This window comes from Castor canadensis, chromosome 11 (genome assembly GCF_047511655.1).
Source record: "Castor canadensis chromosome 11, mCasCan1.hap1v2, whole genome shotgun sequence".
NCBI classification, from domain to species: domain Eukaryota; kingdom Metazoa; phylum Chordata; class Mammalia; order Rodentia; family Castoridae; genus Castor; species Castor canadensis.
This window is the reverse complement of record NC_133396.1, coordinates 19,049,135-19,121,223: the sequence shown is the minus strand read 5'-3', so window position 1 is coordinate 19,121,223 and position 72,089 is coordinate 19,049,135. Positions and strand designations below refer to the sequence as shown.

The 72,089-nt window shown below is 45.7% G+C and overlaps 1 protein-coding gene across 2 annotated transcripts; it reads left to right on the top strand.

Annotated features, from left to right (window-relative positions):
* The first annotated feature begins 28,099 nt into the window (after nt 1-28,099).
* Ccr7 (C-C motif chemokine receptor 7) lies at nt 28,100-39,161 on the top strand. 2 transcript variants are annotated; one of them, XM_020166055.2, is made up of 3 exons: nt 28,100-28,200; nt 34,329-34,378; nt 37,179-39,161. In XM_020166055.2, the coding sequence occupies exons 1-3, from the start codon at nt 28,191-28,193 to the stop codon at nt 38,253-38,255; spliced, it is 1,137 nt and encodes a 378-aa protein (XP_020021644.2). In that variant the 5' UTR covers nt 28,100-28,190; the 3' UTR covers nt 38,256-39,161. The 2 variants fall into 2 exon arrangements, with proteins under 2 accessions (XP_020021644.2, XP_073901782.1); XM_074045681.1 differs by lacking the exon at nt 28,100-28,200 and adding an exon at nt 28,245-34,170.
* The last annotated feature ends 32,928 nt before the right edge of the window (nt 39,162-72,089 follow it).

Here is a 72,089-nt window from a genome sequence, read left to right as displayed (position 1 = left end):
TTAACTTTTCCTGTATCCTCACTAAGGCTGAGAGGCTGATGCCTCCTGAAAGAAGCGATCATTTACAAAACCCTTTTCATACCCACAGCACGAGAGAGGAATGCCAATATACTCCCTTGCCAGAAGAAAGCTCTTCAATTCTGCAATCACTGGGAATTCAAAAGACAGTATTGCCAAACAAAAACACTACACAGTTCACATTCCGTAGCTAATAAGTAATATCCTCTTCGTCTCTCTTCTGTTTCTGCCAGTCAATTGAGCTTAGCAGGCTTGCTATTTTCTTTATAATGCCAACTGATGAAATCACCTCCCAAATGCAAGCCATCGTCATTAACACAAGTGTTTCAGAAGGAGCAGCAGAAGGTGGCCTCTCTCCCCTGCAGCTGGGGAAGAAATATCCACTCAACATCAAAAAACAGTTCAAAGAGTCAGATTTGATCAAAATTAGGTTGAAAAGTTTCACAAGAATATACCTCTTGCTTACTGGGGCCATGTGTGGATTCATGAGAATATTCATCACCGTTCACAGCTGGTTTGGGTCAGAATTTTCCACTTTCACTAGACACACTGGAGGGGGTTTTGGAAGAAAGTCTCCATTCCCAACTGGTCTTAGTCAGGATAGATCCATGTCTGACTGCATTTGTTCAACAAAAGGGTCTGGTAAGACTTCAAAAATGGTGGCCAGGTCTTACAAAAGAAGCCCCACAGATACCTGGGGGGGGGGGGGGTTGTTTGTTTGTTTGTTTTGATTTGGTTTTCCCTAGAGAATGGCTTGTCTTGGAAATCATACTGTAACTGATAGTCCCAAACTGTTTTGTGGACTTTTTCTATCAAATCACAAGAGTCATTAGCACTTTCCCTTCTTCTATTTTGTACAGTGAAGCCCAAGACTCTGCTGGTTTTGTAAACACAACTTGAAAGACTCAGCCACTGAAATGAACAGGGTTAAGTGTGTTTTTCCTATGGAATTGCACCCTCCATTGGATCACTCTAAGTATGGCATAGTGAACATTCTAGATTTGTGTTCTCTCCATCCTCTCTGCCTCCTCTGTCATCTAAAAGCCCTCCCAGTCTAACTTGAATTTCTCCTTTGGATCCTTCCAAGTCTTCACTGTGAGACATTTATCACTAATGAAATACCTGTCTCTTTGGGTTTACCAAAGATTTCTCCTCATCAGGAATGAACAGTGGTGAAGCAAAGAGGGGAGTGTGGGATAGGAAAACCACTGATCACTTAGAAGGCACTAATTTGAAAGCAGTATGAGGCCTAGATTTGGTGGAGCATTCCTGTAATCCTAGCTACTAAGGAAGCAGAAGCAGGAGGATCTTGACTGAGAGACCAAACTGGGGGAAGTTATCAAGACCTATTTCAAAAACAAAATACAAAGTGAAAAAGGCTAGGGGCTCAAGTTGTAGAGCATTTGGCTAGCATGCACTAGGCCCTGGGTTCAATCTCCAGTACTGAAGAAAAAAAAAAAGTAGCATGTCAATTGAAGCTATGATGTGTTTATCAAGTTCAGTCTCACCTTGCAGAGTCAGATTTTTAATTTCAGTTGCCTTGTAGGATCTAGTTGAGATTCTAATCAGTCAGACATAAATTATGGATCTGGCTCATTCTTGTAACCTTTCAGAACTTCTCAGAAGTAGCAGTGCCCTCACGTCTACAGTCTATCTCCCCCCAGCCCATACACATTCTTGTAAGTGTGATCCACTTGATTCTGAGAACTCTTTTGATTGCTCCCAGTTTGCTGAAGTGTAACCAAGAACTCAGATCTGTCCTTGGAGGTCAGCTCATTCCCTCCCATAAGTCTGCTATTTCTCTCCTCACTTCCATCTTTGGTGGTGGTAGTGGTGGTTGTTTAGTTTTTTGAGATAGGGGCTTGATATATAGCCCAGGCTGGCCTCAAACTCTCAACCCTTCTGCCTCTGCCTCCCAAGAGCTAGGGTTACAGGCATCTGCCACCTCATCCAGCTATCTCCCAGCCCTTAGTTAATCAAAATCCTACCACCCATTGCTTAAATGCCTCCAATACACCCTTATGACAGACCACTGTGCAGCCATTAAAAGCAATGTTGTGGAAGAATATTTAATAATAAGAAATCAAGCTCGTGATATATTTGTTACAAAAAATTAGCAGGTTATAGAACAACAGGTACTACAAAGTATCAACTCACTTTTAGCATAAAAGACTAGACAGAAGTGGTCATCTCTGTGTGGCATTTATTCTCATTGTGCTTTTCAACATTTTAACATGAGCACTTTTGTCAGTAAGCAAATGTCAAAAGAAAACATCCTATTATCAGCTGAATTATGACCCTCTCCCCAAATTCAAATGTTGAATTTCTAACCTTCATAATATGCTGAATTTGGAAATGGAGCCTTGGAGGAAGTAATTAAGATGAAATAAGGCCATATGGGTGGCCCTATGCTGTATGATTGGTGTCCCCATAAGAAGAAGGGGTTGGGATCCAGACAATTCATGTGAGGAGGACCACTGTGTGAGACTACACACAGTCTTCTAAGCCAAGGAGAGAGGCCCTGAAGTAACAGACTTCCACCTTCTGTTGAATCAAGGTGAAACCAACACCTTGATTTCAGACTTCCAGCTTCTGTAAGAAAATATATTTCAATTGTTTAAGTTACTAAGTCTGTGGTATTTTGTTACAGCTGCCTCAGCAAAGTAAGACACTACTCATCTTTCAAACACCAGCCCAGCCATAAAACTTCCCCTCTTTCTGACCTGTGTTTCTTATCACTTTTGTGTTACTTGGCCTCATTTACAGTTACTTTTGCTCACTCTTCTCCCTGTCCTGTCTCCTTCAGCTTTTTCTACCCCACCAGACAGCTGGGAGGGCTCAATGAAAGGCTGTTGAAATAAAGAGAGAGGGATTCCCTAAAACACCAGTAGGGGGCATTCCACATAGATGACTCCCAACACAGGTGCTGGTATGTGTGTGTGAGATCATGGGCGTATATGGGTGTGCATTTTGCACGTAGTATCATGTGTATGAATAAGTGTGCACACAGGTGTGTGCATATGTATTGGCGGAGGGTGTGATTGTTCCAGGAAGGTACCACCTCTTACCAGCTGTGTGATCTTGGGGGCAGTCACACTTCACACCCAAACCTTAAGAGTTTGCAAAACATTTTCATATGTATCCTGTCATTTGGTTGTCACAACAATCCCCCAAGGTTACATATTTTCTTCAGTTCACAGGTGAGGTAACTATCCTCAGAGAAGGTGAGGAACAAAATGTTCAGAAATGAAGATAGCTAGAATGCACTGTATGCTCAGCATCACACAAGCAACTGTGCATGTATACCTTGGCCCTGTTTAACCTTACCATGAGCACACAAGGGAGGAATTGTTACCTAGACCCAATTAACAGACAAGGAAACTGAGGCCCAGGGGAGTTGCTTAAGATTACATGGCTAGAAAAGGGTGGAGCTGCAGGAAACCCAGGTTATATAACCACAGCCTATACTAAGAACCAAGATGCCACACAGCCCCCTCCTCACATAAATAAGCAAATAATGGGTGCTAACTTCATGGAACATACAGGTGTTGCTCCAAGACTTACAGGCTGAGCTGGTCTGGAAAGGTAAGATCTGGCTAAGCCTTTGGGACAGTGCTGAGTGCAGATAACAGGGTGGGGCAATTGTGCCTCACTTGTGAAGAGTCTTACAGGTCAGATTCAGCCACAGTTTGTCTCCTTATCCCCTTCTGTGCCTCCAGTATGTGCCAGGAACTGGGCTGGGAGATGCAGGGAGGTAGAGAGAATTCAGAGGATTCTGCCTACCAGGAACTGTCACCCTGGGAAGACAGACTGGTACAGTAAGAGTGGCCAAGAAGACCTGAGTCAATTACATTGCCATCAATTTAAGGTTCTACCTTGGGCTTTGTAGAGAAAGCCATGGTCCCAATACTGCCACTACTTTACTGTGAGAATTTAAGCAAATTATAGCCTATCTTGTGGTCTCAATTTCCATACCTAGAAATAGAGTTACTGAATAATGTACTGCAGAATGTCTTCTGGGAGCCACTATTAGTCATTTACACCTAATTGCCAGGCATGGTGGCTAGGCCTGTAATTCCAGTCCTCAGGAGGAAGACCACCCTTTTGAGACCAACATGAGCTGCACAGCAAGACCCTGTCCCCAAAAAACCAAACCAAAACAAAACAAAAAAAACCACTTACAGTTCACTTCTATTCTGCCAGGCTCACTTCATGTGGAAAGCAATCAAACACTCTAGAGCCAAGCATGGTGGTGCACACTTCTAATCCCACAGGCAAAGGCAGGAGGATCAAGAGTTCAAGGACATCTTGGGCTACACAGTGAGGCCTTGTCTCAAATCACTACCCCTCTCTCAACACACACACACACAAACATACCACACCACACTACACTCCCCCACCAAAAAAAAGATAAAAAATTCTAACCCTGACAATTAGAGAAAAGCAGCCTATTTGTTGAAGAAAGAAATGGGAAAAGCTCCATCCATGCCATCTCTGGCCCCATCCAGGTCTCAGCCCTCACCCCTGGGATAGATGGAGTTTTCAGCAAGATAGGGTATATGGATTAGTCATGCAAGATCCAGAGCTAGACTTGTGTGGGCCTCTTATAACTTCTGTGCCTCTTCCTGAGCCGTCTCCCACCAGATCAGGACCCTCAGAAGTGGGGACAAACCATTCATTGACTTTTTTGTGAGACTGGGATTTGAACTCAGAACTTTGTACTTGCAAAGCAGGTCCTCTGCCACTTGAGGTATACCTCCAGTCCATTTTGCTCTGGTTATTTTGAAGATGCAGTCTCATGAACTATTTGTCCAGCCTGGCCTTGAACTGTGATCTTTCACATCTCAGTCTCCCAAGTAGCTAAGATTACAGCTGTGAGTACCCAGAGATGTATTCCTTATAAGTCTTGAGAGACAAGACATAGTCTTAAGAAACTGGCTGACCACACATTCTTACCTCAAGTGCACAAGCTGAATAAATGAGGGCATTTCCATGACAGCTGCCAGCTGACCAATCCAAAGTCACTTTAGATTCTGGAACACATTGGCACCTTGTTATATGTTTACTTCTTTTCTTGTATTTTTTCTAATGAGGGGAGGAAAAACCTATCTGCAGTGTAGATCAAACCCTTCACTTTATCCCAACCTCCAAGGTTAGATACCCAAACACAATTTAGGAAATTTCCACTAGAATTAGATAAGCCCTTCTCTGGAAGGGAAAGAAGAGAGGGCCTCCTCCTCCCATGGGTCCCACATTCTGCAGCTCCAGGGCCACCTGTGGCATTGCAGGACCTCTTTTAATGCCGTCTGAGTTGACATTCTACAGCTCTATGGTTCACCCAGCACAGTGAAGGGCTGGGGCTCTGCAGGAAAACCTCACCTTCCTGAGCTGCAACACAACCCAAGGAGATATAGTGAAAGAGAAAGAGTTCCCAGTAACATGCCCACAGAAAGGCTACAGCCTGCGACAGGTAAATCTCATGCCTGAGGGCCAGGAAGGACAAGCTACCTTTGCTGCCGTTCACCTTGGAAAACTAGTAAACACACCTAAGTCACTATCATTCACTCATCCAACAAACATCATCAACCCCTCTCTGCCCAGCCCTGTATACTGCAGTGGGGATTTAAAAAATGGAAAGCAAGTCTCTGTCTCCAGAAACTCAAAGTCTAGTAGGGGCACAAGGAGGTCTTCATCCATTCTTTCTCATTCTCACACCTCAATCCCATAACCCTGATACCAGGAAGTGAGACGAGCCTGGTTGAGTCAATATGGACAAGCCACTGGGTTGGCTATTGGCCACCATTTTAGCTAAGGAACCAGTGGAAGAGGTTTAGAATACACAGCGACCTTGGTAGCCTCAGACAGTCTTTCATACAGCACTATTAGGGGTCTTCCACCTACTCCTGGAGGAAATAAAATTATTCAAGGAAAGAAAGATGCCTGCAGCAGAGACAGGCTGGGACAGGCCGCCATGTGGGGGAAAAGTATGACCTAGGTACCAGGCTCTATGCAGAGTCCTGAGGTCTGGGCCAGGGATTGGAAGTGGAAATTATTGCCATCTGTCCTTTTCTGGCTAAGGAGATAAGAAAGGCAAGTGGTGGGATTGCTTAAGTGACTCACACCCAGTCCATCCTACCACAACTTGGTGCCCAAAGGTCAGGTCTGGTTGGGTCTGGTTAGACATGCAACTAAAACACTGCCTGTGCCCTTCATGGACTTGTGGTCAACCAAGAGAGCAAAGTTCAAGTGATAGCACTGCACATCACTTGCTGTGCCCTCTTGGGGAAGTCTCCGGTTTTCTTTAAGCTTCAGTTTCCTCAAGTGCAAACTGGGGGATATTATCAGCACTTGCCCAAGGGATATTGTGAGAATAAAATGAGACGACAGGTGTCAAGCATGGGCACAGTGCTTGTTAGCTGTTATTTTCAGCTCTATAATCAATCCTCCCAGTTAAAAATGGCCTCTGCCCCACCTTAAACTCACATCACAGCCAGGCTTCATCTTTTATTTTCTGCCCTTGAAGGGAGGATCCCTGTTTGATTCATATTCAAAGCATTTTGGCAGAAGTCAAATAATCAGTGAAAATTTAAATGATTCTTGTGAGAAAGGGAGAAAAAAAAGAACTTATAAACAATGGTGTTATTGGCAGAAATATGTAGCCATTACCAACTATCAGAACAAGAACAAAACATGGCTGAGGATATAGCTCAGTAGTACAGCACTTGTCTAGTGTACACAAGGCTCTGGGGTCCATCCTTCCCCCCACCCCACCTGAAAAAAAGAACACCAAAAAAAAAAAAAAAGAACAAAACCAGATTGACTCGATAGATCAAGGAACTCAGTTTGCTGGTTTGATTAAAGGGGACATTTAGGATAGACTCGCTATGATTTAACACGTGGCCCATAGACATTACCTGTGAATTTGTTAGAAATATAGAGTGTCAGACCCTCTGCAAACCTGCTGAATTAGAATATGAATTTTAGCAAGATTCCTGCACACACTAAATTTTGAGACATTCTGGGCAAACCATGATTCTCCATCTTAGCTGCACATTGGATCATCTGAGGAGCTTTTAAAAGTCCCTACGCCCAGGCTGTATCCTGACATATTTAGAATCACATGTTGGAGGTGACTCCAACATGCTGTCAGTGTTCAGAGCCATTCTACAATTTGCAGGTCAAGAAACAAAAGTCCAGTGGGGCACTGGTGGCTCACACCTGTAATCTTAGCTACTCAGGAGCAGAGATCAGGAGGATCACAGTTTGAAGTCAGCCTGGGCAAATAGTTCGTGAGACCCTATCTCAAAAAAATCCATCACAAAAAAGGGCTAGTGGAGCGGCTCGAGGTGTAGGCCTTGGGTACAAGCCCTAGTACCACCAACAAAAAATAAAAAATACTCAACACACTAAGGGGTTGGCAGAGTGGCTCAAGTGGTAGAAAGCCTGCCTAGCAAGCATGAGGCGCTGAGTACAAACCCCAGTACCACCAAAAAAAAGAAAGAAAGAAAAAAAGAAACAAAAGTCTAAGGGAATAAACTGACTGCCCAACGCCATGCAGCAAGTGAGTGATATGCCTGAGATTCAGGCCCAGTTCCCCAACTCCAGGACTTTCTTCTCTATACTTTACTGCCCTGCGGAGGACTTGGAAATGGGATAGGAAGAGGGGTAACCTCAGCTTCCCATTCTGACTTGGATTCTTCATGATTGAATCCATGGTTTAATTCTAAAGGAAGAGCTTCGTGGATGCTGCTGACCGTATGCCTTTGGGTTCCATGATAAACTATGTCCACGGAAGCCTCACTTTCCTATGCTGTAGATGCCACAACCTGGGGCCAGGTGGGACTCAGTTTCCTAACCCGTGGCTAGTCTTTGAGCTGGAAGAGACCCCACACCCTCACACAGCCAGCCTGGCTCTGCCCTTTCCACAATGCCCCCCCCACCATACCCCTCAGCTCCCCTCTTCCCAGAGTCTCAGAGCACCCAGGGACTGTCCCCCCACCAAGCCCCACAATTCTCAGAACTCAGGTGAGGTTTCTGAGCCCCCACAACCTCAGCTCCTGGCTCCTCTCAGAACTGCTGGGACAGGCCCGTTCTCAAGTCAGTAACCGCGACTGGCTCGAAACCAGCAGGGCTAGAGTCTCCTCTGTGACTTGTTTTTGCTCTCTTGACAGGGTTTTGGGGGGAGGGATGGTTCAAACCTCTGATTGTCTCAGCTTTGTGACTTTTCTAGTGTGTTTTTGAAGTGGCTTTTTGTTATTCTGCCTCCGCTCACTCATCTTTCTCAGCAGCCGTGGAAAACACTTGGCGTGTTCTGCTTTCCGTAGAGCTCTTGGATTCCATGTAAACAGCTTGCCTGGTGGCCTGACCAGGCTGAGCAGGTCAAGCCCTTGAAAATAAACATGTGACATAAACATATCCATGCTCGAAGAGGAGTATAGGGTAGACACAAGCAAACAGAAGGAACTTTCTAGGCACACAGTTATTCTACTGATGGCCCACGCAGGTCTGTTCTGCACCCAGGAGCCGGCAAGAATAGGGGTTTTCTTCTTCCATGAGACTTAGACTTGCTAGAAGGAGCACCTCCACCTTCCAGGAGCCTTTCTACTCTCTCTCCTGTCTTGAAGATTCCAAAGTAGATCTCCATTTCTTTGATAGCCAATGCAACAACCAAGTGTATAAAAAGTGGCTAGCACCAGATGCTGGTGGCTCACACTGTAATCTTAACTACTCAGGAGGCAGAGATCAGGAGAATCACAACTTGAAGAGGTTCATGAGACCCTATCTTGAAAAATACCCAACACAAAAAAGGGGTGGCAGAGTGGCTCAAGTGGTAGAGTGCCTGCCTAGCAAGTGTGAGGCTCTGAGTTCAAATCCCAGTATCACCAAGGGAAAAAAGTGGTAAGCATGACTTAAAAAGCTTTATTTTTTATGTAATTCTACTTAATTTGAATAAAATTTGCATAGCCCCAGGTGGCTAGTGGCTACTGTGTTGGACAGTCCAGCTTGAAAACAGTGGTTCTTAAACTTGACTGTACATTCATATCATCTGAGGGACTGTAAAAACACTCTAATGGCTGCAGTCACCACTGGCAATTCTGATTTGTTGGCCTCGGCGTAGACTGACAATTCTGCAGGCAATTTGAATGTTCACAGGTGATTCAAACATGCATCCTGGTTCAAGACCCTCTGACCCAAAGGAATTCTAACCAGTCTTCCAATTCTACATCCTATATGTTGATTTGGTTTCTACACTTTTCAGAATCAATTGAGAACCAACCAAGGCACTTAAAAATATTTTTCCATGTAAATGTAATACATGGCCATTGTAAAAAGTTGAGGAAACTCAGAAAAACAAAGAAGAAAGTTAGAATTCCCTCAGGTCTCATCACTCAGAGATAAGAGGTTAAAACAGTTAAGGTATATATCCTTCCAGACATTTCCCCATACATTCTCATTTTCCACCAAAATTGGGATTATACTATGCTTCTTATTTTATGATTGGTTTTTAACGCTGGCTTTATTTGATTAAGGGAAAAAAAAATCTTGACAATATGAGGTTTAAACTGAAGACTTTGCGCCTGCTAGGCAGGTGCTCTGCTTCTTAGCCATGATGCTCCCAGCCCTTTTCATTTTCTATTTTGCTTTTGAAATAGGATCTTGGTAACTTTGCCCAGTTTGGCTATATGGTAATTCTATAATGTATAGAAAACACAATTTAGTTTTCCAAATCTATATTAATATTTGCCCCATTTTTGCTACCATTTTTTAAAAAAGAAAAAAACATTGCTATGAATATAGTAATAGCAATATCTTTATGAAAAGCCATTCACTGATCCCTTAGAAGAAAAAGAGATTGAATTAGGTCAAAAGGCATAGAAAATTCTAAGACTTCTGAATGCTTACCACATTACTCTCCAGAAAATTCAACCCAGTTCACATTCCAATCAGCAGAGCATGATAGCACCTATGTTTAGCAGTGCTACCATTGGAGATTAAATTTTTCAACTTTAATGAGGCTAAAAAAAGATGTTTTTAAGAAACCACCAACAGGTAACTCATTGTCACAAAGTTCACCACGACTTTAATGAGCACTTACTATGTGCCAGGTGCTGTCGTAGGATAAATGGAATGCATTCCTGCCCTCTAGGAACTCAGGACAGAGGAGAATTAAGGGTTTGGCTTTAAGTCAAGGGAGAATAACATGGACACTAATTAGAGGTACCAGAGGCACACTGGGAGCAGGGAAGAAAAGCCCATAATTTCTCTTGGCAATGACAGCAAGTTTGATGGGACAACACCTAAGCTGGCTCTGTAAGGCACTAATAAGTGGTAAAAGGGGCTGAATTTGGCAAACATCAAAAGGATCTGAAGGTACAGGGGATCTGAAAGGGTGCTGCTTCCATTCTCCAGTGGCTCCTACATTCATCCACTCCCTGGGTCCGGAAGCTCCTCCTTGGGACTAGCCAGAAGCCTCTTATAGCAGTTTAAATCCTTGTCTCTGATTATGAGTAATGGGGATGGAACACCACTTGGTCACATTCTACATTAAGTCACCTTCAGAGACTGCTGCTAGCAAATACCAAGCATGGTATGGTATATCTTTATAGATGAATTGAGTATCTTTTGGTTTATTCATTCCTTTAAGAAAATTAACTTATAATATCAGCGTACTCATTAAAAAAAAAAAGTTACAGAAGTCAAAGTCACAGGCTTAGGGTTAGGGTTAGGGTCACCTGGATTTCCCAAGCATCCAATACAGACTCACCTTGCCCACTACCATGAGACTGGTCAATGCCAGCCCAACATAAAGAAAGAGGCAGCCAGTTTGAGTCCTAGCTCTGCTGTGTAGGACCTTGGAGGATTTGCTTCATCTTGCTGAGCTTACAAAACATAGATCATAAGGTGTAGGGGCTCACGCCTGTAATCCCAAGTACTTAGGAGGCACAGGTAGGAGAATCACTGTCTGAGGCCAACCCTGGGCAAAAATGTCAAGAACCTATCTGAAAAATAACCTAAGGCAAAAAAGGCTGGTCATGCTCAAGTTGTAGATTACCTACCTAGCAAGTGCAAGACCCTGAGTTCAAACTACAGTACCACCAAAAAAAAAGTGTGAAAAATTAGGGGAGAGGGGAAGAAGCACTTTGTTAAAAATAATAATAATAATAATGATAACCTGTGACTCCAATCAGAGGGCCGATGGTCTAGTTAGCCTGCCGCTTCACTTCCCTTTCGTGAGTCTCTGTGACCCACAAATACACACATCTTTTAAACCGAGTTTCGGCAGTGCTAGCATTTCAGGAATAATGCAAGTCATGGAAGATGACTTTTCTTCAGAAACTCATTGAAAAAATGAATTAAGGAACTCTTCCAACTGTTCTTGGAGCAGGCAGTAGGAAGGGCATGACAGCCACCAGACCTTTGCCATGTGTTGAACCACACTCTCCCTCTTCCCAGTTCTGCCCTTTAACGTCAGCTATAGTATGAAATTTCCCTGTCTGCCTGCTCTGCTTTCACCACCCCCTTATCCCCTGCTCTGTGACGTATGATGTCCCTGGAGAGTCCCCCCACATCATCACAGAACAAAAACAAAAACAACAAAGAAAAAATACCAAACCTTCCCCTTGCCATGTCCTCCCCCTCAACTATGGGTCGCCCACACGATGGGGGCTCTTTACTTCGAATACTAGAAATGAAATGGCTTTTTTTTTTTTTTTCACTTCTGCTATTTACACAGAAGTGCCTGCCAGAGACCTCAGCACTGAACCCATCATAATTCAAGTTTATTTTTGGACTTCTCAGCTGTCTAAAGCTGCAAAATGCCAAAATGGGCTTGGGTGATTCAGTCTACGAGAGGAAGAAGGAGGAAGGGAATGACTGTTGTGGAGAACCTGCTGGGGGCCAGGTGCCTCCTACTGGGACTTCATCTCATCCTCATGGTGCCTCTTAGATAAAACCCTAGTATGAGTTATATTTTAACAACAGTGAAACTGAGGTACTGTATAAGTTGAGTGACTTAGCCAAAGTCAAATGGTATCAGGATTGGATTTGAAACCAAGACTGACTCAAAACCCAAAGTTTTTTGAGCTGCACCCCAGGCCCCCTCGCCCCCCACATACGCACCTCTGCCTTGTTCCTACAACTAATTTGCCCCAATTCACCTATACATACCTCTTTTTTCCCTATGTATTTACATTATCTCTGCCCCAGCCATCTTCTGTACTTTGCCTTTTTTCTGCTTTGAAACAAAACTAGGGCCAACTAGAGTGGGCTCTGAAAATTTAAGGTTTGTCCCCAAAGCAGTGCTACACACCTCATTCTAAACCATTTAGGTGACTTCTTGCCCCATACACTGGTGGGGAGAGGGGGAAGGTGAGGCAGAACTCTCTAGTGGCCAGGTGGTAGCTACAGAGAGCTGGGTTACAATCCCAGCTGCAACACTTAAAGGCTCTTAATGTACTAACCCTCTGCCTACTCATCTATCAGTTGCAATAATACACCCACATGACAGGGTGGTTGAGAAACCCAAATCAGACAATGTAAGGGAAAGAGTCCAGGTCAAATTCAATGTCTCCTCTCCTTGTCTCTCCTCCTCAGAAGTGGGGTACAGAGCTGTTACCAGGAAGCCTGGCATGCAAAAAGCTTTGCCACCTCCCTCTGAGACCTGCCTTAGGCCCAGGCAAGAGCACAGAGACACATACCACCTGCCCCAAGAGACAACTTAGATATCAAGCTAATAGACTGTTACATAAAAGAGATTCTATTCTGTTTTGGAAATATCTACAAAATGCCAAAATGGCACAAAACATTTTTTCATAATTCTCTAAAGAGTCACATTCAAATTTAGAATTTTGAGATTCTTTGGGGAGCTTTCCTCCACTCCAGGTCCCCTTTTTCTACTTGGCAGCCTGCACATCTAAGCTTTGTGTACAGCCCCCACAAATAACAGTCTTGGGTCATCACTTGAATCTGGAGGCACACAGTTTGGTTGTGCTCTGGGATGACCGTCCCAGGGAACAGGCCTGTGTAGGTCTGAAAGTGGCTCAAGGTTCTGGCTGAAGGAATTCTGGGAGAAATAAAGCAAGGGAGTTAGAGCCCCACCATGACCCTGTCCTCCATCTGAAAGTTAAGAGAACAGTCTCAAGAAAGACAGAGATGGCCTCTAATGTGTGGCTCCCTCCATCCTAGCTAAGGGCACCACTACTTTCATTCCACATGCTGTCTACCTGCCACTTTAAATGGGAATTCGCACTGTGAGTGACAACTACAACAGGACCTCATCCTTCTTCCTGAGTTAAACCTTAAACCTAACATTGGATCATTTCAATCTAGTTGCAATAATCTTTGCTTTTTTCCTCCTCCCCAAGGAGGGGGGAGTTTCCAACATGCATACATTGGTATTTATTAATAGAATCTCTTCTACTCTGTTTCTGTTCTTTAATAGTCTTTGCTCCAAAAACTATAGACAGAAACCTGATCAGTGGTTCCCAGGGGCTGGTGGTAGAGGAAGGAGTTGACTATAAAGGGACACGAGGGAATTTGGGGAAGAAAGGGTGATGAAACCATTAAATACTGTATCTTATTTGTGGTAGTGTTTACGCAATTGTATGCATTTTTTTAAAGGAAGGTGCAAAGAAAAAACCCTAGAACTGTATCCTAGAATGGGTGAATTTTACTATATGTAAATTACACTTCAAAAAATATCATAATAAAAACTTTTTGCTCCAAACCACATTTTAAGAAAGGAACAGGGTCTTAAAAGGGGAATGTATAGACTTTGATTATGTTAGGGGAAAAAAAAGTAAAAGAGGAATGTATTCAAGCATAAAAATTAACTTTCTTCGGTATGACATTTAGGGTGAGTCAGGATAATGGACATCTGTCATGTTCATGGTTACTCACCATCTTATGAGTAGCCTTCCTTTCTTGAGGAAATTCCCCCAAGTTTGTCCTGCCTCCCCAAGTAGAAGAACTCAAACTCCCAGCCTCCCTTGTAGCTAGGACACAGGCATATGACCTACTCTCCACACTTTTGTAGACTTTGATTCACAAGTGAGTAGTATGTGGACACCAGGGCTGTGTGAAGCTTCTATTTTTGCTGATATGGGGGCAGCAGAAGCATTTGACCTTGGGGTTTTCAGTGGTTGTGAGGCTGAGTTCCTTGTTCAACTAGTATGGTATAGGAGAAAGAAGACAGATGGGGGGTTCCATTCCTGGCCCTCTGCTACTGGCTATGAGTCTCCTTTGGGAAAGTCCTTAACTTCTTTATCTGTATTTCCTCTTCTCTAAAATGGCATCACAATGCTGACAGCACAGGTTGTTTTGTGATTAAATGCAGAGATTCAGGATCTGGCATATGGTCGGTGCTGAATTAAGTATTAGCTCCTATCCTTCCTCAAATAATCTAGAACATCCTTGGAATTTGTGACATGCCTATCAGTCTAAGAGCTTCTTGAAGGCCAGAATGTGGTCTTTACCCAGCTTGGAAGCTTGCCCAGAGCAGGGACCCTATGAGCCATATTCAAAAGCCAAAAATAACACTGACCTTTGAGGACCAGGGACAGGTGGCCACGCAGGCAGCTAGGGATATATCTCATTGAGCTTCCCTCCTCTGCCCACCTCTTCCCTATCAGTACCAAGGGATGACCACTCTTTCATGGGCTCTATGTGGAGCAGTTTGGGGCTAAATCCATAGAAAGATGCTTCAGTTTAACTCTTGGTGTTCTTTGGTTGAGCATCAAGAATATACAAGGTGTTTTGTTATGTGAGAAACAAATAAGGTGTCACATAGTTGTCAGCTGATAGAGAAAAAGATGCATCTGTGCCTATGATACAAATTTAACTGAGAAGTATTATTGCAGCAGTATGAACAGCGTTCTGTGGGCTCAGGGGCTTTAAGAATTCTTCAGGAGGTAGGGGCTGTTTGAGGTGGGTCTTGATGAGTTAAAAATCTGACGAAGGGAGACAGAGCCTGAGGCACCTTAGCCTGAAAGAACAGCCAGAAAATTCCAGAAAGATGAAAGTGTTCATTATTTTTGTGAACTCCAAAGCAGCCTGGTATGGTTGGAGCAAAAAGCAGTGCAAGTGGAAGTCAGGATATAGAGGCCAGAGATGTAGAATGGGCCAGGTTGAGAAGGGTTTCCAATGCCACAAAGGGAGACAGAAGAAGCAGATACTGTCTCTTAAATAACGACGTGGAAAGGAACAGATGCCGCCGGGACTCCCACCATCTTTCCTTTCTGACCAAAGCTCTGCTAGGATTTCCTAAATGCACATAACCTGAGCTTCCCTGAACCTCTCCAGCAGAAGACCAACGGGATCACCTCCCAAAAGTGAGACCAGAGGACAGCCAAGATCATCTGGCTTAATTCCCAGATGAGGAAACAAAAGAAAAGAGTTCATGGAAATTTGTCTGGCTGAGCTGAGCCTACCTCTCTTCCACTGCAGCAGATAGTCTCAGGCTAAATAAGTATTAAGACACTTGAGCAACTAAATGTGTGATTTTAGTTGTGAAATGTGCAGGGGGGCCCTGTGGAGGGCAGGCTGGGGCAGGGAGTGGGCATTTGACTTTCTAATACCTCACTTGAGACCAATCTCATCATTTCCTCCCTTGTTCTCACCACAGACCTTATTTCAGTCCAAGCTTCCTGTCACCCTTGTCACCTCACCAAGACAAAGGTCACCACAGGAGTCAACACTGGGTCTCACCAAAGGACAAAAGGAACCAGGGGGATTGGGGCAGCCGTTAGCCAAACACAAGAGCTCTGGCTTAAAGCTATCATGGACAGCAAGGCAGAGTGACCAGTCTCACCTGTTCTAGTTGGCCAAAACTATTATGGTGTGAGGTTTAGCTAGGCAATTCTGGAAGAATAAACTGTTCCCCTGCTTTTACCTTACCTTCTTACCTCAGACCCCTCCTCACCTGTACCCATAGGGAGCCCGGCAACATGAAAAACAGATACACACAAGCCTCGCCCTCACAATGCCCAAAGTGAACCCACGCAGCAAAACAGGAAGCCTCTTCCTGCCAAGGCAAACCCATTGTGTTCTCTCACTCACATGTCTTGACAAGTGCAGGAAACCACCACCCAGCCGTGGTGCAGGTGTCAAGGCAACCTGAGGCCTCCCACCAGTCTGTGCCCAGCCCTTCTTCCCTTTTCTCCTCCTGAGGAGCCATCCTCTTCCTCCTATAATCTGAAAAGCCCCTCACCTCATACCTGTTGGTCCTTTCCCTCTTGGCAGCCCAAGGTCTGAACCCTTGAAAGGACTATAGTTTTCTTTCAAACATAATTCCTAATACTATCCAGACAACACAAAATGTACTCATATGCTGAAATTAAAAGAGCTTCTTTTTCTAGATTTTCTGATTACAAACATCTAGGGAAGTTCAAAGCTGACCTTATCTCAAATTTTAAGTGTCCCTAAATCTATGTCACATCTAACTGTTGGGTTACGCAGTCCTGGTGTCACTTCCCCTGGCTTCACATAAGAACTAATCATTCCCAAGATAAGTAAAATAGAAGTTGGAGGTAAGGGCTTGGGTGGGAGGTGTGATCTTGGACTTCACTCATTGAATTATAAGCCCAGACGGACTGGATGCCATTAGACAATCTGGGTGGAGCCAAGAAACTTGATCAGGGTTCCCTGGGCAAGAAAGGCAGAACTAAGTTTCTGCAGGTCTGGCTCCCTTCAGGGGACTCTGGTCTGGCTTCTGTTGGATCTCTCCAGATCCAGGACCTTCTTTAGGGGTCTCAAGACTCACCCCGCTCTCTCTTAGGATAATAGGAGGCTGAGTTTATGGGAAACTAAGTTTTCTTTTATCCAGAAAGTAACCAAGGCATCAGTGGAATGGTCAAGTGACCTGGCTATGAAGGTTACTTCCAGGTACTGGTCCCTGCTTATACTCAGAAGTGTTTGTTCATGGGCAGGATTTCCCCAAAGGACAGTGGCACACATTCTCAGAGAACAGGGTGGGGTGCAACAAACCTTGTCTGAGGGCATCTTTTCCAGGCAGAGAGGGGGCAGCCATAGCCTGGGGCCCTTCATCCCATACCCCACATCAGCAAAGCCAGCTTGACATAGTGGGAAAAGCCCCTTAGTTTGGAGTCAAAGGTCAAGTCACTTCTTCTCTTTCAAGACTCAGAATAGAAACTTACCAAATACAACAGCCACAAAGGTTAAATGAGGTCAGGTATAAGAATATGTTTGGAATTTGGAAGCCCCATAAAAATGAGGAGACATTATTTTCCAGTAGTTGGCCAGCACCCTGGCCCAGATCACAGCTGATGGGCCTTCAAAAGCTTGAGCACTTGGCCTAATACTTCCCAAAGTAGGTGCTCTGTAAATGGATAGCGGATGAATGAATGTACAGACAAACAGGCATAGACTAGGAACAGTCAACTCTGAGAAAGACTTTGCATAACCTCAGACTTTGCACACCACAGCAGCAAAGAGACCTTCATTTCAAAGCCATTTCATGTGCCATGCACAAACTAGCCATTAACCAGGCACCAAAGGCCAGAAAATTGGCCCATAGGCTATAACACTCCTGAAAGAAGGTCAAGTTAAACAGTGTGGCTCTCCCTGTCCTCTGAATTTCTAAATTGAGTGAGTCAGAAGAGTAAGCAACCCACTGGAGTTCAACTGGGCAAGACTTCTGAACTTAGCACTTCTGACCACTCACTGCTGCTTTCCCCCCTACATCTGGGCCACTCCTACTTCCCCTTAGAGACCACTTTTTCCATAGCCTTCCCTGATTCTCCTCCTCTGCCTCCTATGGCATGTTAAGCTTGTCCCCCCGGTTAGGTCTTACTATATTATAGTATAATTTTATCTTCCATGATTTTTAAATATTATGAAATACTTAGTACATGAAGTTATAAAGAATGACACAATGGAAACCTTTGTCTATAACAAACAACACATTACTAATAATCACTAATAAATACAGTTTAAGCTCCCAGGAACCCTTCTCTATTTTCATGTCCTTCCTTACCATCCTGAATTTAAGGTATACTTTCTCATGTATGTTTTCATACTTTTACCCACAGTGTTTATAGATAATTGTCATTTGTCAATCACCCCCACTATTATATACTGAAATTTTGTTTCCTCCATCCATATATTCATAGGCTGAAACCTTAACTTCTAAAGTGTCTGCATTTGGAGATAGGGCCTCTAAGGAATTAATTAAGGTTAAACAAAGTCAAAAGAGTGGGGTCTTGGCTGGGAGTGGTGGTTCACGTCTATAATCCCAGCTACTAGGAAAACATAGGTAAAAGGATCTCAGTTTGAAATCATCTCTGAGCAAAAAGCATGAACCTTATCCAAAAAATAACTAAAACAAAATAAAAGGGCTAGGGGTGTGGCTCAAGTGGTTGAATGCCTGCCTTGCAAACATGAGGTCCTGAGTTCAAACCCCAGTACCAGCAAAAAAAAAAAAGTGGAGTCCTGATTCAATAAGATTAGTTCGTAAGAGCCCTTGCCAGAACTCGATCTTGGACTTCCAGCCTCCAGAACTGTGAGGAAGTAAATTTCTGTTGTTTAAGCCACCCAGCCTATGGTATTTTATTATAACAGCCCAAACAGACAAATATATCCACAAGGTTCATGTAAGTTTGGCAGGGCCAGGGACCACATGTGTTCATCTTCGAATCTATAGTGTCCAGTGCCATGCTACGCAATAGTGTTCATGAAATATTTGTTGATAATAAATGAAGTCACTGTGGAAACAAAGCATATTGAGCCCATTCCTAGGAGCAGGGTGTTCTCTGTTCTTCATCAAGCTACTGCTGATTTGAGGATCTGCAGAATCCAACAGAGGAAATCTAAAAGTAGGAAAGAAGGGCTTTCCCAAGAAAGGGATAGAGGGAGAGAGTGCTGCCACTATAGGAAAAGGTTGAAATCACTCCATCAATTAATCAAACATTTACTAAATACCAGCTCCTTAGGTATTCAGTGCTGAACAGCCTCCACCTCTATAAGACACTCAGTTTTTGAAAGATAAGTGGTCCAAAGATACCTCAGATGTAAGGAAGCGTGATAATTTTTGGCTTGTCCTGTGGATGCGCCCTTTGTGCGGACACATTGGAATGTCCATGACATTCCAGTTGGAGAACGAGACTTCACTCACAACACAAACTTCATCCCCATCACAGCTTGAATGCATGGTGCTCAGGAAACTCTGAGCTTTGATACAGGTCTTCACTTCTAGAGTTCCTGCTTTGATGTTTAAGATTCTCCAGAGTAAACGAGGCAGAAATCTCAAGGAACTGCCTTCAAGTCTCTTGCTAAGGATGCAACACATGCTCTTAAGTAAGATGAAAGAAAACCTAGGATAGAAGATATAGCTCTATCCTAGACACTATTGAAGTATACTGCATTATATAAAAGAATCTGCTTTTAAAATAACACTGCTCCAACACTGCAAAGACTACCAAAAAAGTACATGGTACAATCTTGTTTTTAAGATGCACAAAATCTATTCTAGAACTGAAAGCAAGTTCATATGCCCTTGATGTATGCACCAATTTGTGTGTCTCTGAAGTTCAGTGCTAAGAAAGTTCAGAGGAGATAGATCAGTGAAGGCAGGGCATGCCTGGGCCTTGGTAGGACTTAGAAAGTAATGTTGGGCTTCTCCTCTATTGTCCCTCTCACAGAGAGTGGGTTTGCAGTGAATACTAACTGCACACTAACACGCTAAGGGGAAGGGCAAAAATCAGTACTGAGAAATACTTGGGAATCCCCATTCCTAGCTCAGAGACAAGCTAGAAAACTGAAACTGAAGTCTCCCAAGACAAGGCTTGCAAAGTCCATGCAGCTAGAGTTGGAGGGGTCAGAAAGGTCAGTGAGGGGAGAAATAGGGTCTGGGTTGGGCAGTACAACTTAGTGCCAGACAGAGACCACTGTGGAAATCAGAACCAGGAGCAGCCATCTATCCCCTGGTAACATGGCATATCTGCCACAAAGCTCTCCAGGCCTGGCCTGGACAGTTCATGAAATCTCCTAATCTGCGACCTGCAGTGAGGGCCTATGCTAGCTTAAGAACGAAGAAAGTTCTTGGGATAAAAAGGATAAACCTAAGAAAGTATCCTGAAGTTTACGTAATCCAATCCCTTTTCTTATCAGATGGGCATCCAAGAGACAGAAAGAAGAAGTGACTTGCCCAAGGAGAGTTATAGGAGAGGTAGGATTGGAACACAGGTATTCTGGTTTTAAGCTCGTTTTTTTCTAAGAAACATCTGTCAGATGCAAAGAGGATTCAGAAAGAAGATTCTGGAATAATTCCAACTGAAGTTGTCCTGGCCTTTCTTACCAACACACTTGCCAATATATAATCTCTTAGAGTCACTTCCACCTAGTACAAGACATTACTGATATCCCTAAAACTGAGTGGGCCCCAAATGCCAGCTATGAGAATAACCAAAACTTTGCAGCTAATGGGAAACTTTGCTAAGGACTTCTCATGTCTGTCTTTGGGGAATTTGGAATAATGAAGAATAGCTAAACAATGAGCAGGATGCCACAAAAAGATCCTGGACTTCCGAGTCTCAGGAAGCCCAAGCTTAAGTATATTTTGGGCAGTCTACCCACCTCACTTTCCACTTGAGAAAACAAAAGTCCAAAGAGGAGAAGCAACTTACCCAAGGTTGAAGAGAATGCTGGTGAAGAGCTAAGTGCACTGTACATACCCCAACTGAATGTGCTTCATAATTCATGTGTGTGTGTGTGTGTGTGTGTGTGTGTGTGCGCGCTTCATAATTCTAAGGAGAAGAAAATCTGTTCTACCTGGTGTATGTCTCTGTCCAGCCCTATGCAATCTTGGATTTCCTTCCCTTGCTTGAGACACAGCCCTGGGTCATACTTGCTCTTGTTCATGACTATGTACAACATGGTATAATCTAAAATCTAACTTTAACTTGTTCTTTATTGTATGTTCTTTGGGAATAGGAACCACCTTGTATCAGTCAGGATCAAAGCAAACAAGGGCCACTCTAGGTATTCCAAGCAGTTCCTTAATAGAAGAAACCAGTAATACAGGTGGTGAAAGAGCTGAGGCCAAACAAGGGATGGCAAGGCCACCACAGTTATCATATTTCCAGAGCTGTAGGGACACAAGGAGAAAGTAATGCTACCACAGCCCAGAAACTGGTGCCAGAGCTGGAATCCGGATGGGGTTCTCAGTAGGTTCTGGCACCACAGAAGTAGGGGATGGCTGATGAATCAAAAACATGTTGCCAATGGTGGGATGCCACTGGAACCAGAGGGGGAAAAAACATCCTGGGATTAAAAAAAAGATCATACAAAAAGAACCTAAAATGGAGCTAGAATAGCTACACTAATAAAAGACTTAAAAACAAAAATTGCTTTATGAGACAAAGGACATTTTATAATGATAAAAGGGTCAATCCATCAGGAAGAAATAACAACTCCAAACATATATGCACCTAAACAACAGAACCCAAAAATACATGAAGCAAACATTGACAGAATTAAAGTTCAACAATTATAGTCAAAGACTTAATTATACCCTTCTTTTAATAACAGATAACCAGGTGTGGTGGTGAGCATTTATAATCCCAGAATTTAGGAGGCTGAGGTGGGAGAATATAAATTATGAGTTCAAGACCAGCCTGGGCATACTGAGAACTTGTTAATAATAATAATAATAATAGATCAACCACTAAGCAGTAGATCAATAAGGAAATGGAACATTTTCACAACACTATGAACTAACTAGACCTAACAAGATATCTATACAATATTGTGCTCACAACAGTAGACTATACATTCTTCTTAGGTGCTCATGGAAGATTCTCCAGGATACTTTAGGACATAAAACAAATCTCAATAAATTTAAAAGAATTGAGGTCAAAGTATGTTCTCTGACCACTTCAATAACAGAAGGAAATTTGCGGAATTCACCAATTCAACAACGTACTCCTAAATAATCAATTGAGTCAAAAAAGAACTCACAAAGCAAATTAGAAAATATCTTGAGCTGAGTGAAAATAAAAACACATTATACCAAAACTTATGGGATGTAATTAAAACAGTGCTGGTAGAGAATTAGTAGCAATAAATGCCCATGTATTTAAAATATATATATATATATATATATCAAATAGAGAACTTAACCTTTCAACTTAAGGAAAAAAGTGAACTAAGTCCAAATCGAACAGAAAGAAGGAAATAATAAAGACTAGAATGACAATATAGAACTGGAAAAAATGGAGAAAACCAATAAAACCAAAAGTTGATTTTTAAAAACATTAATAAAATTGAAAAATATTGAACTAGATTTATCTGGATTCCAAAACCACACCAAAATACCACAAGATTTAAAAAAAAAAAAAGTACAGGCCAATATCCCTTATAAATATAAACAAATAATTCTTCAACAAAATATTAACTAAATCCAGCAACATATTTAAAGTGATTACATAGCATGACCAACAGCTATATCCCATCAGATGTTCACTCGGCATCTACCAAGGCAAGTTCTCATCCTTACCATATTAACCGCAGTGTATTATATGGATTGTATGGCTGTATGTTGGATCAACCTTGCATTCCTGGAATAAATAACTTAGTCATGTGACTTAAATGGAATTGTTTCTTGGAAGATGATAATGACCACCTCTTATAAACTTACAGCTAACAACATACTTAATGTGAAAAGGCTGGTTTTCCCCTAAGATCAGGAACAAGACCAGTGACTCTTGTCACTTCAATTCAGCATTGTACTGGAGGTTCTAGCTAGAGCAATTAGGCAAGAAAAAGAAACAAAAGGCATCCAGATTGAAAAGGAAACATTAGCTATCTCTATTGCCAGATGACATGACCTTATTTTTGGAAAATCCTAAAGATCACACACATACACACACACTAGAACCAATCAATGGGTTCAGGAAGGTTGCACATTATAAGATAAATGTACAAAAATCAATTGTATTCCTATACACTAGCAATGAAAATTAAATTCAGAAACAAGTCCTTGCCTAGCAAGAACAAGGCCCTCAGTTCAAACTACAGAACTACCAAAGCGGGGAAAAAAAAAAAAAAAACTAGGCAAAGCATAGTAGCTGGCCTCAATAACTGCAATCCCAGTTATTGGAGGTGGTGATCTGGAGAATAGAAGTTTGAAGCCATCCCGGGGTAGGGGGGAAGGTATCGAGGTATCGAGACCCTATGTCAAGCAATAAACTGAGCGTGGTGGCACACAAGCTCGGTCACAGTTCAAAGCCAACCCAAGCAAAAATGCAAGACCTTACCTAAAAAGTACAGTGCATGGATGTGGCTCAAGTTGTACAGCACCTGCCTAGCAAGTGTGAGGCCCCAAGATTAAATTCCTGTTATTTTAGCCAAAAAAAAGAAACAAATAATTTCATTTATAATAGCATCAAAAAATAAAATACCACAACATACTTTAAGTTCTTTTATATCATGTCAAGACAATAATCATGATAGTGTTATATTAGGGCCATCAGGCTTTTAAAATTTTATAAAACTTGTATCAGCAAAACATATATATTATAAAACTTCAATTAAAAGACCTTAAAATGAGTAATGCTTTCATTTTCTTTCTTTTCTTTTCTTTTCTTTTTTTTGGTGATACTAGGGTTTGAACTCAGGGTTTTGCACTGGCAAAGCAGGCATTCTACCACTTGAGCCATATCTCAGGTCCATTCTGTTCTGATTATTTTGGTTGGTTGGTTTTTGGTGGTTCTGGGGTTTGAACTCAGGGCTTCATGCTTGCTAGGCAGGTGCATTACTACTTAAGCCACTCCATCAGACCTTTAATATTCTTAAGATTTAATTTCCCTAAACAATCAAAAATCTAAGAAAACACAAGGGATTATCTTTTTGTTCTTTTTTTTTTTCACTTTTTCATTTTTGAGACAGGATCTCACTAGGTACCCAGGCTATCCTTGAACTCACAATCTTCCTGCCTCAGTCTCCCAAGTTCTAGAATTACAGGCATGTACCCTGACACCTGGCTTGAGAAATTATCTTGATGTACAAAACTCTTTATTCTTTTAAGCTAGTACTTTTTATAAATTTTATTAAGAGCAGATCAAAATTTTAAGAAATCCTTGTTTTTCTAAACTTTAAGAACTAGATTCTGATTTTATTTCTGTCCATTAAAATTTGATGCTAGAAGTCCCCATGCATAACATTTCTGGTTATAGTCACTTAGATTTGTATAAATCTTCTCTCTGAGCATTCATTTTTTATATGCCTCCTGAAATGGTATAAAAGCTTTGCAATTTATTTATATATTTAGTTACAATAAAAACATAATCCTTAAACTATTGCAAAATAATGCCATTCTAGATATCAGAAACTACATATATGCTATCAGTACTTTGTAAAGTCATCTGTCATTTCTTACCACCTATTTTAAGCTTGGAAAGAACAAATAAAATTAGATTTCTTGAACGTTAAAAAAAAAGAATGAAATACTTAGGGATAAATTTAACCAAAGAAGTACACACTGAAAACCACAAAACATTGAAAAGCTTAAAGAAAAAAACCTAAATAAATGAAACTGTATCCCATGTTCATCAACTAGAAGATTTAACATAGTTAGGGTGGCAGTATTCCCTAAACTGATATAGATTCAGTGCAATCTCTATCACAATTCCTGCTGTTTTTATTGCCAAAATCGACAAGCTGACCCTAAAATTCACATGAAAAGGAAAAAGAGACCCAGATTAGCCAAAACAACATTTAAAAAGAAAAATGAAGTTGGAGCAGTCACACATCCCAATTTCAAAGACAGGCTGATCATCAGGACAGATAGAATGAAATTGAAAGTTCATAAATAAACCATTGCATTTATGACCAAGTGATTTTTCAACATAGATGTCCAGACAGTTCAATGAGGAAAGAATTGGCAAAACTAGGCATTCACAATAAGGAACAAAGGTGAACCCCCTGACCTCATATCATATACAAAATATATTGCTCAAAATGGGTCAGACCTAAATATAAGAGCTTAAACTATAAAACTCTAAAAAGACATAAGAATAAATCTTGGTAAACTTGAATTAGATAATAGTTTCTAAGATATAACACGAAAAGCACAAGTGTCAAAAGAAAAAGAAACTGCATCCTTCCAAAACCCCCCCCAAAAAAAAGTACAAAAAAAAAAAAAAAAACACTAAACTAAAACTAAAACCTAGCAGTCCAAGAAAGGGAATAGATGGTTTTCCTTGAATATGCAAGGCCCTGGTTTCAATCCCCAATACCCACTGGAAAGAAAAACAAAGACAAAGGACCAACAGAACCACGAAAACATTAAAATTCCCAGGCATGGTGGCAAATACCCATAATCCCAACACTGAGGAGTCTGAGAGAGGGGGGGATCACAAATTTGAAGCCAGTGTGCTCTATATGGCTAGACCTTGTCTTACAAATAAATAAACAAATAACCCTTTGGTTTTTGTTGTTTTGTTTTTGGTGGGACTGGGGTTTGAACTCAGGGATTCCCACTGGCAAAGCAGGTGCTGTAATGCTTGAGCCACACCTCCAATCCATTTTGCTCTGGCTATTTTGGAAATGGAATCTCATGAACTATTTGCCCGGGCTGGCCTTGAACTATGATCTTCCCGATCTCAGCCTCCCAATAGCTAAGATTATAAACATGAGTCCTTAGCACCCAGATTATTAATCCAAATTTTTAAAGGGACAAAGAATTTGTATTTTCTTCATAGAAAATATACACATGGTCAATAAGCACATAAAAAGATCCTCAACATTAGTAGTCAGTAGGAAAATGCAAATCAAAACCATGATGAGATAACATTTCATACCACTAGGATGAAAAGAATCAAAAGCACGAACAATAACAAATTTTGAATATGTAGAACCTTCATACACGTTGATGTAGAAAACAGTTTGAAAGTTCTTCAAACCATTTAAATGTATATCACTGTATGACCCAACAATTCCACTCCTAGGCATAGACTCGAAAGAAATAAAAACCTTTATCTGCCCAAAAATTTGTACATAAATATTCATAGTATCATTGTTCAGAATAGCTAAATAGGAGACACAACCCAAAGATCCAACTGATAAAGGATAAACCAGATGTGGTACATCCACACAATAGAATATTATTTAGTCACAAAAATGAATGAGGACCTGAAATATACGACATGGATGAACCTTGAAAATGATGATTGAAAGAAGCTAGAGCTACAGGAATGGCTCAAGTAGTAGAGTACCTGCCTAGCAAGCACAGAGCCCTGAATTCAAACTCCAGTACTGCCAAAAAGAAAGGAAGAAGGAAGCCAGACACAAAGGACACATATTTACATATTCTGTGTTTCTATTTATGTGAAACGTCCAGCATGTGCAAATTTATAGAGGCAGAAAGTGGAACAATGGCTAGGAGGGGCTTCAGGCAAGGGTGGAGAAGAAATAGAGGGTCGCTGTTAACAATTCTGATGGGGAAGCATGACTAAACAATGCTCTAAAATTGATTGTGGGGATATTTGTACAACTCTGTGAATATATAAAAACCCATGACTTGTTTACTTTAAAAAGGTGAATTTTATGGTATGAATTATATCTAAATAAAACTGTCTTTAAAAAAAAAAAAAAAGGAAAAGATACATCTTGGCTCATCACTTCCCTTCTACCTTCCATCATTTGTCAGGGCCTCCTATTGACCAAATCTGCCCAGAAGCCAGGAGAGCAGTCTGGGATATGTACCCCCTCTGACACCAGCCAGGACAAGGCAATAAAAAGTGCTTACAATTTTATGATGCCACAGCATCTGTTTTTAAATATAAGTTTCTTGTACTAGGAGCAAGTCTCAGTCACCTTTGACATAGCGTCCAATACTATCTTCCCACTGGAATGGCTCCAGTAAGTGGCCAGAGATTAAAGAGAGAAAGAGAGAAAGAGAGAGAGAGAGAGGGAGAGAGAGAGATACCAGAAGCATCTCTCCTCTTTCTTGAAGCTTTTTTTATTTTTTATTGGCACTGCTGAAGTTTGAATTCAGGGTCTTGAACTTGCTAGGCAGGAGCTCTACCACTTGAGCCACACCCCAGCCCTTTTTGCTTCAGTTATTTTCCAGGTAGGGCCTCTCATTTGCCTGGGGCCAGCCTGGACCATGATCCAGGTCCAGAGTAGCTGGGATGACAGGTCAGCAACACCACATTTGGTTTATTTGTTGAGATGAGTCTCAATGACTTTTTGCCTGGGCTGGCCTTGAAATTCAATCCACCAGATTCTGCCTCCCGTGTAGCTGGGATTATAGCTGTGAACCACCTTGCTTGGTTCTCTGTGTCCTTTAAGTGGACCATTCAGATAATTGCTCACAGTCACAGCATGACCTCCATGCCTGCTTGCCTTAAATTCACCAATTAAAGGTACCAGGGGAGGGGCTAGGGGGTAGGATGGAAGGGAATGACTTTACATAATGTCCTAAACCCAATAAAGACATTGGCTCACTGGTGTCTTTGCATGCTCTCAGATTTAGATCCTGACCTCCACAAGTAAGGAGGGCATGCTTTGTACCTCCCTCCCACCCCAGGATCTGTAAATACTAAAAACAAACAAACTTTCACTTTATGGTTGTATCATTGAAGCCTTGCCTGCAGTTGCACCCCTGTGTGACCGCTTGCCCAAGGAGCTTCGTGCAGGTGATACAGGTGGATCCCTCCCATGCTCTTCTCTCTGGCCTCTGCTGGCTTCTGAGAGAATTGCTATTGGCTGAGTGGATACTGACAATCAGAGTTTCATTCAAAACAAAGGGAAGGATGAAGGCGCATCGCTCTGATGCTGCAGCCTCTACCCACAGCCTGGCATGTGATACTCTTGCTACAAACAAGTATTGATTTGATAAATAGCCCCCCACCTAGGCTCTGCCAGGTGGCACAGGGGGGGTTTTTGAACATAAAGGACCTGATGATTCAGGATCTTATGACCAGCATGTGGGGCTTCACTCTGTCACCTTTCTCATACCCATTGGTGTCAGAGTGAGGCAATGAGTGAGGCAGTGAGGCGTGAAGGGAGGAGCAGGGGTAGGAGGGGCAGAGAAGAGGGTGGGCTCTTCTCACAACTTAAAAGGGGCTGGAACCACTTCCTCCCCAGACAGGGGTAGCTTGAGACAGAGACGCGGGCACAGCCTTCCTGTGTGGTTTCAGCGCCCAGAGAGTGTCATGGATCTGGGTGAGTAAGAAGGAACAGTCCCTGGGTCTTGCATACCCAGGCAGACCCTGTGGGATGAAGGTGGGGTGAGGGGTGGAAGGCATGGGGCAACATGAGGTTTGGTGGAAATTGGTGGTTGCTTCTAGAGAATGCCAAAAAGGAAAAAGGGGACTGAGGTGGTCTCTTTCTAAAACAGCAGAGAATGAAAAAAGTGACAGGTCTGGACTTGTTGACCTGGTCAGAACCGTTCTCAGCTTGGGGTGATGAGGAAGGCCCTGTGGTACCTCTGGTAACCCATTTCATCAGGGGAAATTCTCCTGGGAGGACTCAGGACACTTCGCTCCTTTGGTTCCCTCCATTGTCCCCTGCTAAATTGAGATTTAAATCCTAATCTTCTTGGGGTGTGAGGAGGAGCAAATTCAAGGTGACGGCATGGTGCCAATAGCACCATGCAATGCAAATTTGAGCTACTGTTGTTTTCTCTCTGCTGCACATCTCACCGGCTTGGTACTGGCTTTTCTGCTACTTCTTGCAAGTTCGGGATGGGTGGACAATGTGAAATAAGATGGTCAGGGGCATTTAACTTGAAGAAGTCATAGCCAGCCCTCCAGCACAGCCCCTATCCCCAGGAAATTGCATGTATTCCAGCCAGGCAGCCAGCTTCTCTCTGTAAAAAGATCTTCTGGTCTAACGTCAGGCTTAACTAGAGAGGATGTGAGGGGGGCCCCAAGGGGTGCTGAGTGGGTCATCCAGCTCCAGACACCCCAGTTATGAATCTCAGCTGCAAAGTCAGACCTAGCTGAGGCTAAGAAGGCCAGGTTCCTAGATGGCTTGTCTCAACAGCAAGTGAAGCACCACGGTGGCCTCAAAGCCACAAGGGGTTGGCTTTAAAAAGTGAAGGTTCCCTGGGCTTCCCTCACTCCTCTCCCCACCACACCACAGCCCTCACCTTCATCTCTGCCTTCCCCGCCCACCTTGAACCCTGGGTCTGGATGCAGTGAACAGCTATGGAATGAATAAAGTAGTCACCCCACCCAGTGACTGAAATTGTGGAAGGCAGCATCTGATTCTTACATCTGTACATCCCAGGAGCTTTGGGGATGTGATGGAAAATGTTTGTGGAAATGAATGAAAGACTCCAAGTAAATTTTAGTTTTTGAAAACCTCTACCAGCTTCTCCTCTCAGCCAGCCTGCTCTCCAAACCCACTCCCCAAATAAGCACCTTCATTGGCACAGTCCCAGAGCACCCACACCATCCACTGGAAGACCTCTGGCCTCCTGATACTGACCCTTAGAGGGTGGCCCCCAGGATGGAGAAAAGGCTCTGAATTTGTAGCACTTGCCAGTTTCCATAGTGTAAATTCTCCCACACCAGGTGGCTTCAGTCATCAGCCAATTTCAAGCCATCCACATGTCTTAACTCAGAGAGGGAAGGATGGACCCCCACTGCCTCCAGCACATCCTTCAGTGTCTTCCCTGCACAAGGTTTGGGGTACTGGACACCTGAGCTTTGATGCAGGGAGTGGGGACAACCTGTGGCCCTGGAGGAAGGGATGTTCTCACTTCTCCACTCAACTTGAGAGAACCAACGACTGAACCCAAAATGTTGGTAGGAAGGGAAGCCACTAAGAAGCTTTGCTCAAAACGGACTCTGGGCCGTTGGAAGGGCGGGTGGGCCACGAAGTATCTGTTTTTCTGCTCTTTGCCAGCCCAGCAGGGAGCAAGATGTGTGAGGAGACAGGGTTTCTGTTACACAAAATGAAAACTCCAAACCAAGGCTGAGACAGTCTTTTTCATGATTTGAATGAGCAGCCCAGAGGCATCCTCCCTACCTTCAAGAAATGGGGCCACAGATCTCAGTCAGAATTCTCAAAAGCAGAGAAAAGAAAAATGAACCCATGAGACACTTGTGTATCACAGCTTGACCATAAATGGTGGCAGAGGAGGATGCTGAAGAAATTCAAGGCCAATCCCTCCTGGTCTTCCAGCAACTTGGCTATGGAGAAGAGCAATGCTGCAGCCTGGGGGTAGCTATGGAAAAACCTCTCCTCTTTGCCTGGTGCTTTCTTTCAGACAACTATATCATTGATTGAGGAATTCAGAGATGACTGGTTTGGTGGAGAAAGAGACATATATGTCAATGAGTTGCTGTGACAAAGCAAGATACGGCATTAATGAGGATAAGGACAAAACAAGACAAGAATTGTGAGCATAGATCAGCAAAGCATTTAATTTGAGTTTTGAAGGGTGTATAGGAGTTGTCAAACCAAATGAGGAAGAACAAGGGGTCTAAGACATGGCAGAGATGTCTAACTCTACTGCCATCAGAAGCCAATAAGGTGAATAAATGAGGAAGAGAACCTAAGCTATAGGAAGTAGAGGGGAGTAGAGGATAAACCAGGGTGTGCATGCCACACCTAATGTCACCCAAATTCAATGTTTAAAAATTCCACATAGCATGATAGCCTGGAAACTCAGCCTCAGGCTCATGGGTGGTCAGTTCTGGCAAATGTGAGAAAGACAAGAAAAAAACAAGTGGCGAGAAGCAGAGAGAAGGAGCCATGCCAAGGTAGACGATGGGAAAGGAGGTTGAAGGTACCATTTGGGCCAATTCTTATACAACTCCATGTGGAATCACTGAGTCGTCTGTACCTCACCCCAACAGCTATGGGGAGCCACTGAAGAATTTCGATTAAGTGAGTTCAAAGATGAGACTGGTGTTTGGGGAAAAGCAAAAGGGCAGCAAAGCCAGAGGCAGTGTCAGCTCTGAGAGAACTCAAGGAATAGAAGCATCAGAAGTGGGTAGCCAATGGGGGGAGGGAGAGTGAGGGCTGCCTTCATGCTTCACAGAGGACCCTGCACACAGCAGGCTCATCAGAAATGTAGTATGATGCAGTAGTGAGAGGCTGAGCCTGGCTGTCTCATTCACACCTTAGATCCATCTCTGAGCAGCTGTGTAACACCAGACTAGTGACTTAACATTTCAGGGCTTCTGTTTCCTGGCACATAGAATGAGAATCACAGGGGGTAGCTTACAAGATGTCAGTAAGGAAAGATGCATGCAGACTAAGTGACAACACAAAAGAATAGTCGCAAGTGCAGTTTCCAGAGTAGGATGGTTCAAAGCCCGGCTCCGCTACTGACCAGGCGGGTGACTCTGGGAAGATGCTAATCTTAACTCTCTTTCTGTTTCCTCGTGGGTAAATGAGGATGATTGATGTACCCACCTCACAGAGAATTTCTGAGGAAGAAATGAGATTATACATGTGAACAGTTTGGTACAGATTGAGAGCTCAATAAATACAAATTTTGTCATTGGATAAAGCAGTTGGTATCATGGTGACCACAAGATCCAACCAGTTCTCACATCCCTGACTACTGCATGAAAGAGGGTCCTCCAAGCCTCTCATTTTCTCTCCCTACTCTTGCCCCTCTCCTGACCCAAACAAAGAGCAAACTTGTGCTGATAAGTGAAAAAATTCAGGAAGGAAAAGGCATAGAGTTTAGGAAAAGGCTCTGAAAGTTTTAGGACTTGCAGGCACAGCCAGCCAGCAATCCTCTCCTCCCAGACAGGCAACTTCTCAGCCTGGGGGCTCAGGTTGTAGTTCTAGGGAATTTTCTTTTCATGATGATCATTACAGTAAACTCAATAACTCAGAAAACACCAGCACCTAGCCCAACCACTTCTTAAACCCCCAAGATTCCCAACTTCATTGGTCCCACTAAAACTGCTGCCCAAAACCAGTTACTTTATGACTTTATAACAGACAGGCCTGATCTGACTCATGGCCATTGACCAGATCCTCCTGCCACACACCAGAATTCCCCTAAGTTCCTCTGTTATCTGTCTTGAAAATGGCCTGTTCTGGCCCTACTAGACCCCTGCTTGTCCCCTATGTCCAACACACCTACAACACACACACGCCTCAGGTCCCCTACCCCACAACAAAAAGAATGAGAGCGGGCCCAGGAGAAGGGACAGACAGAGTAAAACAGAAACAGTGCTTGCTCCTTGTATTTCACCTATTGTGGCTTATCAAAACTCTGAGGTTTCTCGTTCTCACTGACAGTCAGAATAGGCTTTCTCTAGAGTAACTGAAAGACTTTGACGTGTTGAAAGAAACCTCGAACGCTGAACCCCAAGATGAGTCAGAGGAGAGCAGGCAGTGCACTGGACCCTGAAGAAAATGTGGTTAAGCACAGACACATGGCCTCAAACTCAGGGGCTCAAGAGTCAGTTCAGTAAGAAACAGGGAGTGAGAGAGGGCAGATAAAGGTTGCACAGTGATTCATTCCTACTGGATCTGCAAAAGCTCAGGTGCAAGCTGGGGATGAGGGGACAGTGATTACTGGTCCCCAGAAATAGGAGATGCTGCTAAGAAGGCAGGTTCAAGTAGACAGTGGAGGGCATGTCCGCCGGACTAAGCATGAAGTGCTGGGTACAAAAGATTTAAGATGAAGGTGCAGTGGGGGTTGGTATCAGAGCTGTGCTTTCAGAGGACGTGTCTAGCAGTAGCGCAGTTAATATGCTTGAGGTGGGAGAAATAGTGATTTATCTATGTGGCGTGATGCCCTTCTTCCCTGCCTTAGGAACGCCCAAGTCCTGAATTCCAGCCTCAGCCATTCCACCAGTCGTGCGGCATCCTGGGTGTCATGCAACTAGGGTTCCAGCAGGTGGCGCTGTGGCCAAGGACAAGGAACCTCTGTGCTGCTTCCCCATCCTCCAGAGGGCCCCCAACCTCCAGGAGATGCCTGGAGCAGGGTGGGTCCCTACAAAGACTAGAGCTGTGGCAGGCCTGCAGGTCCTGCCTTAGCATTCACGTGTGGCATCACAAGGACTGACTCTCCTATGTACTAGACTCTGACTGGGAAGTGAAGCTCGGGGGACAGTGAGGGGCTACAAAGGCAAAAAAGGTACTGCTGATGCCCTGGGGATGCTCCCAAACTGGCAGGAGCAGTAAAACTTCTACATATACTACTCTGTCCACTGTCCTCCTTGCTTGGGCCTCAGGAGGAAATGTGGTCAGGCAGGCCCAATACTCAGCCACAAGCAGAACCAAGCAGCTGTGTGGCACATCCAGGCCTTGTGATAACCCTAGGCCTCCATCTGTGGCTCAGAACCAAGGGAGCCTCCTAACTTCCTGACCATGTACCTTCCCGAAGTCAAATCTGCTCCCCTCCCACCCATTCCCCCAAGGCCTGGAATTAGAAAACAAGTTAAATGAGAGATAATACACACATACACTTCAGTTAAGAAAAAAAGTAGTTACATCAGTGTGTAGTGCCCATCCTACCATACTGCTCTCAGGGTCCTTTTGGGCCACCTTTATATTTCCTTCCTTAGGAAGACAAGCAGGACGTTCTCCCTTCATTCACAGGCATACAGTTGTTGGGTAGGTCCTCAATTCTGGGTTACAATAACTAAAAGGAAAGGGGTCTCTTCCCCCAAAAGTAGGCTGAGGGGGTGGGCAAGGGATCAACAGTCAGTGCCAAATGTCAGTAAACTAGAGGGTGTTAGGGAATCAGTGGGTCCTCAAAGCCCTCTTCCATTGTTAAAAGACCATTAAGTAACCTTACTCTTCTAGCCAGCCCTGTGAAATTCCCTATTTCCTCAGCCCACCTCCCTCAGGGGACATCGGACCTTCCTATGTGCTGCCCACTCACCGGGACACTAAAAATGCTCCTAGGCCAATGGTTCCTGGCACTAAGGCACCACTGGACGTGTGTGCACACACACCCTGACCACACCTGACAAGAGGGACTTGCCTCCTCTTTTTGCATCACGTGTAGTGGGAGGGACACTCAGACCCTGGAGTAGTCTAAGGGGAGGTCAGGGCTACAGTGGCTCTCCAAACCAGAGGAAGCTCAGACAGGCAAGGGCAGGAGGTGGGGAGTGGTCACATCACATTGTGATCCTGCTTCTTTCCTGGACCTGGGAGTGGAGGAAGATGGAAAGGAGGAGAGGACAGGGATGCTGGGCAGCTGGCCAGGTATTCAAAGGCACAATCTGGTTCTGATGTTCTCTTTCAGCAAATGCAGTGCCTGGAGCTTGGGATGAAAGTTCTCAGCATCTCCCCCTCTACTGCTCTCTTTAATAACAAATCATGGTCCCTGCCAAGCAATAACATTCCTGCCTTGTCTCCTACAGGAAAACCAATGAAAAGTGTGCTGGTGGTGGCTCTCCTTGTCATCTTCCAGGTGAGATTTCCTGCTATGGGAAGCTCTGTTTCCTCTTCTATGTTCCCGCCCCCGCCCCCCCCCCCACTCAAGTCAAGGGTACTGATGGAGAAGCTGGGCGTTTGCTAGAATGAAATAAGACCTAGACACACCACCTGTCATTCATTAAGCTGATTGTTGCCCCCTCTCCATCTGTTGAGTGACCCTGGAGAGCCACAGATGTTCTCTGGACTTCCTTTACCCTATTTAAATTAAAACATGGGGCTGGTGAGTAACTTACCACCATCTTCAACCCATCTCCAGTTTCCCCACCCAGGAGACAGAAATATGGACCAAGGTCTTGGAGAGAACAGAGCTGCCAAGTGCAAAGGCTGTGAAGGAACCTGGTTTGCACCTATGCATACACAGCTACGCCCACCTGTGAACTGAGAAAAGTACCCTGGTCTAGTGACCTGGTTACTAGCCTACCACCCTCAAGTTATCTCCCCTTTATTCAAAGACTCCTCTATAACCCAATTCTCTCTCATGAAATGGGAACCTATTTGGCCGGGGGGGGGGGGGGGTGGTATGGGGGGAAGGATAGGGCCGAGACACTGGGAAGAGGGTTATGGATGAAGCACATACTTTATAAGGGCCTGAATTCTGCAAGAGAAAAGATTCCCCAACTTGCAAGTTTCCATTTCTCAGTTCCAGAAGATACACCCCACCAAGTGCTGGAGTTAGAGGAAACTGTAACTCGTGGAGTCAAGTTTCCTCTGTTTGTCAGGATGGGAACTCTCTTGGGGGGGTGGGGGGCTGGCCAAGGCTAGCCTGGAGAGGCAGTGCTTCAGAATTTGGCTCTCCCCCAGGTCTGAAGGCCAGAGGGGCAACTTTCCAGAAGCTCAGGCCAGAGGCAGGCCCCAGCTGGGCACTCTTCCTAAAACTCCATCCCAAAGATCCCCCAGAGCATGGGCTGCAACCCTCAGCCTGGCCCCCTTCCCCATCACCACTCCCTCCCCTCTTGTACTGCTGGCTGGAAGACAGGGGAGGGGATAAAGACAGCTGTGACTCTTTCTTCTTTCACTTTCCCCCCCCCCATCCCCTTAGACAGGGCCGGATGTGGTGGGGCTGTGGGCTGCAGAGGCTTCAAGGCTGGAGGGGAGGAGCAAGGCAGGGAGGAGGAGAGAAGGCAGGACTTGGTGGGGGAAGCACACTTCATAGGGATTGGGAGGCTCCAATTCCTTGCTGGAATTGAGGGATTCCAGCAAGGCCTAGAAGCCTCTTTAAGTCCAGGGACCCCCATACCCAAGGCCTTGGGTCTTACCATGAGAAGGCCAAAGCCAGCCAGCCTCTTCCAAGATTCCCAGGCTGCAGCCATACCCAAAATAGTCAAAAGGAGTTGCCACTGACTTTTCTTCTCAAGCTAGCAATGCCCAAAGAAAAGGCTCCTGTCCCCAGACCAGACAGTGATGATTGCAGAACTTGGATTATCATTGAGCTGCTAAGAGCCCAGTTACCAGAGAAAGAACTATGAGCCTCCTGAGGTCAGTGCTTTCCAGCCCAGGTCCCCGCCCTGCAGAGCAGGCCCATCAATCACTGTGCATGGAGGCACAGGCAGCAGGAGCCCCTCCATTGATAAAATCACAGCAGGCTGCTGAACCTTCACCACCAGGCAAGCAGACAGGCTAAAAAAAGCCCAGAGCAGCTGAGTCCTGCTGATTGTGATCTGCCGGAAGACAGAGGCACAGAGGAGAGAATGAGAGCACAGAGGGAGAGAGGGAAAAGAGAGCCACACTTCCTTCCAGGGGCATAGCTGCCCATAAGGATGCAGTCACAGCTGCATCCACCCCTAGGCCCTGTCATTCAGTCCCCACTCTCAGAAGGGAATTTGGTGTTCTTGCACACACACTGTATAGCCTCTTTCCAGGAGTTTTGCCTTCCTCCCTTCTTACTACAGAGCCTCCTCCACCTGGACCCCAGGTACATTTTTTCCCTCAAAATCTGAGGCATTTTGTAAGCCCTCTTGAAAACTCCACCAGCATCTAAAGGAGGCTCCAAAATAAAGGCACCCATTCCCAACCTCACAAGTTTCCAGAGGGCAAAATAAAACCTCTGCACACATAAGAGGGAACCAGAACCTGGGCCAGGTAGGTCACCACAATTGTGCGCAGGAGACAGAATTCTCCATTCAACAAACAGGAAAAGAAGTAAGGAGACAGGAGAGAGGAAGTATGTTTAACCAGCTCAAGGCTCATTGGATTCCAAGGCTCACACTATTTCCAGTCCACCATCAGCTCATGTACTACTAAGTGTCTCTGAGTTGGCAAATTCAGACCTTTGCTACTGATTAATAGAAATGTAGAGTCTCAGACCTGCCTCAGCCTACAGAATCAAGAAGTGCATTTTAACAAGGTCCCCAGGTAATTCGTGCACATGCTAAAATTTGAGAAGTGCTAATTTCATTGTTTTGGTTTTGTCGTGGGTTTTCTGTTGTTTTGTTTTGTTTTGTTTTTTGGTGGTACTAGGGTTTGAATATAGGTCCTTGCACTTGCTGGGTAAGTTCTCTACCACTTAAGCCATTCTCCCAGCCCAAGAAGTATTAATTTCAAAGCTAAGAATCACCCAGAGAGTTCAGAAAAATACAGATTCCTGGGCCCCACCCTCTGAACTACTGATTCAGCAGGTCTCAGAAGACATCCGAGAATTTGCATGTCTGGCAAGTTCACAGTTGGGGCTGATGATGGGGACAGACATTGGAACCACTGCTCTCAGTTAAATCCCAGCCAGATTTACACCCACCAAGCTAAACTGAACTGTTACTCTCTTGTTTCCTTCCCCAAAGGTGTGCTTGTGCCAAGATGAAGCCACGGATGATTACACTGGTGACAACACCACGGTGGACTACACCTTGTTCGAAAGTGTGTGCTTTAAGAAAGACGTGCGGAATTTTAAGGCTTGGTTCCTCCCAGTCATGTTCTCCATAATTTGCTTCATGGGCCTGCTGGGCAATGGGCTGGTGGTGTTGACCTATATTTATTTCAAGAGGCTGAAGACCATGACTGACACCTACCTGCTCAACCTGGCTGTGGCAGACATCCTCTTCCTCCTGGCCCTTCCCTTCTGGGCCTACAGTGCAGCCAAGTCCTGGATCTTTGGTGGCTACTTGTGCAAGTGCATTTTTGGTATCTATAAGATCAGCTTCTTCAGTGGCATGCTGCTACTTCTCTGCATCAGCATTGACCGCTATGTGGCCATCGTCCAGGCCGTGTCCGCCCACCGCCACCGTGCCCGCGTGCTCCTCATCAGCAAGCTCTCCTGTGTGGCCATCTGGGTGCTGGCCTTGTTGCTGTCCACCCCCGAGCTCCTCTACAGCGGCCTTCAGAGGAGCACCAGCGAGCACACGTGGCGATGCTCGCTCATCACCGAGCATGTGGCAGCCTTGATCACTATCCAGGTGGCCCAAATGGTGATTGGTTTTCTGGTCCCCCTGCTGGCAATGAGCTTTTGCTACCTCGTCATCATCCGCACCCTGCTCCAGGCACGAAACTTCGAGCGGAATAAGGCCATCAAGGTGATCATTGCTGTGGTCGTGGTCTTCATAGTCTTCCAGCTGCCCTACAATGGGGTGATTCTGGCTCAGACAGTGGCCAACTTCAACATCACCAAAAGCAGTTGCGAGCTCAGCAAGCAGCTTGATATTGCCTACGATGTCACCTTCAGCCTGGCCTGTGTCCGCTGCTGTGTCAACCCTTTCTTATATGCCTTCATCGGAGTCAAGTTCCGCAATGACCTCTTCAAGCTTTTCAAGGACCTGGGCTGCCTCAGCCAGGAGCAGCTCCGGCAGTGGTCTTCGTGCCGGTACACACGGCGTGCCTCTATGAGTGTGGAGGCTGAGACCACCACCACCTTCTCCCCATAGGTGACTCTTCTGCTCAAACTAGAAAGACCTCTCCCAGGGTTCCTGGGGAGCAAATGCAATGACTCAAGACCCATCTAAAAGCTGCTGAAAGAAGAGCAGTTCTGGCCATTCAGGTTGACCTTTGGCCCAGGAGACAGCTAATACCAACCCATGCTACCTCAACCAAAGTTGGGAGAGACGTACTGAGAACCTAATGCCAGAACCAGTAACACACCCAAACCACAGCTGTTGTCCCCAAACCAACAGCCAAAAGTGAAAGTTAAGAAACCATCTACACCCCTGGAGTGAAGGGGATGGGGCTGGTAGGCGCTAGGGTGGTGGAAGTCAGCTGCTGAGTCCCGTGAATGAAACTTCTTCTGACCTAGAAAGAAGACAACCCAGAGACTCAAGGGCAGAAGAGGGCAGAGACTCAGGGGTTTTCTTCCAGAAAACTAGGCTTTGTCTCTAAGAACAAGATGGCAGGAGACTTGTTGGCTTATCAAGGAAAGAAAGCCATCAACCAGTCAGACTAACCATCTGATTTCCTTCCTCCATCTCTCTTTTCCGCTGTCAGTGCAAGCCACCAAGAAATGGCAGCCTCCAAACTCTCTCAAAGCGCACCTGTGCCTCCCTGGATGCTCCTTCTTTGCTCTCCACAGGGAGGTGGTGGTGTTTCCACAGCCTGACCAAAACCATGGAACCACCAGGAGGAGAACATGGGGGAAAGGTCAGGAGTGAGGGAAGGTAAAGGTGTCAGCTGCCGAAGACCAGTGAGCTTCTTCTTTGTTCTTTATCACCAAAACAGAAAAACTCTCTTAGGTTCTGCTTTCAATTCATTAAGAGAGCACATTTTACTCACACACAAATAAAAATTTTCCCTTGAGGAAACAACAGCTTTAAAAGAAAGGGGAAAATTTGTTTTGCTAAATGGCAAATGACTGTTTCTTTGGCAATCCCCCACACCCCACCTGACCATCCCATGCCCCACCACCCCAGCCTTCAGTTCTCAGAGAACTCAGAAACACGAGGTCATTGAGCTGTGCTTTGAGCTCCTCCAAATGACACAGCCCAGGAAGCTGAGAGGAGGAAGGAGGGTGAGGACAGGATATCTGTCTTGTGAACACTCTTCCAGAGCACATGGGATGGGACCCAGGCCTATTCCATCAGCAATGAACCAGAGAAGCCACTCTGAGTAAGATTTGGAAAGACCAAAGTAATTTCCCAGTAACTTCTGTGTCTGGGAACTCCCTCTACCCTTACCAGCATGGCATTTTCATCCTGGTCAGCTTGTCTGTCCCAGTGCAGCCAGGAAGTAGAGCCCCTGGCCCTCTCAGTCCCCTCAGCCTCCCAGCAGTGGTGTTTGAAGGGATGGTCCCTGGGCTCAGAAGTCACAGCACTCCAGACTAAGGGGTCTAGGATAGGACTGATGAGACAGGATGTATGAGACCCTTTGCTGGATGCTTGATAGCTAGGAACACCCAGGACCTTCCCTACTGGTCAGTAGTAATAAGGGTCCTCCATGGCATATGTATTAGTGAGTTCATGCTGCCGTAACAAAATAAATACCACAGAGTAGATAATTTATAAACAATAGAAATGTGTTTCTCACAGTTCTGGAGCCTGGACAAAGAGGATAAGAGCTGAACTAGTTCCCTCCAGCCCTTTTATAAGGACATCAGTTCTATTCTATTCATCATTACCTAATTACCTAAAAAGACTCTCCCTCTAATATCACCTTGGGGTTTAAACTCCAGTTTGTGAATGTTGAACACCACACACATTTAAACCATAGCAGTGTAGATGCCCATTGTGGAAAGCAGGGAAAGAGAACGGTGCCACACACATGGACCAGGTGTCCAGGTCACTGGACACCCAGAGCCCTGACTTGTCCCAAACAGAGAAGTTAGTACAACTTGTGATACCTGGGAAGGTGTCTGAACACCTGGCACCCTAATCACTATGGGCCTGGGGGTGAGGGGGTACTGATACATTTGCACAAAAAGGTGACACTATCAATTTTCCCAATTGAAAAGATCCTGGTTGAAAATGGAGCCTGCTTGGTTATGATACCATTCTCTAGTAGGCACATTGACAGTACCTTCCTGGGGACAGGGGTGCATTACCCTCCTCTGGAAGGATTTTAACACAATTTGTCAGGCAACCACCAGGCTGGGAAGTGGCACCCTCAGTATGCAGTAGTGTTCACGGTGATGCCATTAAATATTAAAAGATGCAGCTGTAACTGTGTTTCGGTGCGCACGTGAGTCCATAGTGATGCCATTGCGCATGCGTGTTCCCAAGGGGACCCTGCCCAAGCGCGTGTGGGTGTGTGTACATCCTAATGAGGTTACAGATGGGAAAACAACCCTCAATTCCTGCAGGGGAGGAATGTAACAGAGCGGTCATGGAAAAGGAAGCCAGGCCAACCGCACAAACACGCCACCCCGGCTTCAAATACATTTTTCTAGAATAACTCGATGTCTCCAAATATTTACAAAGACAATGCAACCCCCAGCAATGTTAATTCTCCAAACTGCTGTGTCTCAGAAGTTCCGACCTCAGCTCAGTGCTGGCCTGACTCCCATCCCTCTTTGCCCAATGCTCTCATGTGCCTATCCTAAGCTTTGGGGTGACCTCCCAGGAAGAAAGGAAAGGACCCCCAGGAAGCCCATGGGCTCTCGCTCTCTCTCTCTCTCTCTCTCTCCTCTTTCTCTTTCTCTCTCTCTTTCTCTCTTCCACCCCCACCCCTCTCACTCTCTCCCTCTCCCTCTCCAATACAACTGCCCCATCTTTCCAGGTTCCCAGCCCTTCTACAATTTCCAGAAGTTTCCCCTCCACTCCATTCTCAGGTCCTTGAACCCTTCATTCCCTGTGGCTGCAACCACAGGCCAAGTTAAAGGCATTCCCAGGCCAGGAAGCTGTCCTTCCAGCTAGACGCACCATGCCTTTCCAATCAGACTCAGAGCTGCAAAGGAACTCAGAAATCAGCGGGCTGACCCCCATCACTCTCTAAATGGTGAAAATGAAATCCAGAGGGAGGAACTGGAGACATCCCAATGCCTCTAGAGATTGCTTAAACTGGCCATGGGGGTCCGAGTGTCTGGCAAGGCTGCAGGAGGGTGGTGGGGAGCAGAGGCTCTGGAGCCTGGCTGACTTTGAATCTCAACTCTACTGCTCCCCAGCTGTGTGACCTTCAGTTGTTGCTCAACTGCTCTGAGTCTCAGATTTCTCAAGTGCAAAATGGAGAGGATTTGGTAAACAACACGGTGCCTGAAATATTGAGTGTGGTGATTGGGAGCTCACACTTTTCAGCCAGATGGCCTGGTTCAAACCCAGCTCTACTACCACGCCTCTGTCTCCTAATCTGTATAATGGGGTTATCAATAGTACCTACTTCTTAGGATACTGGTGAGGAAGAAATTCATATAAGTAAAATATTTAGCAACGTTTGTTTATGTGTTTGTTGGTAATCATTTGGGAGATGTTTAAGAAATGGTAAGTAAAAAAAAATGTTACTAGCTTCAAGGCAACCAAGTTCAATTCCTTAGCCCTTGGCAGTGCTAGAACTTGAACCCAGTGTTTTGAGGTCCCATCCAGAGCACTTCCCACCAGACCTTGCTACAGCCACTTGAACCCCTCAGTCCAGTCTATGTAGCTCTTCCCTGGCAGGCACGAATCCTTAAGGAGAACTTCCCTGGTCCCCACAGATTGTTCCTGTCCTTGCCGTGGTGTATGAGTGAAATACAAAGGAAATCAGGCAGTTCTTTTTTGGGTTTTGATTTGATTTGGTTTGGTTTGGTTTTGGTAAAGCTGAGAATGCTTTAGGCAAGCATTCTACCAACTGAGCTTCACCCCTGAGCCCTGATCTCTTCAAAAAAGAAAGCTAGACCAGCTTCTCTGGGAGTCAGGTACTCAAGATGCTTTTCTGTATTGAGGGTGAACAGTAGGAAGGGAAGAAATAGGCCTATGGGATGGGGGTGGTCTGAGGTAAAGGAGATGAGGAAGAGAAGAGAGCAATTCTGAGTGGGGAGCTGGGGCAGGAGTGGGTCTGGGGAATAGACACTGAGGACCAGCTCTAGAGAGTATCCTCAGTGGGCAGATGGATGGCTCCATGTACATATATATACATGTGCACACTTGCACCCACTTCCCCAGGCCTCCCAATCTCAGGGGAGGAAAAAGAGAGTTTTATTATTCTTAAAGACACTGGGTCCGTGGCCTTTTTTGCAGGGTCAGAAATAGCCAAGTTTCCTGGGTCTGAGTCCCTTGGCTCCAGAGAGATTAAGAGCAAGTCTTCCAACCCCCCCACCCTACTGGAGCGGATGTCTCAGAGGCCCAGGATCATCCACCTGGCAGCTGTCCCTGCACTCGTCCTGTCTTGGGCCCATCCAGAAATACAGACAAGAGCTCTGCCTGCAGAACAGCCAGAGCTGCTCCAGAATAACGCATCTCAGCTGGCCCTGCACATGCCATGAGAAATGAGAGGATGCAAATCCCCCACTGGCTCCTCCCTGCTGTTATCAGGTTCTTCCCAGCCCCTACTCCACTTGGAGGATGGCTGTATCTTATTTTTGTCCATTTTCCACTAACCCCAGGGAGTTCACTGGCTAGGCTGTCCTATGTATTCCCAGGTTTGGCCTCCAGGTTCTCATCCCAGGGTAAATAAACATCTCCCCGCATGGCCTGGGTGAGGTCAGGCCTGGCTGAGTCCTGACTGGCTCCTATCCCTCTCAGGACATCAGTCCTAAGGTCAGACCCGGGAGCCCGCTAGAGAGAGTGCAGATGAGAGACTTCTCCCCCTCAGTCTCCTCACTGGGTGTCACAGCTTGCCTAGAACAGAATAGTTTCTATTTGCTCTATGTAAATATCTGACATTCTGAAGTTCAACAGATGCTGCAGATGAAATCTCCCCAAACCCTTTCCCAACTTTTCAAAACAGGGAACTTGAGCACATTTATCGTGTATGGTTTATGCAATCGCACTCAAGGGCCCAGGGCAGAGAAACGTGACCTCATGCAAAGCCAAAGCTGTCCATTCTTCCCAGGCCCAGAGGGTGTTTGCGGCCTGGCCAGCCAAGGCCTGTGGTCCAGTCTGGCACTAACGCAGTCACCCACATGGGAACCAGCTCTGCTGCCCGAGCAGCAACTTTGCATCCCCTCCCACAGCTGACTTCTGGACACTCCATCTTGCTTGCATGAACACTTCTGTCTGCCGCCTGCCTAGCTCCCCACACCCTCATTTCACCAAGGCTCAGCTACGCAGGGATGCTATTGAAAACTTCTGCATTTGGAGTGAGAAGAGTGGAAATTTGTGCTTACTCTGCTCTGTATTACCTACTACACACTGTAACCCAGTTCCACCGCACTCCCAGACCCCAGCAGAGCCAAGCCCTGAGCAGCGGGCAGACTGCAAAAGTTGGTAAGCTTTGTGCTGGGAGAGTCAGACAGACAGAGGCTGGGAGTGAGGCAGGATAGACAGGTGAGAAGACAGGGAAATTATATTATTTTTAATAAATATGAAAAAGCCCGTATTTGCAACCAGGAAGTAAAAGCTGAAAAAAACAGAGAAGCAAGCATCCCTGCCATCACCTCTTTTTATTTTTTATACACCTTTAGCCACTGCAATAGCCCTTTTTTTATAATGGGTTTTTTCAAGATAAGGTCTCAGGATGGCTTCGAACCACATCCTCCTGATCTCTAGCTCCTAAGTAGCTAGTATTATACCAATCCTGGTCATCATCTCCTTTTAGATGTTAAGTTACAAAAATAAGGAGACTGACAGAGGCAATCTACATCTGTATTTCCCTTTGAGATGTTAAGAAGCCACAAGGCTCCTTGGATGGGTAAAGAGGAAGAAGAGTGAAAGGCATGTCTAGCAAAAGGAAATCCTAAAACACTTATTGTCCCTGTGTTTCAGATGGCCTAGATCACATCTCCATGTTTTAGAATAATAAACAGCACCCATCTTGGCCACCCAGAACCATGTGTCTAATGATTAAGGGTTGCTAAGCCTCAACTTGATAACAGGTATTTTTCCCAGCTCGGGGCATATAGAACTCACAAAAGGGCCACCATTTTTTAGCTGGTCTCCAATCCCTACACTTCTAGCAAGAGGTGGTTTTTCTCTCTTTTTTTAAATTTCTTCCTACTTTATCCTGTTATGCTAATGTAAACCTTACTAAAACTTCCACCATGTGAAACACCTTGAAATGATTTACACATGTGGATCTCAAGGACCTGTGATTTTGAGTGGAAACTGGGAAGCTAAGGGAACCCCCTCGTCCCTCATCCAGTGACAAGGGGAGGTAACAGGAATCATAGGGGCTAAGGGGTGGGGAGGAGAGAAACTTTGAAGAAGTGGAGATGAGAAGGGCTTAGGAGAGGAGGTGGGCTAACATTTACTGAGTGCTTTGTACTGGGTGACCCACCTCCCGATTTTTTTTTTTTTTTTGAGGAATTGGGATTTGAACTCAGGGCCTCCATCTTGGGCCACTCCACCAGCCCTTTTCTGTGAAGGGTTTTTCAAGATAGGGTCTCTCGAACTATTTGCCCTGCCTGGCTTCCAACCTCGATCCTCCTGACTTCTGCCTCATGAGTAGCTAGGATTACAGGCATGAGCCACCAGCACCCAGCTGAATTTTTATGACAAGAGTGAGGAAACAGGTTTGGAGAATTCATGTAAAATACCCATGGTAACACAACTAACAACTCTGTTAAGATTGTATCACCTACTACACATTGCACTACGCATCCCTATCTTGGCTCATCGAATCCTCACAATAACACTATGAGCTCCATTTTACAGATGAGGAAAAGGAGGCTCAGAGAGGTCAAAAGGCCAAAATCACACAGCTGGCAAGTGGTAATGCTACTTAGTGATTTCAACCAGATCTAGCTGGTCTCCAAAGTCCGTGCTTTTGCTACCTTACTACACAATGTGTAAACAAACAGTTGCTTATTCATTACCAAATATTTCTGCAGCACCTGCTTAGTGGCAGGGGTTATGCTAGGCCAGTATCTTTCAAAACCAGCTGGATACAGAGATATGGTCTTAGGAGGAAAGAGAACTGAATAACAAAGACACAGCCCTTAGCCCTAGTCTGCAAGGAAGAGGTGTCCTCCACAGGTGGGCAACAAGCAGGTCTTCCCTTCTCCCTGCTAGGCCCTGCATCTCACACAGCTCTCCTCCTTAGGCTAGCTGTGGCAGAACAATGCCTGGGAGGCAGGTGGCCTGGTTCTGCCATGTAGTCTCTGGGCAATATGGGCAGGACACCTCCACTCTCTGGATCTCTAGCTCCTCCTGTAAGGTTGCTGGGCCAAATATTTTCTACTCCCCACCCTCCAGCTCTAATGTGCTCTGGGCTCATTGGCTGGGTCTAGGGGCCCAACACTTAGCCAGGCAGGCCTACGGGCATGTTGATGCCTGGAAGGGGTGCAAAGAGTGTGGGTGAGGGGCTGAGGAAGCTGCTCCACCCCCAGCTGTGGTTTCTGGTGGGGCCACCATGGCAGCAGGTGGAGGGAAGTGTTTGTCACCTTCCAACGCAGGCAGTCAAACAAAAGCCTCCCAAGGCACTATGGGAACAACCGATAAAGGCGCCAAAAATAAAACACACTTTTCCTTTGATAGGTACCAGCTGCAGCTGTGGGGCCTGTCCTCAGAGTTGTGAGAAAAGTGTTCAGATTTCATGCCTGAGTACACACACATACTCACACTCACAAGAGCAATCCAGACTCACAAACAGCCCACACAAGTAGATGATCAACAGTCACACAAGAAACACCACTGCACAACCACTCTCTCTCTCTCTTACACACACACACACACACACACACACACACACACACATACACATATACACACACACATAGAACACTGGCTTCTTGGGCTGTAACAAGTGCAGTTACACAGAACCATGTATGCTCATAAGAGTCATGCGTGGTTTAAAGTTTTCTGTCTCCATTTTGAAATTCTCAATACTTTTTAAACAAGGAGCCAGACACTGTCATTTTGCACAGCCCCAGAAAGTTCTGGAGCACTTCCTGCTTGTCTCCATTCATAAGCACTCACGTTCGCAATACGCCTTAGAAGCACATAAACACTGATAAGCAAGAGTACACACGCTACACACAGAGAGAAGTGCAAACACATGCACCCACACACACCGCACCCACACAACATCATTGCCCAGAAGGGGCGTGAACACCCACACATGGGCTCAGACCTGACCCTGGGGGCAGCAGAACAAGGCACTGGGGAAAGCGTATGGAGGGAAATGGCTCTGGGCTCCATCCTGGGGCCACTGCTAGCCCCTCTCATGGGCCTTGGACCCACCAACCAACCCAGCTACTGGGACTAGAAGGCAAGGAAGAGCTTGGAACATAGAGGGATCCACGGAAAGATTGTAAGATATGGGGTAGAGAGGGAGAGACAGCAAGAAAGAACAGGAAAGTCAGGTGAGGTGGTGCACACCTGTAATTCCACTTGGGAGACCGGAGAAGATCAAAGTTCAAGGCCAGCTCAGATAAAAATTTAGTGTGACCCACCCTCCACTCCCATCTCAACCAATAAAGTCAGGCACTGTGGATTGTGTCTGTCATCTCAACTATGCTGGAGATCTAAATAGGAAGATGGAGGTCCAGGCAGGCACTGGGCACAAACACAAGAATCTATTGAAAAATAACTAAAGCAACAGGGGCAGGGGGTATGGCTCAGGCATGCCTAGCAAGCCTGAGGTTCTGAGTTCAAACTCTAGTACTGCAAAAAGGAAGGAAGGAAGGAAGGGAGGGAGGGAGGGAGGGAGGGAAGGAGAGAGAAAGAAAGAAAGGAAGAAAGAAAGAAAGAAAGGAAGGAAGGAAGGAAGGAAGGAAGGAAGAGAGAGAGAGAGAAAAGAAAGAAAGAAAAAGAACAGGCAGGGCAAGAATTGAGTCTCCAGGTGAGCTAGCTGGAGCAGTGATCTTGTAAGAGCCTAGGAGGATTTTTGGTTTGGTTTGGTTTGTTTTTTTGGTTTTTAACAGTACTGAGGTTTAATCTCTAGGCCTTGTAATTGATAGGCAAATGCTTTACCACTTGAGCCATGCTCCACCATTTGCTTTTAGTTTTTTGTTGTTTTGTTGTTTTTTTCAGCTAAGGTCTTGAACTTCGGTACTCCAGTCTCTACCTCCTGAGTAGCTGGGATTAAAGACACAAGTACCATGTCTAGCCCATGGAAGTCTTGAACCCACAGAAGTAACAACAACGTTCCTGTCCTCCGCCACAAGCACATACCACCCACTCTCAGAAAGGCAGTCAAAAATCCCCTCCTCCACTTACTAGCTAGGTGGCCCTGGACACACCACTGAACTTGCCTAGCCTCTGCCTGCTCCTCCAGGAAATGAGAAAACATTGTCTACATTGCAGGGTTGTGTGGTATGCATGGATGCTGCAGCCTCACCTCCCGGGTTCTCCCGGCACTCAACAGCTTGTCTCCTTGTTAGGCCTTGAAATCTGATTCTTGGTTCAGAAACTGCAGACTCCCTCCTTAAGAGCAGACATTCAGAATGTGTTTCTCTTCTTCTCCTCTCACATCCCGGCCAGATGCAAACATAGGAGGGGATATAGTTCATGGCCTACCCTTCCTCAGGAACCTTCTGATCCCACAGCCCCAGCCCCAAACCAAGCAGTCCCCTAAAGGCCTGCAACTTTTTCTTCTTCCTCTACTGTCTACTCTCCACCTTAACCTTTTCTATATAAAACTGTCCCAGGCTCTGTCCCTTCCGTGAGGACCCAACATTTTTGTTCGACAATACCAGATGCTTAAGGAGTAACCCAGAAAAACAAATCAGTTCACCTGAACGTCTTGGCACATGGCTGCGATCCCATCACTCAGAAGACTAAGTCAGGAGGATGGAGAGTTCAAGCCCAGCCTGGACTACATAGGAGTGTGATCTCATGCCCAGTTCCAATTACAGTCCCCACAGAGGAGGGAGAAAAGGCCATCTCATGGTCACCAACAGAAAACTTGATTTCATTAGAATTCTTATGCAGGCATGGGTCACATCTGAACATGATTTCTGTCGATTTACTGAGAGGGAAACTGAGGCATCAAAAAATGAAATGACTTGGATGAGCAGCAGAGCTAGGGCCTGTGGTCTTTCTGGTATGCAGCCTCTAGGAGATCAGATACAGCACAGCCCATGCCCCATCACACCCACATCTCACCAGCACACAGCCAGTTCCCATTGCTGGTTTCCATGGTGGTGCCCCTCTCCCCCACTTCCAGGAAGGGAGGACTGAGGCGCCAGAGTTAGCAGGCACAGACCAACTCCTGATGGGCTCACCTAGTGCATAGGTCAAACAAACTTTGTGGAATAAATGTATGAATGGTGAATTTGGGGTCTTTCCACACACTCTTGCCATGTAAGTTTAAAATCGACTCAAAAAAACCTGCATCACAGAGACCTGCCCAGCAGACAGGCCCTGGTGTGGGAAGACCTCTTTTTTTTTTTTTAATTCATTTATTCACACATGCATACATTGTTTGGGTCACGGGAAGACCTCTCTGTAGTAACTGAAGGTAAGGGCACCCTTTCAGATGCTGTCCTAAAACAGTCCAAGACAGTAAATATCTGACCCTGTCCTCCAATGTCCACCCCATCCCCCTAAGCACAGGGTCCCAGGCTCTGACGCAGGCACCTCTGCAAATAGATGTTGTTTCCATGGGAACTGAAACCCCAGCTTGTTTTTCCTTCCCAGGCACTCTGTAATTTCCAGCACAGTCTGTACAACGTCATCCTCAGCCCCGTAACCTCGTGGCAAGCTGCTGCTCAGGGTTGTGTCTGAGGAGCCTGCTGAGCTGACTTAGAGAGATCACGCCTGAGCAGTCCTCCCAGAATGACCTACCAGGAGACCATGGGCACCAACCCCTGCCTCACTTCTGCAGGGGGCTGCCCACAAGGTGGACAGAGCCAGAGACCCATTCTTCATCCTCCCTGAGGGAGGCCAAGGGGGTGAGAGGCGGGAGAAGGAGGAACAGGGGCTCATTTCCAGGAAGAAGTGGGAGGGAAGAAGGTCTAAGTGTAGCAGCCCAGCCCAAGGGAGAGTGGCTGGCAATGGTTAACAGATGACTTCTGGCTGCAAGGGGACCTTGCACTGAGGCCCCCTGCACTGAGGCTCTCAGGGCTTGGATCATCAGCCTCCATTGTCTGAACCTCTAAGGCAGCAGCCTAGGAAGCAAAAACAGAGCCAGGAGGACTTGGAGGGGGAGGGAAAGGAGTGGACAAGGCAATGTGCACTTTAAGGATAGGGTGAGAAGAAGGTGGAAGGTCTGCTAGGCCAGAGGATGTCCCCATACCATGCTGCTCCTATCCCCACACCAGTTGAGTTTAGGCCTGAGAGAGGCCCCAACTGATACCTTGACTACAGTCTGTGCCAGACCCAGAGCCAGAACACTCAGTTCAGCCCACTTGGATTCCTGGCCCAAGGTAGCAGTGACTAGAGCTGTCTTTGCTTCCATCTCCAAGGGTGATAGACCAAGTTTTCTCTTTCAGGGACCCTAGAAGGAGAGTCTGAGGACAGAGTAAAGGATGCCTTTGAGCTAATTCCTCTCTCATCTCTCTCTCTCTCTCTCTCTCTCTCTCTCTCTCTCTCTCTATATATATATATATATATATATATATATATATATATATCATCAGCAATATAGGGTGAGGACAATAACACCTGCTCTTGCTCTTTCCAGGTGTTGTTGTGGGCGAGGTGAGGACATCATTGTGAAAGTGCTCTGAAGAGGAGCCTTTGTGGTTGTTATTATTACCTGCAGGGAGAGTCCCAGCCGGATCGGAGTTCTCTACACTTCCCTCCCCACCCCTGCAGAGCTGGGAGCCACAGAGCAGAGCTAGAGCTCTTCCTCGGTCACAGTCCCCATTACTCCACAGCATCACCAGGGGAGGCCCAGGCAGGCAGCCAGAGGGAAGGGGGAGGACCTCCAGAAGAAGGCCGGAAGGGAAATGGGGCATGGTAGGCAGTGTCCTCTCCTCAGTTTGACAGCTGTCTCCACTGCTTTTTGGGCCCTCCTGTAACCTGGCAGCCCCAGGCCCCAGTCTCATAATGCCACCCAGCACTTGGTGAAGCCTCAGCAGCTCTGCCAGCTTCCCATTGCACCCTGTGGTTAATGACAACAGTCAAACCACTGACCCGATTTTCTATAAAGAGGAAAAGATAATAGGGCACCTCCACCAGCAGGCGGGCGTGTTTGGGCGCGCACACATACACACACACAATGGAAACTTTCTCTGTCTCCTTGACAGGAACCCAGCTCTGAAAGGGAGCTTCCTCGGGTACAAAGCTGAGTGTTTACCTGCGGTCAGCCCAAGGCCCAAGTTCCCAGAGCCTGGAACCGGCAGTGCGGGGCATCTCAAGTGTGACACACCTCTCCTGCTCAGGACATGTCTGAGTCTCTGTGAGGTGTCTGCTTTCTCACTGGGATCCTGGCTCTATGCTGGGCACTGAGACAGGGATTAAAAGACCCTCATCCCCCACCACTACCACCACCACAAAGGGCCTAAACCATTGTCTCCCATTTCCAAATTTTCTCCAAACATAGGGTCCTTTGGGCCTCCAAAACACCTTGGGGCCAGATTCTGCCACCTAGATGAAGTGCTTATGGTAAATTCTCAATGGATGGTAACTGCTCTTATTTTTAATCCCCACCAAGGGGCCTTCCTGTGCCAGCCTGGGTCAGTCCATAACAGAGTGGATGAACTCCACATCCATGACCCTGGCTTCCATGTCCCTGCCCCCACTCAATGCATGCACTTAGAGATGCAGTGGCAAAGCCAGAGGGGACCCCAGAGGTCATAGCAAGGAAAGCATCTTGTCTTGCTCAGAGTCCCCAGCCTCCCACTCCCAATTACCCACCCTCCTGGTTAGCCTCACATCATCTGGAGCTTGTGCAAAATGCAGCTCCCACCTCAGAAGCTGCATCTTAACACTGACCCCAGGTCCTTCATAGCCCAATAAGGTTGAGACTCACTCTAGCATCCCCACACTAGGCTCAGCCTAGACCTGGGCTCCTAAGACCCAAGTTTTGCTTAAGGAACTGGCCAGTTGGGCCCAAGAGATGCCACAACCTGCCCAGCATGGCCTCCACTGCCCTTTCTCTCCAGTCAAAAGAGCCTAAAGGGTCGAATGATGTTAATGCAGTCAAAACTCAGTTCTTGAGTCCTGCCTGGAAAAGCAGGGAGTAGCAACCCCCCCGCCGCCAACACACACACACACACACACACGCACACACGGAGAAGCTCCACACCACACCCTGCCTCCAAAGGCCACCTCTGCACCACTCCCAGATTGCCTTTCCTAAAGCTAGGGGCAGCCATGGGCAGTAGTCCACAACTAAGCAAGATCTCATCTAACTGACCTAAACTTTTAAGGCCATCTGGCTCACCCATCCCTAGGAGCAGATAGTGGTCACAAAGGTGATCGTGCCCCCCAGTTCTGCCTGCCCCCGCCTCTTGGTTTATGTCCCCTGGCTATCAATATTCCAGAGCTCCTTGGTTGGCTTCCCAGTCCTGACTCCAGACTAGAGCCAAACCTTGCCTCCCACTCCTCCCAGCCAGTAGACAGCACTCAGCTGAGCCCTGGCATAGCAGGGAAGGAGTTGAGCTGTTATAAAGTCAGCCTTCAGAACCTGAAAGCCATTAACAACTGTCAACACCCCTGGGGTGTGAATATCATTGATTCATTTATTGCCATTAATATTTTAGTGTGAATTAGCTACTGGGTTCTTTCTCAATTGGCTGGCAGAGAGTAGGCTGGGACATCCAGACTGTTGAGTTTTGATAGGAGATGCAGCCCACAGGAAGGAAAAACCCACATCCAACTATTTTCCACCTCTCCCCCTATTCCAGCTGGCCACCCCTGTTTATCCCAGCCTCATGGGGCCCATGGGCAAGGGGTGCTGAGGAGCCTGTCCCCATATGTGGTCCACAGTGTATGCTGCAGTGGACCCCGTCTCCACTAGAGATGGCACCTCAACTAGAGGTCAGCATCTGGGGGTCAAGTTACCAAGTTTCTGCTGTTTCCCATATCCTGGGATCCTTGGGGGAGGTCTATGAGGAGGAGGATTGCCTCTTCCTACAAACATCTTCCTTAGGTCTTCCATCTAAGAGGTTTGGCCTTCCCCAGAATGGAAGGAGGAACAAAGGAAGGAGGGAGGGAGGGAGAATGAGAGGGAGGGACAAAAGAAGGTAGAAGGAAGAGGGGTTAGGAAAGCAGGGAAGGAGGGAGGGAAACTGATATTTAAGCGACTTCTAATATGTGTTGGTCGCTCTGCTAACTCTACAACCATTACTCCATTGGGTTCTCACAACACTGCTGTCCTTATTCCCATTTTATATTCAAGGCAACTGAGGCCAGAAGAAATTAATAACACACACAACATCACCCAGTCAGGAAGCAGCAGAGCCAGCACTAGAACCAAGCTGATCCTCCTGCTACTTGCCTATTTGGAGAAGTGAGACCATGAGTCCATTTGGTCTCTTTTCAAGGCGAGGAAAGAAGGTCGTATTCCTGCACTGTGCCTTGCAGACTCTCTGTCTCTCTCTCTCTCTGTCTCTGTCACTCTGTCTCTCTGACTCTCTCTCTCTCTTCTCAGGGAAGCCAACAAAAGAAGGAGAGAAAGCAAACCAACCCAATAGCACCTGCAGGTGACCTGGATTCCAGCCCCTGCTCTGGCCTCCCACTGGACCAGCCTGGACTTGGGCCCTTCTCTCAGCCTCCCCTGCATTTCATGCCAAGCTTGTCACTCCCAGGGGCTCACAGCCTCTAGAGTAGCAGAGTTCTAGCCAGCCTGATTAGGTGACATGTAAAGTGACAAGGGCCAGAATGGCACAAACCTTGGGGCCCTACCATCCCTCCACATAAGCAGGAAAGATAGGCAAAGGAGACAGCTAAGCCTGAGAAGAGCTTGGATTTAAATGTCTAAATCCCCAGACATTTCAGACACCAGATAAGAAGGATCAGTGATTCCACACCACCCCTCACCTGCCCACCCCGTGCACACGCACACATGTGCACACACACACACACACACACACACACACACCTATGCCAGACGGAACAGTCAAAAGGACCCAATCACTAATCCTCTTTACCACCACCCCCATGCCTGCCTTAACTTTTTTGGGAAACTAATATTTATTAAACACAACTACTGTATGCAAGCCAGGGCAATTATCTCGTTTTGCCATTCTCTATTGGGAAAATCAAGGCCCAGAGAGGTTAATTAATGTGTCCAGGTCTCCCAGCCAGAAGCTGATAAAGCTGGGGGCAAGCCCAGGCCTCTGGTTCTCCTCCAGTCTGGCCTGATACTTCTCAGGACCACACCCTGTTAGGTAAACCTGAGTTACTTCTTAAGACCAGAAGCAGAGCCTCCTTCTGGCCCATGAATACAGCAGCATGGACATAGACAATGCCACCTTCTGCCAGACCTGGAAGCACGTAGGATGTACCACAGGGTCAGTACAACTAGGGAGGTGTGCCCAAAATAAAGAGGAGGCCCTGGATTACTTTACAATCCCTCCCCTGTTCTAAAGCCTTGTAAAGCTCCCTACTGCCTGCCAGGTGAAACACAAGGATCCCACACTAGTACTCCTCCTCCATCAGACCCCACAACTGGCCTCAGCACCCTAGGGCTCCTCTTCATTCCTTATGTTCCAGCTAAGCTTGACTGATTCATGTTCCCCTAAAAGACCTGCATTTTCCTTCCTCTGCTTTCTTTCTTCCCTCTGAGATACTACCCCAGCCATCAGAATCCTATGCCACCTGTAAGAATCTTGTGTCTCCATTGTGAGCCATCACAAATGTCACTTCCCCCAAGCAACATTTTAATGTGAACTCTCTTTCCTTCGGCTCCCTTTGGCCTGTGCCTGGATAATAGTACTTCACAGGGGTTGTGGTTCTCTTAAGTAATATCCCATACCCCCCCACACACACACTCACACATCTTCGTGAGCCTCAGTGTGTCTCTCTTGGTACCTGCCACAGTGCCAGGCACACAGTAGTCATCCCACACACTTTCTCACCCCAGCCTTCCTCTGGAGGTGGCTCTTGTACCCAGAAGGCTGGGATGGCTTAAAATGAGACTCTGGCTTCCTGGGGTACAGAGTGTTCTTGAGCAAGACTCTGCCCCTCTCCAAAGCTGGTTAGAGCTCTTATCTGGTGTCTGAAATGTCTGGGGATTTAGACAGAGCTGTTAGAGATGCCAGCTCTGTCACCGGGAATCATGAGAAATCTGGGAACAGCTAGCAGAGCCAAGGAATGTCCCACTCCAAGCATCTGGAGTCACTTCCTTCCTGGAAGGAGAACAAAGTAGAAAGGGGAGATAAGGTCTCTCCCTTAATGTAAGGTGATGGAGAGCTGGGCCTCAAGTGGGCAGGGCTCCAGGAAGTAGGCTGCCAGGTGACAATGCCCCCAACTCCCAGGGAGCTGGGGAACCCCAGGAAGAAGGATGAACACAGGTCAGACAAAGCCCTTCCTTTCCCTACTCCCTTTCTCCCTCACCCCTCCTAGCCTCTCCTCTAGGAACTCCAGCTCCTCCACACCCTTCTCCTTCTCCTTTCTTATCCCTTCCTCCCCCATCTCTCCTCCTTTGTCCCATGACCACCCACTCTTCTGGACTTCATTGCACGAAGACAATGCATGACCTCCCAATTTCCACGCCTTATCTTGACATTCCAGGCCTTCCTGGTGGACTGCCACACACCTCTCCACCCCTTCCCGCCTCCAATTCTCCCAGCCTGCACTTTCCTGCTTCTTGACTGTTCATGTGAGTCCCTCGGCTCAGAGTGACCTGCTGGCTCACCCCGTGGAAATCCTGCCTCTCTCAGAGGACCCAGCCCTGCCTCTGCACTTCACTGTCCCCAGAAGCACTGCCTGACCCCCAATTCATCATCCCCCCACCCCCATTCTAGGTCCTCACTGTGCATGCTTTTGTCTCCCCCCAGTATTTATGAAAATCTGCTCTGCATGGAAACAGCAACAACAATAATAACAGCAGACATCTTCGCCTGCAGAAAACTCTTGCTTCTCTTCCATAGCATCCAGATTGACACTGGGAAGCCACTGCCCAGTCAATGACAGTATTTCCCAGCCCCTGTGGCAGTAAGATAGGGCCATGTGACAAGTTCTCACTCTTAAAATGTCCAGAGGTGGCACTTCTGAGTCAAGGCTGTTGAAAATGTATGTGCTTTCACTCCCTCTTCCTCATCCACTAGCTGGAATGCTGGTGGCCAAAAGATCTTGGAAGCCTCATGTCGAAAGTGGCAGGGCTGTAAGCAACCTGTTCTCTCAACAAGCTCTTCTACCTGCCTGGCATTTCCTTAGTCCAAGATAGGGGCAAGAAACACTATATTTGCTCTAAGCCATTAAACATTATTGGGCTGTTCATTACACCAGTTGGCCTATCCTGGCCAATACAAATAGCTACCAATTTAGGGAGCACTTCCTATATGATATTAACTACATATGCACTTTTTCATCTTCTACCTGGATTAATCCTCTTCCCACTTCCATGAAAGAGCTATTTTAAGTCTCCATTTTACAGATGAGAAAACCAAAGGTGAAGTAGTTTGGCCAAGTTACCCAGTAAGTAAGCTGCATTCTAACTAGAACCAACTGTGTAGTCACATACATATGACTACGTATTTGGTACATATCTGAGATCATTGTCACCAGAAATGGCAGAGTGGCATTCTAGTCACACCTCTCTTCCTGCAAAGACAAGTGTCTGACCCACACTAGGTGTGATTGCCCACACTTTTATGTAATTGTTTTTGTTTTTTGGCAGTACTGGGGATTGAACTCAGGGCCTCATGTATACCAGGAAAGCACTCGACTACTTGAGCCACACACCCCTTTTGCTTTAGTTATTTTTCAGATAGGATCTCGTGTTTCTTTTGCGCAGGCTGGCCTGGACCACAGTCCTCCTACTTAAGTCTCCTGTATACCTAGGAGCACAAACATGAGCCACCACACCCAGCTTTTTTGTTGAAATGGTATCTCAATATCTTTTTGCCTGGGATGGCCTCAAACCTCAATCCTCCCGAGTAGCTGAGATTACAAATGTGAACCATTGTGCCCAGCTGATGTAATTGTTTTTGAGTGTCCCTTTTTTGAGAGCCAGCTAGGTCCTGCTCAGAGCAGGGGGCACTGCTCATCTGTCTACTCTAACCATTCCAGAGGTCCTATCAGGTGAGTGTGCACTTAACTGAACTGGAAGCAGGCTCTGGCAAGCCTAGTGACCTCCACACGGTGACCTGCAAGTAGCCAACCATAAAAGAAGCTGGGTCTGTGGAGCTTTCAGTCTCTAACTCCCACTCCTCTTGATCAAGTCATTCCTGGCCTGGGAGGTAGCTGGAGGCACCCAGCAGGGCAGGGCAGGAATGGAGGAACATGTGTGCATGTCCTGTGTCAGTATACCAGTATTGTCCTGCTGAAACCACATAGTCTGGTTTTCATTTCTTCAGGGAAGGGCCAGAGCATAACAGAAGAGTAGAAGAAAAGAATTCCTCAAGCTTAGGGAAGGAAAGATCAGAAACATGAAAGTTGAGAAAAAGTCTGGGTATCATGGCCAAATCCCCTGGCTTAAGCTAATTGGAAACTCACTCAGGACCTCGCTCCGAGCTGGGGTTGGAGCCTGGGCTTCTAAAGCCCCACAAGTGCTGTTTGTACCCTTGTGTCCTCTCCAAAGCTGGAGAGATGCCAGAGTACCCACAGTGCTCAGTTCTGGTGTCCCCTCCTCCAGTCAGCCTTCCTTCTATCCCCACAGCCTCTCTGCCACCCCTGGGACTGCAGTGGTTTATTTACTTGTCTTTCTTACCTGCTGAACAGTAAGAGGGCAGAAAAGAATTCTGTCTCGGTCACTGTTGCATCTGCAGGAGGCCCAACACATAGCAGGCACTCGAGAACGCCTGTGAAACTGAATGTCCACATGAGAAAATGGATAAGCAGAGTGATTATACGTGCTCTAAATCATGGCCTTGTGTCTGCATGGTGCTTTCATTTTTCAGATTACATTGTCTCATGAGACCTCTGTGACAAGATGAGTGGCACCAACTGTACAAACCCATTTGTAGTCACAGAACATGAACGCACGTGCACACAGCACATACGGCTCCCATCTACATACATGTGAGTGTACATGGATGCAAACTGGTCTCTACAGGAACTCTTGTAGACCTATCCTTCCTAGCCAGAGAGGAAAATGGCATGACGTGCTATTTCCTGTTTTATCTTGAAACAGAAGCCTCCCACACCTTTTTCCCCACCAAGAGAGATAGACAGATATAGATACACACACACACACACACACACACACTCTCACACTCACACACAAGAGCGCAGGGTTGGTTTTCTTTCTCCTCTAACTGGGAGAGTGCAGCAGTCTGTCCACGAGGGGGCATCCAAAGACCATCAGACTCAAGGTCTCAAAGCCAAGATTACTACTATTTGGCCTCAGAGAGACAAGGAGATTCCCCAGGAAAATCTGAGGAGAGCCAGAGGAGGGCCTCTTGTAGGAACTCAGAATGGGAAGCAGGCCTGAAAGTTGGAAACTGAGGCTCAGTCATTAAATAACAGAAATAGTAACAACGGCCACTCTTCATACTTTCTGAATGTTTACCATGTGCTAGTCCTGGTGTTAGGAAAACGCCGCACACCGCACACAAAGGAGGCTCACGAGAGGTATCTCATGTCCAAAAGTTTAATAAGCAGGCTGGCTGGCCGAGAAAAAATGGCACAGCAGCTTCTCTCAGTGGGTCTGGCCTTAAGTAGCATTTGGGAGAAAGCAAGGGCTAGGGACAGGCAAAGGGAGGTGGCAGGAGATAAGGGACAGTGGGCTTTGTTCTTCAAGGGATGAAAACAGCTGGGGCTCAGGCTGCAGAATGGTGACAAGGGGCAGTTCTTATCACCTGGTATGATCACTCAACCTGTAATAACTTACTTAATCCTCTTCTCACTTCTGTGGTGTTCAGTATTACTATAGTTTTAGCTTTATATATTAAAAAAAAAAAAAACTAATGTCTCAGATGGATTAAATAACTTGCCCAGGGTCGCTCAGTGGTGAAGTCACAGTTTGAACGCAGTACCTGGTGTCCATAGTTCAAGCTGTTCATTGCTCCCTATGCTCCCTGGGGCTTGTACTTTCTGACATCCTACTTCTCAGTCTAGAATGCTTTGCTGGATCCCCTCCCCTTTCCTGTTCTCCAGGTCCTTTTGGGTAGCTTTTGAAAACCTGGATGCTGACTTCCTAGGTATGAATAACTTGCTCCCCTGAAGCTGACTCCTCGTGTGCTCTAAATTGATGGTGTAGAGTTTGTTTAGCGCCTATAGAAAGCAGTAAAGCAATTTCTAGCAAAGGGCATAGAACTCTTCTTTCACCTTTGACCCAATAATCTCATTCCCGGCAACTCATTCCAAGGAAATAATTCAGATGGAAGCCAAGTATTATCTGTATAAATCCATGTACCGAAGTCTTTCTTTAAAGGTCAAAAGCTGGGAACCAAAACAGGGAAGTGGTTTTGTAAACTGGGACATCCACACAATGGGCAATCAAGCCTGGGAAACCACAGCTGTACAACTGTGCCGGGAACATGGAAAACACTTTTATTCTACCCATCCACCACACTCCCACCTAAGAAATTATGCTCATCACACAAGGAGAAAGAGAAAGAGAGATCTCTCTATTCATGTCCAAAGCAGACTTTTAATTCCAAATTTCCTAAAGAAATGGAAGAGAAAATGGACTGCAACAACGACCACCCAAATAATTCTTGGCTTTTGAATTTTCAAGGCCTCCCCTGATGTACAGAAGGTCCCAGTGATGTACAGAATTATTGGTTGTGTACGGTTTTCACCCTCCACACCATATTGATTATCAAGCAAAACAGTTCTTCATCTTAAATTCTGTTAAGATAACAGATGTGGTTTCTGTGTGTGTGTGTGTGTGTGTGTGTGTGTGTGTTACCTGGGTTTGAACTCAGGGCTTTACACTTGCTAGGCAGGCACTCTACCACTTGAGCCACGTCCCCAGTCCTTTTTGCTTTGGTTATTTTTAAGATTGGATCTTGAGTTTATGTGCAGGCCAGCCTAGACCACAATCCTCCTAAGCTCTGCTTCGGGAAGCTAGGATAATAAGTGTAAACTGCCAAGCCTGGCTCTTTTCTGATTAGAGTCTGAGAGATAGACACACAGATCATGGGTCCTAACCCATGATATTCCCCCATAATGATAAGTGGGAAGAAAAGGCTTCAAAGTCAGTGCACCCACAACAGCTCAACTTACAAAACTTTGTATTAGAACAGGTATGGCTGGCCTTTCCCAAATTATACTTTGTATTAGTTACCCACTGCCACATAACAAAGCACCCTAAATCTTAGTGTCCTAAGCAAGGATTTCTATTATCTCACATTTCCTGTAAGTGATGGATCCAGCATGGCTTAGTCAAGTCCTCTGCTGTAGCATGTCTGACCACTGCAGTCTGGGTGACAGCTGGCCCACAGCAAACACTAGGCTCCACCAGGGAAGGGTTCACCTTCAAGCTTTCTCAAGTGATGGTTGGCAGGATTCAGTTCCTTGTGGGATGTGGGACTGAAAACTTCAACTTCCTCACTAGCTGCTCCCTGGGTCCTTGGCACACTGGCTTCTCCATGGAGTGGCCCCCACGTGGCAGCTGCCTTCATCAGAGCAAATAAAGGAGAAGGTCACAGAGAATGAGTGAAAGACCGAAGTCCTTGTTTTCTGTGGTCTAACCTCAAAAGGGATATCCTCACTTTTGTCATGTTTTACTCATTAGAAGCAAGTCACTAGGCCCAACCCATACTCAGGGGAGATCTCATGAGGACTTGTGGTACTCCTACCACATATGAGAACATTTATAGCATCTTCTCAATAACACAAACAATCTTTGCTGAAGTTACTTGTCTAATATGGAAGTCTTCTAAATCTGTCAGTGAGTAACCCATACCCATTTCTCACAAGCCTCAGTCCCTCTGCCCCCACTCCCATAGAGCACCATATTCTTATCAGACTTCACAGAAAGCGCCTGCTGGGACTGGGTAAGTGAATGACACTTTGCCAGATTATGAGGTTTGGGATGGAGGTAACATGGATATTTCCAGAAGCCAAGTATCGGAGGAGAAAGGCAACCCTGGACTCACCTTTGAAATGGGCACACCTGGTCCATACCCCAAAATCATTCTCATCGCTTTTTTAGGCTGCATCCATAACCAGCCTAGCAAGGTCTGGCTCGTCTACTTTCTCCAGCCTTGGTTCAGCTCTTGCTTTGCTCAACTCTCCACATTCCAGCTATGATGGCCTTTTCTCTGGCTTAAGCCACACCACACTCTTCTTTCCTTCTTCCCTGTTGGGCTCCTTCCTCTCTGGGATTCCCCACTCTATTCAGAAGTCTTACATATTTGACTCCTACTGGGTCTGCAGACCTCTACCTGGCTACCACTGCCTTGAGACTAGGCCAAGTCTTCAAGTTATAGGGACCCCTTCCCTGGAGATATCTGATACCAACCTGAAGGAACATTTTTAACAAGTCCCCAGGTAATTTTTAAAATAGGGCACTTTTGGGAGGCCTATTCCTTTCTTACAGGCTCTCAGACCCCTTTCCCACCCCACTTGGCACACCTAGGACTAATAAACTAGTTCTGTTTTGTGGGCCTCTGGTGACCAGCCCCACCTCTGACTCATCTAAGTCCACTGGGAGTAAGCGCAAGTGAGAGGGCAGGCTGGAAGGAAGTGGACAGGACCTGCCAGTTCAGAGACAGAGAGAAGGGAACAAGCAGGTTGCTCCTGATGTGGGCAGGAGACAGGCACAGCTGGGTTCTGGGAGAGGCAGGATCTGAAGGATCCAGGTTCCACTGGGAGCAATCAGCTCCTACAGAAGAGTCAAAAATCTAAGATTAGGGAAGATCTCCTGAGCTACTACAGTCACGAAGCAGAAAACCAGGATCCTGGGGCTCCTTCTGGTAGAATGTGGGTTGCCCACAGCCAGAGGATTAGAGATACCAGATTTAGCATATAAAAATACAGAAGCCTCATTAAATTTGCATTTCAAATAAGCAACAAATACTTTTTTAATCTAGGTATGTCCCAAACATGACACAGATGTCCTGTATTTTAACTGGCAGCCCAGCCAAGGTTATAAGTTTCCAAGGGCTTCCTAGAGAAAAGAACAAATTCCTAAGGCTCCCCTCTCCAGCTCAAAAAATGGTAGCAGTTTTCATCATTATGGTTCAACGTTGGAAGCTTCCTAAGTATACTTTAAGAAGAGTGTATTCATTTCCTAGGGCTGTGCTGTAACCAAGTACCACAAACTGGGTGACTTAAAACAACTGAAGTTTATTGTCTCACAATTCCTGGTGGCTACAAGTCCAAAAATCAAGGTGTCAGCAGGGTCAGGCTTCCTCTGAAATTCTGGAAAGAACCTGTCCTTGCTTCTTCCTGGCTTTTGGTGGTGGCTGTCAATCCTAGTGTTCTCTTTTTTTACAGCTGTGCCACACCAATCTTTTCCTCTGTCATCATGTGGCATTCTCCCTATAACTCTCTCTCCTTTCTTCATCTTACAAAGTCACCAGTCATGTTAGAGTAGGACCCCTAATTGAGTATGACCTCATCTTTACTTGATTACATCTATAAAATCCCTGTCCCTAATAAGTTCACCTAGTAGGGACCTAATAAAGTTCCTAATTAAGACTTCAGTGCACTTTTTAAGGGTAACATAATCCTCATAACAAGGGAAATGAATAAATTAGATCTCACCCCAGAGAGGGACATTCACTATGGATATTTTTTTGGCTGGGTTGGGACTGAGGCTTGAACTCAGGTCTTCACTCTTGCAAAGCAGGTGCTCTACTGCTTGAACCACACCTCCAGTCCATTTTGCTCTGAAATTTTGGAGATGGGAGTCTCTCAAAGTATTTGTCTGGGCTGATCTCAAACTGTGATCCAAGTAGCTAGGATTACAGGCATAAACCACCAGCACATGGTCATTATGAATTTTTGAGTGGAAAAAAACCAAGATGCAAGAAAAAACATATAACATGGTCCTCTTTTAACCTTAACAAATTACAAATTAACAAGTAAATTGATTATAAATTAATAAATACTTACTGGGTACTCATCAGAGAAACAGTGGTGAGTAAGGCAGATCCCACCCCTGCCCTCCTAGAGCCTACAGTTGACTCTGCTTTGTTAGAAGGAGAGAGGCATCTATCCATCACCCCTATTTCCAAGTGATCTTGGAGGGGAGAAAAGGAACATTTTTTCTTTTAAATTTTTTTCCATATTGTGTAAACTTTTATAGCAAACACATTGTTAATTTGTAACTTTAAAAAAATACCTAACTTTTTTTAAAATCCAAAAGTCCAGCCCTTTGGAAGTTTCTCTGTTTTGCTGGGGACAGTGACTGGAACATAGCTGCGTAAGCTGTGTGTGGCTGTTTGATCAACTGACAAGGTTTTCCCTTGTGTGAATGTGTGAGAATTAGTGGGAATGTGTGTTCAATCCACTTACTCATTTATTAACATTGTATTGAGTAGCTGGGCGCTGGTGACTCATGCCTGTAATTCTAACTACTTGGGAGGCTGAGATCAGGAGAATCATAGTTCAAGTCCACCCCTGGCAAATAGTTCAAAAGACTCCATCTCCAAAATAACCAGAGCAAAAATGGACTGAAGGTATGGCTAGAGTGGTAGAATGCCTGCTTTGTAAGTACAAAGCCTTGGGCTCAAAGCCCAGTCACACCAGAAAAAAAAAAATTGTATTGATTAAATATAGAGATACCTGCTCACCCATGTTTATAGTAACACTATTCACAATAGCCAAGCTATGCAATCAGCTAGGTGCTCATCAACCAATGAATGAGTAAAGAAATGTGACATGAATGTCACATGACATGAATGTAAAAGGGGGACTGTTTTTAGGGGAGAACCAGCATGAAAGAGGAGATTGAAAACATAAAAAGATGAGGGGTGGGTGAATATGACTGAAGTACTTTATATGCATGCATGAAAATGGAATAATAAAACTCATTAAAAATTGTATTAAGGGGCGGTAAAGTAATAGAGAATGTGAATTTCATGAAAGCACATTTTATGCATGTATGGACATATCATAATGAAACCCCTTTGTACAATTAACACATGCTAATAAAGAAGAATGAAATACCTGTAATTATTCAGTGTGGGGGATGGGAGAGGTGTGTTTGTGTGTGATGTGTGTCTCTCCTACCAGACTCTGAACTCCAAGATGGCAAGGGCCACGGTTATTTTGTACAACACTATCTAACCAGCCTCCAGCACAGTGCTCAAGAGAGAAGTGTTGAGTGAATGAAGTGAAAGAGTGCCAAGGCTCAGGAAGGCCTCCCTCACTAATGTCTAATGTCCTTGCTGTACAACTAGTACAACTAACTAAAGTACAAGACAGTTAAGCCACAGAGCAAGTCAGAGGAGCTAAGACAAGAAGAGCCTTATTGTTCTCCATTCAGGCTCTTATCTTCAAAAACAAATAATGTAATGCAGATTTTATAGTAAGATCAAAAGACCTGTGAACAATTAAGTCTAGAGAAGCATTGTCTCATAGTCATCAAAATTGTTAAACTGCTGTTTTCTTCTGCCTTTGACTTTTCCCACTGGGACTTAGTATTCAGCAGATGTTGGGGTTTGTGGGTGCTGGTTAACCACACCCCTCACTTCTTCAAGTTCTGATCCAATTGATAAATAGTCACAGGAGGAAAGCAGGGATTAAAATGTCAGCTTTATTGAAGGTCCAGATGGACTAAAGGATGTGGCTGGACCCAAGGCCCAAATGGGCTTCCTATTCTTTCTCCTCTAACCTGAACTTACCCACCCACTCACAGCAGAGCAGCTGGGCCAGTGAAGCCCTCCCAGGCAGAGGCTGGGCAGGCTCTGGTGTTCATGCTTAGAGGAAGCAGGAGCAGAGGGACAACATGTGGCTTGAAGTCAGGTCAGTCCCAGAGAGAGAACCAGGAACGGGCTGAGCAATGAACACCTTTTCAACCTTACTACCTCCTCTCCCAGTGAGGAACCAGTGACAGGGGTGCCAAGACTGTCTAAAGGTTTCTCCCTAATACTTCCAAGAGGATGTCAGTTCCTGATTATGAGTGGATGGAAAAATGGGAGGGGAGAAAGTTGTCCCTCTTAATGTTAGCCTTTAATCCACTCAATAGGAAGCAGGTGGTGTCACTTGCTGCAAAGAACAGAAAATTGAACCATCAGTACAAACTACAAAGGAATGTTTTTCTTATGTAACAAGAAATCCAGAGGAAGGCCATTCTGGATTGCTCTGAAGCTCCATCACAACATCCAGGGTCAGCGTGCCTTCTGTCCTCCTTCCCCACCATCCTTAGAAAGTGGTTTTGTCTGCATTTCACAAGATTGTTCCTCCACCTCTAGGCATCCTGTCCACATTCCAGGCAGGAGGAAGAGAGGACAAAGGGATAGCTAAGTCTGTGTGGTTTTTTTTTTTTTTTTAAGGAAAACAATAGCTTTTCAGGAAACCCCACTCAGAAAGTATATTTTCATCACATTAGCCAGAATCGCATCATTTGCCCCGTCTCTCTGAGAAGACCATGAAATTTTATAATTTTAGAATATAAAAGTTTTATAATTTTTATACTTGTAGATTCATTTAAATATAGGAAGAGAAAAAAATTAATATTGGCTAGAGTATGATCTGCTACAAAGGTCATAAAATAATGATGAAAGAAAGCATTTAAAATATTGTGAAAGAATTACTTTAAAAAAAAATCTAGGGTTTTGTTTTGCTTTGTTTTGCTTTTTTGCAGACATTCAAAGAGATTATTCCCTGTGCAGTCACTTTCAGAGCATCAAAAGAAAATTAATGCCAGGCATGGTGGCACAAGCCTGCCATCCCAGCTACAGGAGGTCACAGGTAAAAGGATCACAGTCTGAGGCTGGCCCAGGCAAAAATATACAACCCTACCTGAAAAAAAAAGCACAAAAAAGGCTGGAGGTATGGCTCAAGTGGTAAAGCATCTGTCTAGCAACTACACATACCTGAGTTCAAACCCCAGTACTACTGGTGGGGGGGGTCCAACAAAAAAACACTTTGTTCTGCCCTATTCCCAATAGACAGTTTTACTGGGTATGGAATTTTAAATTAAAAGTCATTTTCTCTCAGAACTTTGACAACATCACTTCATTGCCTAGGATCCACTGCTACTAGTGAGAAATCTGGAGCATTTCTGATTTTTATTCTTTTATACGTGATTTTTTTCTCTCTCTCTGAAATTTTAGACTCTTCTCATTTTTCAACGTCTTCTCAAATCTCACAGTCATTTGATGAGCCCCGGTAGTGTTGAAGACTTGAGTCTTTTTGGTCTGGAAAATTCTGTTCAATTATTTATTTTGAAAAGTCCCCTCCCCTGCTTTTTCTCTTTTCTCTGAAGTACTATTAATCAAATACTTATTAATCATGGACCTCATGCACTGACTTTTTTATGTCTCTATATTTTCTCTAATAAAATTCTCTTTCCTTTCTAGCTTTATTTTCTGAGATTAACTTGAACTTAACTTTCAACATTTCTGCTGATATATATATTCTAAGGCTGGCTTTTTTTGTTCTCTAATTGTTCCGTTTTTATTAGCATGTATTAATTGTACAAAGGAATTTCATTGTGCATAGTACTGCTCATGTTTTATAGATACAGTATCTTCTTGAATTCTTTTTTTGTAAGTTCCCTTCCGCCTCTGAACTGTGTCTGTTTCTTCAGAGGTCTTATTTTCAGTTTGTTTATCTAAGTCTTTCTAGTTCATATTTCAGCCTTCCTCAAATAGCTTCTGGCTTATGGTTGTCCATTCATATTTAAGAATGGAGCAGAAGAAAGGTTCCTGGAAGCCCTGTGTACATGGATAAGCAGAAATGAATGGTAGGCTTTGTTTCCCAGTGAACTGGTCTTTATGCCCTGAGACTTCAAAATGTCAGCCTGCCATGTTCTTTGTTCTAGTATGCCACCTTAAAACCCTGCTGTCCTTGTCTTCAGACAATTTAATTTCCTTAAAGAAGACCCTTCATTGTGGGGGAAGGGCAAAATGCGGGGGATCAAACATCTGTGTGGCTGAGCAGTCTGCATCCAAGGTTCAGGAAGTTCATTGTTCCATTTACAGACTTTCAATTAAAACCACCCTCAGCACACCCAGCATATCTAAGCCCTTCTCTATGGGTAGGTCACTTCTCTCTTTGACTGCAAATCCTGCCATCTACATCCCAGACTGCATCCTCCTCTATCCTGTTCACTCAATTGCCATCCTCCATCAAACTACTCCTCCAGAAATTTATTGAGGTCTTTCTTGCCCACAGGTGCCCCCTCCCATTTCCCATTCCCCATTTGTTTCTTTATTACTAAGACTTTTCTGGAAAAAGAAGAGATAAACCCACATGTATTTAGTCAGCCTCCTTGCACTGGAGAGCACTGGGCATGAAGTGTGCATTTCTGTACAGTTTTATATGGACCTGACCACACTACAGTCTTTCTAATCAATGGCACACTTATAAGAAACTCAAAAATATGCACAGATATGGAAGAAATGCTTTTTGTTACATAACAGATTTCAGTTTCTGTTGATTATAATGTATTTTAAATATGAGACTAAAATCCAACATGTCCTTAAATCACCTCTTCAGAACTCTAAAAATTTTGTAGAATATATTCAGGAAACCACTGGCATGATAAAAAAAAAATGCACATGGAATTTGGAATCAAGCAAACCTGATTCAAATCCTGCCTGGTTCAACCATCTGCCTTCTCCAAATGTTAGTCCCTTCATCAGTACCTACCTCCTTAGATTGCTACAAGGGGTCAAGGATACACATGCAAAGCACCTAGCACAGTACCTGGCAATGACTAGGAGCTCAATAAATGCTAGCTACTGTCCCCCCTCCCTACTTCATACAGGACTACGCACTGCTATGTTAGTATAAGTTCCACCTCGCCTTCTCCAACTCTGTAGTCCATACTCATTCTTCAAGGTCCAGATCAGACATTCCCACATGGACAGTCTTCTCCTACCTTCCAGAAGATTAACTTCTCTGTCTTCCATGCTCACCTCCCCGCACCCCCAAACATTTGCTCACAGCTCTGTTGTAGCTCTGATCTTTAAAGGCAGTATACTGACCTTACTCCTCATATTTTCCCTGGCCCTCAGACAGTAGCTGGCACATAGTGGGCACTCAATAAGTATTTGGATTTAATTGAATTGCAACAAACTGAACTGGATTATGGACAGCTTTATCCCACTGCAAGACTGAGATATGAAGCCCAAGCTATGACCCAAACAGACAGATTTTAACTTGTTCACAATGCAAACACTTTGTTCCTTTCTTACAGGAGCTTCTGAGGTGCTGTCATCATGACCTCTGCCCCCACCCCTGCCACTTTGCCAAACAAAAGCAAACATGTTCAACTCCACGAGGCACAGATTTGGTCTGACTTGGTCTTTGCCCCACCCCAGGAGCCAGAGTCAGGGAAAGATAGTCGGACCAGAGCTCACCTGGAACTCAGAACTGACGGGGTGGGGGTGGGTTTTTCATGCTCTGGGGCGAGGTTGGAGCAGGACACTTTCTCTTTTACTCTCTTCACATCCTTGGGCAGCATAGGGCAGAAGGCAACACACTGTGCTCTGACCCCCTCAATTTTTCCTTCTACCATGTCTTCCTACCAGGCAGGTTCAGGCCATTAGTCAGGCAAATATAGACAGGACCCAGTCTGAGAGTAGGACCCTCGTATGTGGTGTCAAGCAGAGTCTAAGGGCAGAAAAGCACAATCTATACTAGGAGTCATTGGCCTAATGAAGAATGCAAAGTCCCAATCCTCAAAAAGCCACCAATCAAATGGGGGGGGGGGTGGGCAGTTGGAAAAAAGTAGAATTCCAGCCCCCAAGTGGCTAACAGGCTGATGTGATTATCTTCTTGCTCAGGAAACACCAGTCGACTATGGGAGAGACAGTGTGTTGCATTAGCAAATTGAGAGGATTCAGCCCCCATCATTGTACCTAGTGTGTCTCTCCAACAGGCCAAGAATGTTACACAGGTATCACTTACAAAGCCATCACTCAAGGAGTCCCGTCTCAAAGCTGTGTTATCATCAAGGATGGCAACCCAAAGATGATCCTTTCAAAACAACTCTGTTTGTCTACTTAAATTTCTTAACCCTAACAAGAGACTCATGGGTCACAGTGATGCTTCTCAAATCTCTCTTTCCTACTCTTCTTCTCTCACACATAGAGACTCAAACCTGTCTCCTTTCTGAGTCTTACCCCGATCCCTCTTCCCTCTCTCTTTTTCTTCTCAATTCTACATCACAAATACCTACGGACAGTTTCAATAAACTGGCACCGTCTTAGAGGACAAGGAAGGCAAAAACTGAGTAAACCATGGTAGAATTTTCTTCAGGGAGCACAGAAAAGTGAAAGATGGGGATAGAACACTCATGCACTAATAATTTCTCTCTTGTCCATACCTATTACCTCATTTAATCGTCACAGCTACCTTTTAAGGGTGATACTATCATCTCTATTGTATAAATGAAAAAGCTGAGCTTAGCAAGGAACTCTTGACCAAATGCCTGCCATTAGTAAGAAGTGAAACAGGGGCTTGAACCCAAGCCTGCCCACTCTTACACAGGGAGATATAACTAAAAGGACAAATATTCTTGTCCCTAGTCCAAGGTGTCCATAGAGAAGGAATTGGGTGACTCAGGGCTTGGAGGGAATGCTCTATGGAAAACATTCTCCAGGGTGTGGCAGATTCTTCTTCAATACCTCAGGATATGCAAGTGTTTGTGTCTCTATGTGTTGAGGAGGGGTTGACCACAGGGAGTTCCCTCAGCCCTTACCTCCTACAGCCCAGTGTGGGAGGACATTCCACATGGAGCCACTCATCCCAAGGAGGCTGAGGAAGCACTGTGAGGGCACCCTTAACACAGAGGAAGGTGTCTAAGAACTCTGTGAGAGTCAGAGTGGATCAGGGGACTGACTCCAGGAAGAGAAGGCAGGGGACTTCAGGGGAACAGACTGAGTATAATTTACTCATTAGCAGGCTGTTACAGAGCATGAAGGGTCTGTCTCATGTGGGCTTCCCTTTAACAAGAGGTGGGGAGAGTGTGACCCCTTGTGTATGATGTGAGGAAGCTGAGGCCCAAAGAAGTTTCAGTATTGTAGAGGAGTCAAGGTCAGGCCTAAATCTCAACTTTATCACTTTCTGCGCAACACCTGGTAGCCAGTCAGGATGCCAGGAAGGAGTAGACAGTTCTATGCCAGACACACCCCCCCCCAAGCCCCATAGTCTACTCAAAACTGGTGCCTTAGAGAGGCTTCAACACTGCTCTCCTTTCTAGGGCCAAGTGACTCTTGGATTTTGACTCCCTGGGGTGGACCCAGAGGAACCTCTCCTGCTGGGTGTTTCCTTAGGGTTGGACAAAAGAAGACACTTAGCCCTTCATGAATTAAAAATGTGGCTTCTCCCTGAGGCCACCACTACTAGATACCTTGTCCTTACCCACAAATATCTGAACCTTCTGATCTTTCATTTACCCCCAGGTGTTCTGCCTTGCCCAATTTGAAGGCTAGTTTTTCTCAGTCCTTCTAGAAGGAAGTTCGTGTGTGATATTTCAGAGGCCCTATGATCCTTCTATGGCCTCTCATGTAATCTGTAGCTCTTGTTGCCCCAAGTTGTCAAGAATCCACTCAGAATACTTTCTGGTGATTAGCTTTCTTTTCTCTTCACTTGGCTACCTCTACCCAGTTGTTAAACCACACTGCCTTCTTTAAAGTCCTACAGTCCCGTGATACTCCATAGGATAGGAAGGGAAGCAAGCACCCCATTCTCCAAACCACCCCTCCCTGGGATCCAACAGGGCTGGGTGGGCACCAAAATAAGCCCAGCACAAGAAATGTCATTCATTGCAGGTCATAGCTCACATAGGAAAGAGCCCTTCCTTTAGCCAAAAGGCAGGGGGCTGAACTGTATGACCTTGAGTGGCAGTCCTGGAGACCAAAGCAGGGCTGCCCCAGCACCCCGGCACTGGTCAGCAGAGCCTCTTCTCCCTCTGGTCTTCCACAGACTGGAAGGCAGATTTCACCCTCCCTGGGTAGATCTGCTGACAGGTCTATAAATCAGGCCCATGAGGCCTGACAGGTGGGAGGCCAAGGAGAGAGCAGATGCCAGAGTGGAACAACAGTAGTCAGCATCCCAGGGCACACAGGAAAAGAAAGACCACCCAGAGACCAGAATCCTGGGTCCTCAGCTCCCCATAAACCCTGACTCCATTCACAGACACAGCAGGGAGTGGGCCATGGGCTTCTAGGTAGGGAAGCACCCTCCATTCTGCCTGTGCCCCCACAGCAGGGCCCTCTAGAACCCCAGGCAGTCCTTACCATCAGGACAATAGGTGAGAAGGCAGGGACCAGAGCCCCACAAACCCACCCCTACCCACCACCCAAAATAGGAGGGTCCCTCAAAACCTTTTGGGGTTACTGCCTTTGAGGGTTCTCTGGGAGAGAAACAGTTCTCAGTCTTGTTGGAGACTCAGTCTCAAAGCCAAGAAACATCCCTGCCCTAAGGGAGCTCCCACTCTAAGGAGGAGACCCAGAGCCAGCACTGGTGGCTATACCTATAATCCTAGGTACTCAGGAATCAAGGTTCAAAGCCAGCCCCAGGCAAATAGTTCGCAAGACCCTATCTCGAAAAAGCCCACCCCAAAAAAGGACTGGTGGAATGGTTCAAGTGGTAGAGTGCCTGCCTAACAAGCATGAAACCCTGAGTTTAAACCCCAGTGCCAACAAAAAAAAGGAGGAGACCCAGGCATTACTTGGGGGTGAAGGGAGTGTCATGCTTGCACACTGAGAACCTGAGGGTTCCTCCAGCACTCCTTCCCCCAGGGAAGGGCACAGCCTGGCCTGTGTGGGGAGGGTGGAGACTCCATGAGTAAGCAGGTTACGAAGAAGGAACGTACTTCTAAGGAACGTGAGTCAGAGGCAGGAAGGAGAGAGTGGGTCCCAGTTCTGGCTTCTACCCTCAGCTCCCTTACCCCCAGGTAAAGGGCCTTTGTGGGCCCCAGGGGGTGAGGAAAGCATCCTGTAAGTGATGGCAGATAGGAACAGGCCTTAATGGAGCTTCTTCCAGGGCCCTGTCTTCTATGCCACCTGGAGCTCAAATTGCATTTGCAGAAGGGCACCCATTAATGGTGTCCTTCTCCCACTGGACCTGTGCCCAGGACATGTGCTGTCTGAACCTCCCTAAGAGGTTTGCACTTTCATCCTGGCTGATTTCTAGATTGTCTTCCCTAGAAAACAATAAGCTGCCTAAGGGTAGTCCAGAAAGGCTTTTCTGGGCTCCCCAGGGCACCTAGCCAGGGAAGATCTACCTGAGTGTCCCATGAACACAGTATTCTCCAAAGCACAGTATTCTCAAAGCTGGTCATGTGCCTGTATCTCCACTGCCACCACCATAAAGCTGTTCCTTCTCCAAGCTGCCATAGTGTTGGAACTGGGCCCTTTACTCCCTGTCTCCTATCCTTTAGCCATACTACAGCCACAGGGTCTTTCAAACCATGCTGTCATCATGTCTCTTCAAATGTTCTGCCATTTCCCACTGCTCTTGGGATAAATCCAAAATGTCCAACCTGGCAGTGTAGGAGCTGGTTCTAGGCTACCTCTCTAGCCTCATTGTTACAAGCCTTTCATTGTGTATATACTAGCTGCACTGAATGGACCACTCCTACCTCAGGACCTTTGCACTAGCAGTTGCTTTCACCTGCAAGCTCTTTTTGCT

What these genes read in the sequence shown, in the direction of transcription:
- Ccr7 (XM_074045681.1), top strand. An exon ending in CTCTCCTTGTCATCTTCCAG is followed by an intron (nt 34,379 to 37,178) that starts GTGAGATTTCCT and finishes CCTTCCCCAAAG; the next exon opens with GTGTGCTTGTGCCAAGATGA.